Source organism: Macrotis lagotis, chromosome 1, assembly GCF_037893015.1.
Source record: "Macrotis lagotis isolate mMagLag1 chromosome 1, bilby.v1.9.chrom.fasta, whole genome shotgun sequence".
In the NCBI taxonomy this organism is placed as follows: Eukaryota; Metazoa; Chordata; class Mammalia; order Peramelemorphia; family Peramelidae; genus Macrotis; species Macrotis lagotis.
Window position 1 is genome coordinate 839,673,699 of NC_133658.1, and position 72,089 is coordinate 839,745,787.

The window sequence follows — 72,089 nt, forward strand, 5'->3', positions numbered from 1 at the left end:
TTTCAGAACTTTCAATTTGCTGTAAATTTATTATTTTAAATTTGTTCTTTTTCTAGTTTTCTTTAATTGCATATTCAGCACATTGATATGCTATTTATTTTTCAAGGTATGTATACATTTTCCCTTAAGTAGAGATTTGACTGAATTGCACAAATTTTTGTGTGTTGTCTCATGTTGTCATTGTCATTATTTATTGTTTCTATAATTTGTTCTTTGCACTACTCCTTTGTATTAAATATTTGGTTTCCAATTAATTTTATATTTATGTTTCAATGATTACAATTGCTTGTAATTTTAATATATTAGAGTTTGAAAAGGATGCATTGAATATTTTTGCTTTTCTGCGTGTTTTTGAGGGTTTTATGTCATAATATATAATCAATCTTTGTGAAGATGTCATGGAAGTTGGAGAAAAAGTTTTATTTTCTTTTCTATTTCCATTCAAATTTTTCCAAAGATATATCATACCTAATTTTTCTAAAATTATACTCATCATTAATTCTTTTCTTATTTATTTTATGACTAGATTTATCTAGCTCTGAAAGGGAAATGGAAGCTCCCCACTAGTATATATTTTTTGCCTGTTTTCTCTTATAACTCATCAAATGTTTCCTTTAAGAATTTGGATACTTCTCACAGCACCTGGCACTCAAACCCTCCAAGCTTGAAGGTCCTTCTCTAGTCTTAGTTCCTGATTAAAGGACCCACTAACTGGGCATAATGATTCTCTTGTGTTTTCCACCAGGACTTCAACCTCTACCAGCAGTTTGACTCTATGTATACCTGTCCTCAGGAGTACCCACCAGATGCCCTGTGCTGTATGCCAAAGTCCTAGGAGCAGTCAGGGCTACCCTCTCATGAGGGTCTACTTCAAATGGCAGAGGAGTCAGGGCCCCATGGGGACAAGGAACTGTTGCCCCTACTTCGCTGAGAGAGTTATCTGCCTCACCTCACCTCACCTCCCTACCCCATCCCCGCCTATACATAGATATAAACATATAAGGGAGAAGGGAGTGAGTGGGGAGGGGTTGTGGAGCTGAGGCCTCCCTTTTTCTCCCCTTTTGTCCCCTGAGTCCCTATCACTGGGACTGTTTGTTTAAAAAAAGAATAAAAGGATTTAAAAAAATAATTTGCCTACCATGTCACTTAGAGTGTTTATTTTAAGTATTGATATTACTTCATTGTATGTTATAGCAAAATATAGTTCCCTTGCTTCTCACTTTTAATTAGACATTTTTTATTTTTGCTTTGAGATCTTGACTGCTATCTTGCTTTTTCCCCAATTGAAAAAAAATAAATTTGAAAAAATAAAACATTTGGATAATGGTTTCTAATACATTCTGATACTTGCTTCTATTATGAGGGTGAATTCATCCCATTCCCATTCATGTTAATGTTTACTATGTATCTAAAGAGGAAATACTGAACAGGGAAAAAAAAGCATGAAAAAGAATACTACTGTACTAGGACTGTCAGAGGAAGATGTCGAACCCAACTCTTTATGACTCCAAGGCTGTACTATATAACTATCATTGCCAAAGAACTGAGACCACATAGATATTTCTTATGAGGAGAAAAATCAGTTAATGGTTTTTTTTTGTCAGTACAATAACTATGCAGGTAAGGGCCCTTTCTTTCAAAAACAAGAGACAAATACTTATATTGAGCTGGGGATAGAGGATGGCTCTAGACTGGATAGACTAGGGTTGTAGAATAAGCTGATTAAGGAGAATTTGAGATTTAGACATAAATATTGGAATCAGGCTGAATTGATATACCATATACCATATACTTTTTTATTTTTTCTCTGAAAAACCTATTTCCATAATTTTTAATAGTCAATATTCTTCTAATATTTATAACTTTTTTCAATCAGTCCTTCCCTAGTTTCCAATTCTTTGCTACAATAAAAATTTGTTACAAATATTTTTGAAAACATTTTCCCCCTTTCTCTTAAATCTTTAAGTTATACTATATTTCTCCATGTATAAGACACACACGTTTTCAAAAAATTTGGCAAAATCTTATGCAGTGGTTGTAAATTTTTTTAATTTGTATTTCCTGGTTTTTTGCCCTTGTTGTCTTTGCACTCATTGTGTCACATTTGTTACCCATATATTAGGCTATGTTTTCCCATGTTCTGACCAGCAATGACTCAGAAAAGATTTTCATATAGAGCTGAATTCAAGTTCAAAGTGATCCAATTTGCAAAAGTGAATTGAATTTGTGTTGCTGAGCATCTTCAGAGTTTCCAGAGTCAAGGTGAAAATGCACCTGGGTAGCCCTGTTACTAAAACTACTTTTAAGTGGTAATTTATAAGCACTACTTGCCTAGATGATATTATAATTATAAAAATTGATTGGATACAACACTGGTGGAAGAAACATTTTTTTTTTTTTTTTTTGGTTTTCTTGCTAGGCCACTGGGTTAAGTGGCTTGCCCAACGCCACACAGCTAGGTAATTATTAAGTGTCTGAGGCTGGATTTGAACTCAGGTACTCCTGACTCCAGGGCCAGTGCTCTATCCACTGAGCCACCTAGCCGCCTCAGGGTGAAACATTTCTTAATGATGTTTAATTTAGGGCAAATAAAAGTTTTCCCTTCCATTCTTTCTTAAGTTTAATATTGATTAAAGTATTATATAATATTTATAATATTAGGAATATCTCATATGTGTATTTCAAATTATTGCATTTCTTTATATTACTAAAGCCATTAACTCTATTCATCCCATTTTCTTTTGATGTAGTGTTTACCTTGTTTTTCTGTACCCTCATTCAGCAATCTTTTTTCAGATTGTTCCATTTGGGTGGAAGTCTATCTCTTCCCTGGAAATTCAACCAATAGATCAAGGTGGCTTTACCAGTTAGGTAGATGTGACTAAAAAAAAGCACATGGAATGTGGAGAATGAAGACCAAAGTGTAAACAGTCATTATCCTGCCATGTTGTTTTAGTATGTGAAATAAAGCATATTTTGCACTGGCTTATTGTACTGCTGTGCAGAAAAGAAATCTCTATCCAGAATCTTTGCTTCAATCAAAATGCACATACAATTTTAATTTGTAAGAAAGAAAAATCATGCTGCTGAGTGTAAGGTTGGACCTCCTCCAGCTGAGAAAACTGAGACTGGCCATGAGAAGAAGAAACCCTACTGCAAACACCCTGACAGAAGAAGACCATGAGAGACAAGTCAGCCAAATGGTCTGAGTTAGAAAGGGAATTGCAGAAATTGATTGAAGAATAAAAGGCCATTGGAATTCCTGTGTCCACAAAGATAGTTCAGTATGAGGCAAGAAGAATGGCTGATGTAAAAGAAATTACTGATGCCAAAGGAAGAGACATTTGGTGCTTCTATGCACCAGACTCTCCAGGGATTGCTTGTGGTCAACCACAGACCAGCACACAGGCAGGAGAGCAGTCAGAACCTCTCCTAAGACAGTAATTCATCATCAAATACGGACAAAGACAAACTAATGGTTGTGAGTTTTGACAGTGATGAGGAGTTGTATGAATTTTATGATGCATAAAACTTGAGTCCAATAACTTTATGTAATACATTTTTTTTTCAAATTTTGGGCTCCAAAGTTAAGGTGTGTCTTATACATGTGGAAATGTGATAGACCTTGCAGTGATATTATTGTGTTGAAGTTCAGTGACTTTTTGTACATAGTTATAATTTGATTTCTGGAATGGCCTGAATAATTCACTTTCCTTAATATTCAATACATGATTGTGCCAGATATATTAAAACCTCTCCAATATTTAAATTTTCTTTTTTATTGGTCAAGTAGAGCAAAATAATTGCTTTTATTTACATTTTTCTAATTTGAAATGTTTTTCAAATGACTATTGATTGAATGCCATAATTCTCATTGTTAACATTTAATATTAACTTCTTTTTCATTTTAATTGCAATTATTTTATCACAGGCAATGTTTTTATTTAAATGAATGAAATAAAAATTAATTATTGATTAAATCTCTCTCTATATCTACTTAATGATTTGCTCTCAAAAAATTGTGCTATTTATCTTCAGTGTTTTCTTAATGTTCTTTATTTGTATTTCTTCCATTTTTGGAGCAGAATATGTCTATTTTTTAAAGTATTCTATGTGTAAATGGGTATTTGGATATAAATATGTATATGTCTGCATGAACTATGATGGATAAAAACTAGGTATAGTGATGGTGATGATCATGATAGGAGTCACCTAGCATTTTAAGATTTGAAAGACACTTTACAAATATTATTTCATTTGATCCTTACAACTACCTTGAATGTATTGACATAGATCAATATTTATCTCTGTTTCTATCTTTCCATCCTTCTATCTATGTATCTATCTATCCAATACACATACATTCCCAAAGAGGCTAAAATACCTTTCAAAAAAAATAAAAGTATTAAGAAGGTTCCTGGGTGGAGGGAGGTGAGGTGGGTAGGGAGAGGAGGAGTGGTACATCCCACCAAAGGTTTTTGTTTTTTGGTTTGTTTGGGTTTTTTTTTGTTTTTTTGCAAGGCAGTGAGGTTAGGTGACTTGTCCAAGGTCACACATTTAGGTAATTATTGAGTGTCTGAGGCTGGATTTGAATTCAGGTCACCACCTATCTATCCCTCACAATAAAATCTTAAAAAAACACATTTTTATTCTTCTTGCCCCAATGATCCAAAGCTGAGTCTTAGATCAATATACAATATGTTACCTCATACTTCCCTCATAACAATTCCAGGTTTTCTCTCACAACAGTTTCAACTGGCATTGTGAGGATGTAGAGGTTTAATTCCCACTTCTCCAATTCCACCAATAACCTAGTCTCACAAAAGTAGACATAATACATATCCTTCCATTCTTTATGAGATACAAGTTAATACAAATTATATTTTTCAGGTTGGAATAATGGGTTCTGGTTTGCCCTTTTACCCCAAACTCAGTTGTTTTAGGCACAAAATATAATTAAAGATGCCAATATATTGATTTGGTAGCAAGGGTGAGAAGTTGTGTCTTTGTTTGTGTGTGTGTGTGTGTGTGTGTGAGAGAGAGAGACAGAGAGAGACAGAGACAGAAACAGAGAGAGAGAGAGACAGAGACAGAGAGAGAGAGAGACAGAGAGACAGAGAAACAGAGAGAGAACAGACAGAGAGCAGAGACAGAGACAGGAAGAGAAAGACAGGGACAGAGACAGAGAAAGATAAACAGAGACAGAGAGAGATACACAGGTAGATAGATACATACAGGCACAGAGAAAGAAACAGCGATGGAGATGGAGACAGAGAGATAGACGCAGAAACAGAAAAACTAACCAAGGAAATATCCATTAAGTGGTAGATCCATAACTAAAATTTCAATGATTTACTTCCTCTTTCTAATGTGGTAAAATATCTTGTATATGGACACATCTGTTTGAGCATATTTTGTTTACAATGAGATGTCTTTCCCCATTGCACATAAATGATTTAACATTTCTTTGTCATGAGGCTATAGCTCCCAGACCAACAGATTGCAAGGCATTCTGCCCCTGGCAGCAGGAGACTAAAAATACTTTCACTTAACTGTTTGGGTTTATCCCTGGGGGCTTTTCTTCATGATTCACTGGGTCCTCAAGGAGCCTTTAAAGTAGGCAGAGTCAGAAGGGTAGGATGAAGTCTTTCTTAAAAGTCAGAGAATAATTATTACATCGGACACCTCTCATCCCATGTTTCTGCAGAGAAAAAGAGACATTCAACCTAACAAGGAAAATTAAAGGGAATGTTTTCTTTGAAAAAGGGAACAACTTCAAGTTAATGTGGTTATTTCTATCTACTAAAGTAGTAAATGTAAAGATCCAAAATACAAGTATCACCAAGGAAAATCTGTTGAAGATGTCAAAAGTCTGTGTCTGATAAATACCACACTAAAGAATTCTATTCCTAGAATGAAAGTTGGGTTATGTGTCTTCTGCTTGGTCTTTATTAACTCTGTAATTTATGAAAATTACCACAGAATCATAGAGCTCCAGGTTTTATTTCTCCAATTCTCAGATGAAGAGGCATTATTACTTGGAATAGTTAGCACAGGTAGTAAGTCAAAGGTAAGTTTTGTGCAGAAGAAGACTTCAGAGGCAAGGCAGTTTCTATCTTAAAACTTCTTTTTATAACTGTCTGTGATCTAATTTTCTCAACTGTAAAACAAAGAGGTTGACTTGGATGATCTCGATATCCTTTCTAATTTTGGGTTCCATTTGTTCAATTGCAGAGCTCCCCCACTACAAACCTGTCTAAAAGGCAATGACAGATTTTTTTGGTATGCAGAAGAATATGGTGCATTTAGAATATGAACTGGGAAGAGGATATGAATGAAACCTTGATCAAAGCATGGGAGAGTCCATTGAGATATCCATCTATTGTTAATCTAATTTGATTCTGGGAAACCCAGATAAGCCACAATTAAGAAGTTATCTTGTGAGGTAATTTTATGAAAGAGTCACCATTTCTATCTGAAGAAAGTAGCAATAAACCAAGTATTGAAGAGAGGAGTTGATAACTATAATCTTGTTCCCTTAGGATTTTGTTCAAAATTAATCTAGCAGTGCAGAAAAGAAAAACTTTGTTTACATGGGGGAAAGTATAGCTGCAACTATATATACTTCCCTCCTGGGAATGTTCTCCCTCTGTTTTTGGAATCTCTCCAATTTCAGTAATGGGAAGGGTTTTTTTTAGTTTTTTAGTTTTTTAGTTTTTTTTTTTTTTTGTTTCCTGTCTTAACACTTTTAACCCATGAACTATGTATCTCCCATATATTGGTTGCATTGGTAGTCAACAATCCAGTCAATGGGCTAAGAAAGTCATTTCCATAGTAGGGTTATATATAATAAAATAACATTTCCAGTTTAGGATAATGTTCTTGTCTGAAAAGATTGACTGACATTTGCTAAGGAGTGTGCTTGAGATCCCAAACATAACTCAAAGCAGTGGAGATGGAAAGGTTCACTCTATTCTAGATGATCTTTCTCTGGATCTCATTTTGGTTTCCATCAGGAAGCAGTTATCCTCTGGTGTCACTGGCATTGACATTGATTACTGTTTCTGTTTGTCTTCCTTCTAATGACTTAAACTTTCTTTAAAATTGAGACCATTAGGGGCAGCTAGGTGGAACACTGGCCCTGGAGTCAGGAGGACCTGAGTTCAAAGCTGACCTCAGACACTTAATAATTTCCCAGCTGTGTGACCTTGGGCAAGTCTCTTAACCTCATTGCCTTAAATAAAATAAATAAAAAATAAAAAAAAATTAGATGAGACCATTAGCATTGAGGTGAATTTCTTGCTCATCTTTCACTTTCAAATTTCAGTATCCTCTTTTTCTTCTCCCTAACATCCCTCTTTCTCTTTGTTTCTCTCCATCTTGGTCTCTTTCCTTTGTCTTTCTCTCCATCTCTGTCTTTCCTTTCTCTGTCTCTATATCTTTTTCTCTCTCCTTCTCTGTCTCTCTTCTAATCTTCACCACAATCCAAAAATAGGAAAAAATCCTGAAAAACCACAGTCTTTATTTCTCTGCTTTATATTCCATTACCTCACCTCCTTCAGAACATTTCTTCAGAAGTCCCTTAGTATCTTCAGTCTCTTCTTTGGTGCTGACTTATTCCATCAGCTTGACATGCAGAGTTTCCCTTATTTCTCATAAAATCACTCAAAAATACTGAGACACAAATATAAAAGAATTTTCGCCTCTTTCCTAGTCAACTACCACACCATTGTCCTGAACTTCTTGAACGTTTTTCTTGAATTTCTGAATATTGTGTTGAATTTTGGGGGGAAAAAAGTTTACTACATATAGTGTTTCTGTTTTTTTTCAAATCTAGAATTTCCTTAATCTCTTTTTTTAACTTTTGACTCTATTTAAACAATCCTAAAATCAACAATAATTCCCTAATTACTAAATCCAATGACTTTTCCTCTTTCTTATTCAGCAACCTCACCTTCTCTCTAGTTTTCCTATTACTTCTCTCCTCATTCATTCTCTGCCTTATTTTTACTTGTACTTTTTGGGGACACATTTATGTGGTTATTTCTCTGGTATCTGTTTTTGGTTCTCTTCTTACTTCTCTCTCTACTAGCTTTCTTGGTATCGTGTTCATTCCCAGAATTTCAACTATGAAATACAGTAAAAGTAAATGATTTTCAAATCTCCTGCTCTTGTTCTAACATCCTTTGAATTTGAGATGTAACTAATGCATATTCACTTGTATAACTTATCCTTAATTGAATATGCCCCCACATTAACCTTTCCCTTAAAATTCTTTCTTCTGACTTCATTTGTTTAGTAAACTACATTTAAAAATTTTTTTAATTTATATTTTTATTTATTTACAGATTGCTAAATCATCTTATTGAAAGAGTAAACATATTCCCCCTTACCCCCCACCAAAATAAAAATCCTCACTAGAAATAAAGTGAAAGAGAGAGAAAAAATGTGCTTCAGCCTGTGTTCTGATAACACCAGCTCTGTCTCTGGAATGGATCTTATCATTTACCTTAAATCCATCAGAGAAGTTACTTCCATATTCTTCCACAGTTGCTGTTGCTGATTGTAATGCCCTCTATCCATTCTTCCTCACTACCATTTATTATATTTTCTCTCTCCTTTCACTCTGTCCCTCTTCAAATGTGTGCCATGGGGTATCTGAGTGATGCAGCAGACAGAGCAGTGGCCCTGGGGTCAGGAAGTCCCAAGGCTACATCCCAACCCAGAGCCAGCAACCTCCTAGCCCCATGGTCCAGTACAACTCAATCCCAGCACCTTGTAAAAAATAAAAAAAAGAAAATGTTTTATATCTGACTATCCTCTCCCATGATCCCTCCTCCCTTCCCCTTGTCCCCTTTCTCCCATCTCCTTTCTCTACTTTTTCTTCTAGATTTCTATTACCTATTATGTATATATATTGTTTCCTCTCTGAGCCATTTCTGATGAGAATGAAAGTTCCCCCATTCCCCCTCACCTTACCCCTTTCCATACCTCTGAAAATTTTATTTCTTGATTCTTTGATATCAGATATCTTAGCCTATTCTCCCTTTCCTTTCCCTTTCTCTCAGTACATTTCCTTTTCACCTGTTGATTCCCTTTTTATAATACATTATACCTTCAAATCCAGCTCCTTCCTGTGTCTTGTCTACATATGCTCCTTCTGTTTTAATAAATGAGGTTTATCTGAGTATTATCAGCATCATCTTCCCATGCAGGTATACATGCAGTTAAACATCATTAAATTCCTCATAATTTACCCTTCTCAGCCATCCTTTCTATGCTTCAGCTGAGTCCTGTACTTGAAGATCAAACTCTATGTTCAGCTTTGGTTGTTTTAACAGGAACATCTGAAAATCTGTTTCATTGAAAGTCCATCTTTTCCCCTGGAAGAGGATGCTCAGTTTTGCTCGGTAGTTGATTCTCAGTTGCATTCCAAGCTTTTTTTTGCCTTCTGGAATATCATATTCCAAGCCCTATGAGCTCTTAATGTGGATGCTACTAAATCTTGTGTGATCCTGACTGTTGCAAAATGATATCTGAATTGTTTCCTCCTGGATGCTTGTAATATTTTCTTTTTGACTTGGGAATTCTGGAATTTGGTTATAATATTCCTGGGGGTTGTTTTTTTTTTTTCAAATCTCTTTTAGGAGGAGATCTCAAATTCTATTTTGCCCTGTGCTCCTAGAATATCAGGGCAATTTTCCTGTAGAAATTCTTTAAAAATAAATTCAAGGCTATTTTCCTGATCATAACTTTCAGAAACCCCAATAATTTTTAAATTGTCTCTTCACATTTTCTTCTAGTCTTTCATTCTTTTGATATTGTTTTATGTCTTTATTCCTCACAAAGTTATCAACTTCCTTTAGCTCCAGTCTACATTTTGAAGAATTTGTTTTCTTCAGAGAGCTTTTTTTATCTCCTTTTCCATCTAGACAATTCTGCTTTTTAAGGTATTCTCCTCATTAACTTTTTGAACTGCTCTTTCCATTTGACACAAACTGGTTTATAATTCCTTGACTAAGCTGCTGACTTGGTTTTCATGGTTTTTTCCTGAATCTTTCTCATTTCTCTTCCAAATTTTTCCTCTACCACTCTTACTTGATTTTCAAAATCTTTTTTTGAGCTCTGCCATAGTTTTAGCCCAATTCCTTTTTTCTTTGATACTTGAGATACAGAAGCTTGGACTTTCTCATCTTCTAAGTGTGTGTTTTGATCCTCCATGGGACCAAAATAATTGTCTATTGTCAGGTTCACTTTTTTCTGTTTACTCATTTCCCCATCCTGTGCCCTGGTTTTGGGGTGCTTCCTGAGCTTTTGAGTATTATTGAGACACCCCCCCAAGTGTGGGAACACAGGCTATTCTAATGAACCTCCACCTGGACAGTCTCAGAAGCTGGAATGCTGCCCTGAGAGATAAGGTGCACCGGAGTCCTTGGGAGCTGGACATTCCGCTACACAGCCCAAGGGCACAAGACACAGCTGTGTTTTACCACCTCCCCTCAATGTACCCCCTTATCCTGTAATGTAAGATGTTGTGCTTACACACTGCTTGTGCACCCCTATTCCCTCAATTATTCTTTGTTCTACCCAAGAAAACCTAACAGTATATATGTAGAAGCTAAGCAGTAATAAAATTGAGTTACATGTATAAGACAGTGGTTGCTTGACTCCTTATTCTCAGCTCCCCTCTGGGAGGGAGATCATCACTGTGGGCCCCAAGGTGAATCAAGGCACAACACCCAAGGACCTCAGTTCCTTCAAGGTCTTATGAGAGACTCTGACTGCTCTCCTGCCTGTGCTCTGATCTGTGGATGACCAAAAGCTCTCCTCTCTGCCCTGGAGCTGTGAGGAGGATCCCTGCTTGATAGCATGGGGGTGGGGGGGCATACTTCAACTGTGTCTTAATATGGGAGAAAGCACCAGAGTCCTGTCCCATGGACAGAGGAGAGACCTCAACAGTCTTCCTCTACCCCCTTACCTTCCTTGGAATGAGCAATCTAGGGTGGGTCCAGGACCTGCTTCCATTTCCTGGGATCTGGGCTGCCCATGTTGAGGAGGGCCACACTGGCCTGGGCTTCCCACTCACTCTGACAGAGGTTACCCCCTCCATCATCCAATATTCCAAGTTGTGCTTGGTGTTCTGAGCTGGTTCTCCCAGGGACCCAGACACCCCATGAGCTGTTCTTGGAGGTCTGGAACTTCTCTGTTTGGGTAAGGTGATCCTAGTTGCACTGCAGCCCCCTCCAAGCCTGTAGAACAGAGTTTTCCTACAGTCTTCCAGGTTACCTTGGGCTAGAAAATTGCCTCACTGGATCTTTCTGTGGGTTATGTCTCTCACAAATTTAGAGTCATAATTTTAAGGTTTTTGAAATATTTTGGAGAAAGTTCTTAGGAAAGGCGGTTCTCATGCCATCATCTTGGTTCTTCCCCCCAGTATACTACATTGATATAAACTCACACAGTAACCTTGAGATTGCATTTGCACCTTTCTTTTCTAATTATTTATCAGGTTCTCTGGATTCCATCTCTACTTCTCTTCTCTTGTTACCTTCTTTTATTTTTGTCACTGGCATCAGACTAGTGCAGACCTTCTTTAATATTCAATAAATTATGCCTGTCTTATTATTCATATATTTTTCTCTCTTATATATGTTTTAGTACACAGTCAGAATAATACAGTATAGTATAATAGAAGTAAAACTGAATTGGAATTAAAGGAAATGAGTTTCTCTAAGATCCCCTCATGGCAAACTCTAATATTCCTATAACCTTTCATTCACATGATTTCATATTACTTTTCTGTTCAATTATATTTTTTCAGTGGCTTCCTACAAATTTTGAAATAATAATGGGAGCAGCAGTAGCAAGAGCAGTAGAAACAATGGTAGAAGTTAGTCCATTTTTAATTGTAAGATTTTTAAAATGCCTTACAAATATTGTCTTATATGGTACTCATAACAACCCTGAGTGGTTCCATTGTTATCTTCATCTTGCATTTCAGGAAAGTGAGGCAGGCAAACCTTAAGTGGCTTTTAGAGTCATCCAGTTAGTAAGTCTCTAAGGCTAGCTTTGACCTCATCTTTCTAAACTTAGGTTCAACTATTGATCCATTGCCTAACATTTAAGGACTTCTACAAAGTGATGCCATCTATCTTTTCATATTATTCCCTTTTATATTCAAGCTAAATTATCCTCAGTTCTCCAAACACATACCATCTCTGTATACTTCTATGTTTAATTGTAGCTCTTTCATATGCTTGAAATGTCTTTCCTTAATCTTTTCATGTTAAACTATTTATCCCTGAAAGCAGTGGTATCAAACTCAAAAACAAATTGAGTGACTAAATCATGCATAAGGGTTCCTACAAACCACAAATTAACATGGTCTATGTCTTATTGCATTTTATTTAATTATTCCCAGTTACATTTTAATCTCTCAGACCATTCTTGGAAGTGAGACCAATCATTTGCTATGTCTACTTTGGAATGCATCTCAAGTGTCATCTCCTTCAGGAAGTCTTCTTTGATTTCCATAACTGGTGACAATTTTCTTCCTTAAATATCAAAGAATATTTAAGTATAATTCTCTAACCTACATATCTTGTAATATCATACTTTCTAGGTATTTTTGTTTAGGTTTTTGCAAGGCAATGGGGTTAAGTGGCTTGCCCAAGGCCACACAGGTAATTATTAAGTGTCTGAGGCTGAATTTGAACTCAGGTGCTCCTGACTCCAGGGCCAGTGCTCTGTCCACTGTACCACCTAGCTGCACCGTTTCTAGGTATTTTTTTAATCAGGGCATTATTCCATTGCAAGTCCTCATTTCCATGAGCAAAGGGATAATGTTTTTATTTCATTTATTTTGCCTCCCTTAGTGCCTAGCATATTAAGTTCCACACATTCTATGCTTTTATGAATGATTTTGCATTTTGAATTTGTTGTATCTCTTGTGCTTTTTCTCCAGAAGCTATCTTCAGTCATCCATGTCAGTTCTTAACCATACAAGATTCAATCACCAAATTTTCACTCTGACTGGTATCCCAGGAATGCCTGAAAAGGATTACTGGCTGGCCCTGCCACTCTTCCTCCTCTATAGTGTTACTTTGTTAGGCAATATTACTATCCTGGTGGTCATCAAACTTGAACAGAGACTTCATGAGCCCATGTATTATTTTCTAGCCATGCTAGCTACAACTGATCTTTGCCTTTCCTTATCCTCACTACCAACAATGCTCAAAGTTCACTGGTTTGGCCAATATTCAGTGACCTTTGATGCTTGCATCACTCAGATGTTTTTTATCCACACCTTTGGAGGAGTGGAGTCAGGAGTTCTTGTGGCCATGGCCTTTGACCGCTTTATAGCCATCCGCTTCCCTCTTCATTATGCAATCATCCTAACAGATGGTGTCATAAGCAAGACTGGGGCAGCTATTCTTTTAAGAGGAGTGTGTTTGCTGTACTCCCTGTTCCCTTTCTTATCAAAAGATTGCCATTTTGCCACTCTAATGTTCTCTCCCATGCATACTGTCTCCACCAGGATGCCATGAGGCTGGCCTGTGCTGACACTCACATCAATAGCCTCTATGGTCTGCTGGCAGTTATCTTCATCATTGTATTGGATGCTCTGGTTCTTCTGCTCTCTTACATCCTCATTCTCCAGGCAGTTCTGGGCATTGCATCATGAGAGGAGCGATTCAAAGTCCTCAATACCTGCTTCTCCCACATTTGTGCCGTACTGTTGTTCTATGTACCTCTTATTGGCATGACACTGCTTCATCGCTTTGGAAAACACCTGTCACCCATTATACACACATTCATGGCAAATGTATATCTATTGCTCCCTCCTGTTCTCAATCCTATAGTCTATAGCATCAGGACAAAAGAGATCCAAAGGCAGATTGTGCGAGTTCTGTGGGGATCCAGTTCCTAAAGGTATTTTATGTAACGGGACTATGATCAATTCAGTGAATTTAGAGAATTAATTCTACTATAGATCTGCATACTCATAGAATTCTATAATAAGAGATGTAGAAAAAGAAGAATGTCCTTCTCACATGTAACAATAAACTATATCCTCTTTGTCTTTCAGATCTGAATATTATAAATTTCATGAGGAAATTATTCCAGATTAACTCTTCTGATTATTTGGATAAATACCTATATGTATACATAAGGAATTCTTTTTCTTCTTAGTAATATACTTCTATATATGTATTTAATATATGTATATGAGTTTATATGGATGTATTTTTTCTCATGAGTATGCATTTGAAGGCGTGATCATTTGATAAGAAGTTGAAATGGCTTAGGGCATGACTCTCTCAAACATGGATATTTTGTGATAGTCTCATCATTCAGATTATGTCCTCAGAGTGGATCAGGACTGAAGTTCCAGCATCAAAGAAATATTCATAATTTTCAGATTGGAGAATAGTGATTTTGGAAATGTAAATGAAGTACTATATTCATAGTTGACAGATACTTGTAGTATGATGTTTAATAAGCAAAGCTGTCTCCCTGAAACAATTAGAGGATGATTAGCAGCATAGAGTAAGGGCACATATTTGTAACTAAACAAAAACTTGTTATATTTCACTTATATGTTACCAAGAGACTTTGTGAAGAAGTATGGATGAAGGGAGACTTGAATATGCTGAGGAAATGATTGAGCAATTGTTGAGGAATTGAGGGAAGATTCTTGAAAATTCATATAAGACTAGTAATGACATCATGAGTAAGAGACAGTTCGGGGAAAATTGGATTTTGAAATCAAAGGGCACATTGGAGGGAGAAAGGGCATAAAAGTCAGGATTATGAAGCATGATTGAGGACTCTTCCATCTCTAGAGGAAGGTGCCTGAAGCATCTTAAATCTCCAATCTAATTATGGGGGAAGATGAAGCACTGTCATAAGCCAGCCCAGACATGTAAAAGCAGTATCTATCACAGTCATCCTCCAGGGCTTCAAGAAATAGCATAAGGAACCTGATATATGGGGCTTATCAGGGTTTGCATGCTACATGAATAATTCTTAGGGTTGCTGAGGAGGGGATTGTGCAAATTGACTCCATCACTCTTTCCCAGTTTGGCCTCAGCTTTTCTGTTGCCTTGGTAACTCTCCCTAAATTCATATAAATTTTACAGCCAAGAAGTTTCCCTATCCCTTCTTTGACCTGGAGTTCTGTGGAGAAAGATCTGTTCTCTCTCTCTCTAGTGAGTTTGATAAATAATATGCAAATAATGTGAAGGGGGAATAATGGAGCAGACATCATCTAGAAGAGAACAAAAGAATGCTAGACAGAAAAAAGGGACAAGGAGAATGATAATAGAAGGAGGGAATGAGTAGATAAACAGAGAATTAGGTAGGAAAGACTTAGAACTTTAAGAAACCTTCCAGCAGCTACTCCAAACAACATTCTAAATTATTATCTGAGATGTTAAATTGGCTATTATAACATAAAGAAGCTAAAATTAAAAACATATAGAACCAAAAGGGATTATAGAGATTATCTCAACTCTCTTTTACATTTTAAAGATAAAAAACTGAATATCAGTGGGACAAATGATTTGTACAAGGTGAAATAGTATGTGACAGATCCAAGACATAAATACTTTAAATGCTTGGAATTCAAAACCAGAATTCTTACCTCTGAACCAAATTTACTTGTCCATGGTTATACAGGTGATAAATGTACCTGTTTATGGTAAAGACAGAATTTGAATCCAGATCCTTTGACTCTAAATCTAAGAAAAGAAGGTTTACAAGAAGACAGAAAAGAAACAAAGAAGGGAAGAGAAAATGAAGAATGAAGAGAGAAGAATAAGAGTGGAGAGTTTAGTGGTTTGGTAATTGAGGTTTAATTTGGTTGCTGGAGGGAGTTGTGAGTTTGGTGTAATTACCACATTTCTCTTTGCTACAGTGTCTGCTGAGGGAATATGGTCCAAGACCGGAGAGTGAGGTAGGAATTCTGTGCCCATATAATTGGGTAAGAATGCTTTTTTGCTTCTCACTTGTCTCAGTTCAAATGCCACTTACGCAGGAGACCTTCTTGGGTCCTTTAACCACTTAAGCCTTCTTTCTATTCTGCATGTTCTTGTATGTAGCTATTACTTTATGTATTATCTCTCCCATAGTGCATTAAGCTCCATGAGGACAAGTATAGTGTGTGTTTGTCTGAGTGTGCTCTTTTGTGTGTGTGTGTGTGTGTGTGTGTGTGTGTGTGTGTGTGTGTTTGTGTGTAAAGGAGAGAAAGGGACAGAGACAGAGAGACCGACAGAGACATAGAGAGACAGAGAGTCAGAGAAACAGACAGATGATAGACATAAAGACAGAGAGCATTTTCCTTTCTTTATATTTCCATCACTTAGTGAAGGTCCTGGAATACAGTAAACATTTGAGAAACTTTGTCGAGCAGTTGATTGAGTGATGCTGATTGGTTATCTTGTCAGGTTACCTCTTATACCTCCAGTTCCTCTTCACAGGCATTATTGCTGAATGAGGGATATGGGGGGGGGGGGGGGGCTGGAGAAGAGATCAATACTGCTCTTTTTTTCCTTGTCTTTTCTTTTTTAACTTCTGTTTTCATATGATTTTATCTGGCTGGGACAGACTAGTGGTTCAGAAAAGGGAAGTCCCTTTGCTTGGCCAACTCAGTCAAATGTTCTATCTCCATTAGACTTTTGTTTGTGAAACTATTTTAAAACTGTCATATGTGCACCAAAATATAGTTCTTTGAGTTATATTGAAGTTGAAATGCAATTCTTTCAATTATTGAACAGCAGCTAATGAAGTTTTTTGAAAAAAGGTCATATTAACTCAAGAAATATAGAGCACAAGAGAGTGTTTATGTTAATATTAATTAAAATATATTGATATTTTAACATATTTAAATAATTTACCCTTCAAATGTTTGCTTTATTTGTTATACTTACACTTCTGAACTTATTAAAGTTTATACATAAATCTTTGAGAAGCTGTATTTTCTGTCCTGTTAGATTTAAGATCCATGGAAAATCATAACCTAATCATTTTTCTATTTCTACATATGTGACTTACATATATGATTAGTGTTAGTTAATTGGAATTGTATGTATTTGTTGGTAGTGGGAGTGTTTCTAATGTTTCATCACACATTATGGTTCTCCTGGGAAACCTCCTCTACTGAACCATTAGTCTGTGAAATTATCCTGCCTCACATTGGCAAAATTGTAAATAAATTTCTACCATTCAAAAATCGAAAAGAATGAGTTGAAAGGAAATATAAGTAATCAAATTATCAAATTATACTCATCTGTAAGTTTATACCATTTATACTTCTAAAGTTAGTAAAGCTTAGAACTGGACTAAAACTCAGAAAAAAACCTAAATAACCATCTTTCTATGAACAAGGATGTATTAATCATTTGTTCTATACCAAATCCTGTGCTTGATTCTAAAGCTACAAAGACTAAGAATATAGACTTTGCTCTCATAGAGCTTATATTCTGCAGAGGAGAAAAATATGAATATAGTTAAATATCTACAAAGGAAATGCAAAGGGAAAAATGAAGTAGCAACTTGAAGCAAATTCAAAGAATAACAGTTATTGTGCTTCTACTCTTAATCCTAATCCTAGTTTCCTCCTCACCTTCAAAGAGAATAAAGTTTTAGATGTTCTTGGCTGACTTTCAACTTTTGATCTCCTCAGTGCTCAAAGCTATTGCTTCAAACCAGTCAGAACAAGAAATGAAGTCTTCCACATGATCATTCTAGGTTGCTCAGTCCTCAGTCACAAGAAGGGAAAATACAGAGGTGCCCTTGTCTGTGTCATTCACTGTGTCTGTTTCTACTTCTGAAATAAGAGAAATACTAGTAATGGGGCAGTCAAAAAAGATTTTTAAAAAAGACATTCATTGAAGTGATTTTTTTAATGCACAGAAAGGATTAGAAGAAAATTCTGATGGAAACACAAGCAGGACAGTTTTGAAAGTAGCTTTTTGAATTTATTATTCCCTTTAATAAAAAGTAAGTTTTAAATGATATTCACTTTTCATATACATTCATCTACATATATTTATTATTTGTGCTCTAAATTCTCTCCATTCCTTCTACCTCATATGCAATGGGAGAGCTCATGTACTCTTTAAAGTATGTATCAAATATTTGTATAAACACTCAATGTAGATTGAAACACTTTTCCATTTTCTTTCTTCTTCTTTTTTATGAGTTTTCTTTTGCAACTTAACTAATATGGAAATATGCTTTGTATGATTTTTTTAAATCTTCAAGGAGTGATGGAAAGGACAGTAAAGACTGAGAATTTTTTAACACATGTGTATGAAAGTCATATATATATATATGCTTATAGAAATATTATCCATTAAGTTAATAATATTAATTAGATATATAAATTAATAATAATAATAATAATGATAATAAAATACAAGTTTTGTAACATTGATATAAGGTCATTAAAGATTCCTTTTGAAAATTATAAGCAGTATTTTATGAGAAACATGCAAAAATGATTACAAAATATTAAAAAGTGTATTGAGAAGAAATCAGTACAATATATATGAGGAAAAAATGACTCAAGTTTATTATTGCCTTTATCAAAGAAAAGTAAAAATGAAAGAGATAATCCTGAAATTTTTTAATGCTTAATAGACTTTAATCATTGATATGGTAGTAGTTGAGTAATTTGATAATTAAATTCCAGAAAAGTCAAGAATAGATTACTTGGATTCTGAGAGGTAGCAGTGACTTTGTTAATGGTATTGGACATATGTTTATAATTATATGCACATAAAATATATACATATATGTCTATTTTTATTATTGCATTCATTTAAATTTTAGTAATTTTAATATATCTTTGAATATATGTAGATATAGATAAAGATAGTTGCTACTAGAAAAAATTATTTCTCTACTTTTTGGATAGAAAGAGAAGAGATTACAATGTATTAATAACAAAGAGATTATCCAACATATACCTATATCATCTTGGAATTAACATAGTAAATATATAGCAAAGAGTCAAGTAATAGGCTGAGATTTAAGTAGTTACAGAGGTTACCATAGACCTATTTTAACTTCCTATGATTTCAAAGCAGGAAATCCTGAAAGAGATTTGAAACTTGAAACATTTCAAAATAAGATTTTTGACAGAACTGCAAACTACTTAGTGACTTTTATTATTTGTTTATAAAGTGATGTTTTATTCCACTTTAATAAATACTTTTTACATAGATTGTTACTTTGCTTTAACTGAGAAGTAATGTTATAAATAAAAAAATTAATTATAAGAAATAGATGAAACGATGGAATATTTTCAGCCTTGAGCATAAAAGATTTAAAGAAGGCATTATTATTGCCTTGAAATACTTGAAGGAGTGTCATGCGGAATAAATGATACTTCTTTTTGTCTAAAAAAAGCAGATATAAGGGGCGGCTAGGTGGAGTAGTAGATAGAGCACTGGCCCTGGAGTCAGTAGTACCTGAGTTCAAATACGACCTCAAACATTTAATAATTACCTAGCTGTGTGGCCTTGGACAAACCACTTAACCCCATTTGCCTTGCAAAAACCTAAAAAAATAAAATAAAATAAAAAAGCAGATATAGTATAAATCAATGTAAGTTAAAAAATTGTTGTGTTTGTTTGACCTTTAAGGACTAGTTATACATGAAAATGGAATAGATTGCCTTAGGAGACAATTATTTCTTCTGGACACTGGAAGTATTCAAGCAGAAGCTGATAGAATGACTGCCATGTTAGCGAATCATAAAATAACTGAATAGAATTCTAAGTTCTTTTTAAAAGCTAATATTCTTATAAATTTCTTCCTTATTCTTGGTTTGTTTTGTTTTCTTTTGCAACTTGACTCATACAGAAATATGTTTTGCATGACTTGGCATGCATAGTTGTTATGATATCGCTTGCTTTCCAAAAGAATGATGGAAGGATAGAAGGGATGGAGAGTCTTTCAATCACAAAATTTAAATAAAAGACATATAATTTTAAATATATAATTAGGAATGTGTGAAATAAATAATATAAAATATTTTAAAATCTAATATATTTTACTTATTTAAACATGATAGTTATAGTCAATAAGTGTAATTGGAATGGAAAAAAAGGAAGGGATGAGTGAAATTGATTGAAAAGGAAGATTTTTATGGAGGAAAGAACATTTGATTCATTGATAAATGATAAATGGGATATTATGAGGACTCAACATTTTTTTTTCTTTTTCAGGATGCAACTTCAGCCATGTTGTTTCTCAATAACACTACATCGTTGTCTCCAACCTTCCTCCTCACTGCCTTCCCCGGGCTAGAAGATGATCATGTGTGGCTTTCTATACCTTTTTCTTGTTTCTATGCCATTGCCCTCTTGGGAAATGGCATAATCCTCTTCGTGGTAATCACTGAGCGAAGCCTCCACAAACCCATGTACTACTTTGTATCTATGTTGTCTGCTGTTGACCTAGGCTTGACAATCACAACCCTCCCCACCATGTTGGGTATACTCTGGTTCAATTTGCAAGAAATCACCTTGAATGCCTGCATCATCCAGATGTTCTTTCTCCATTTGTTCTCTTTTCTGGAGTCTTCTGTGCTTTTAGCCATGGCCTTTGATCGTTTCATGGCCATTTGTGACCCATTAAAGTATGCATCAATTCTCACTAATTCCACCATCATGCTCATTGGTCTGATGATCTTTGTGAAACAAATGGTATGCATGATCCCAATAGCCCTGGCTTTGAAGGGATTGTCTTTCCAGAGAAGACAGGAGCTCTCCCACCCCTACTGCTACCATCCAGATGTAATTAAACATTCCTGTTCTGACCCCTGGCTCAGTAATCTGCTTGGCTTATTTTATCTACTCTCTAATTCTGGTGTTGACTTGCTCTTCATCCTCCTCTCCTATATCCTGATCCTCCGCACGATCCTGAGCATCATTCCCCCCAAGGAACGACAGAAAGCATTCAGTACCTGTGTCTCCCATATTGCTGCTGTTGTCATATTCTTTGTGCCCATGATCAGTGTATCACTCACACACCGTCTATTTGTCACGGCCCCACGCATTGTTCCTATTATTATGGCCAATATCTACCTGTTACTCCCACCTCTCCTGAATCCCATTATATATAGCTTGAAAACTAAACTGATTCGTCAAGCTGTGCTTAAGTTGTTTCAAAGCAAAGAAGTCCTGAGGTAATGTAGCTTTGTTGGGACAGCATGTGTGAGTGAGGTGAGATGGGGAGAGTGAGATCAAAATTATGTGTTTTCCTATCTTTAACTAAAAGATACCTCATTGTAATGTAAGTAAACAGCTCATATATAGCTAGTAACATCTTTTAAGTTTAAGTAGAATTGATTTAATACATATTCTACATAGTACTTCAAATACTTGAAGAAAAAGATCATATAGACTCTAAATGTTGTTGTAACATAGCTAATCATGCAAAGTTCTTTGAGTTGATTTTTTTTTTACAGAATTGCTGATATTTTTCTACTATTCCCTCCCATGAGTTCCAGTTTATGCTAGTGACAAGAGTCAGGAAGACCTGATTTAAGTTCCACTATCTCCATTTCCCTGATGGTATATATAGATTGGGTAAAAACAAGATTCTTAATCTCTAAGATTTTCTGAACATATATGCATTGTCTCCCAAAAGGCAGCTAAATGTCACAGTGTGTAGATTGATGAGTCTAAAGTCAAAAAGATCTCAGTTCAAAATATGGTCTAAGATTCTATCAAATTGTGTGACCCTGAGAAATTACTTAACTACATTATTAATAATAATGATGCCTACCTCATATGGTTGGTTTGATAATCAAATGAGTTATTTTAAAAATACTTAGTAGAATATCTCAAGTATAGTGAATGCTTAGTAAATACATATTTCCTTCTGTCTAGTTTCTTCCTCTGAAATGGGGATAATAATACCGATGATTCTTATCTTACAGTGATGTTATGAAATGTATATAATAATCCATAAAATTTGAATTGCCATATAAATGTGTATATCCCCCTCACATCATTGTTAATCATCTAACAGCTATATGGCCCTCAGAACTGAATGAAATGCTTCATATATGATCTGCCCAGTAAAGCATTCAATGAGATGATCATATCATTGATTTTGGATATTAGAATCTAATTGGAATTGAAAATACATTTATTTTCTTTCTTTCTTTCTTTTGGGTTGTCTTCTACCCTGTGTTAAGTTTCTCGATTAGATTACTTACACATGAAAAGCTAACTATGTATTTCTACCATACTTTCCACTTTCAGTTTTTAACTCAATAATAGGACTTATCTCAATAATTAAAATTTCAGTAATATTTAGGAATACACACACACACACACACACACACACACACACACATACACACACACATATATATAAAGAGAGAGAGAGAGATATCTAAAATTGGCTTACCAGGAAAAAATTGCACAATTTGAAATTTAATCATCATTATTCAAACTTTTTCCATCATTTTCTTCAATCTAAGAAAGTCTAGACTTTCTAAAGTTAAACAATCAAAAACAAAAAAATTGTTATGATTTTAATGTCTACTGTTTTATAAGTAAAAATATCTCATTAAAAACTTAGCAAATCATCCTCTGAACTGATATGAACTGGATCTATCTCATTTCTAGCATATGATTTCATTATTGTGGATTGTCTTTCCAATGAGATAAATTAGAAACCCCATGTGATTCATTACTCAGTGTTAAATATTTGCCACAGTTTAAAAACATAAGCACTCTGGTTGTGTGTGTGTGTGTGTGTGTTAGAGGAGAAGATGTGCCTCTTATTTCTTAGAGTAGAATTCAGATGAAAAATAAGTAATAGATTACTAAATTTATATTCAGTGATTTTTCTGCTTTTTCAGGTTTATTTGTTACTATCAAAGCCATTATTTATCCTTCAAGTATCTATTCTTCCTCTCCTCTGCTCCCTTTACATATTGTACTACTTCCCATTCATATGTAAGGGTTTACTTATTACAGCCATGTAGACTACCCTCAAATTCATAAATCTAGCTGTCATTTCACTCTCGTAAATTTCAGTCCTAATTGTGATGAGTATTCAGAACTACAAACAGCTCAATACAAATTCAGGTTGTGACAGTAGTAGCAGATAGAGCAGTAACCCTGGAATCAGGAGGACCTGAGTTCAAACCTAGATAATTGTGTTTTGGCTTAAATTCTACCCTTCATTTTTTTTTTTTGGTGACACCATCCCATCTTCCTATGTCTTAGAATAGGAACTTCATCCTTGATTTTTCCCTCCACTCATTCTACTTTTACCCTAATCAGTTGTTAAGTGTTAAATGTTAAATCTCTCTATTTATATTTCTCATATCTATTGAATTCTTTCCAATTTATCACTCTGTTTCAAAATCTCAGTCTGTCTTCTGTATTGTATTAATTACTCACTAAATTGTTCTTTCTGCCTTCAACCTTTCACTGCTCGAATTCATAGTTTTCAGAACTAATAAAAAAAATACCTAAAACATGGGTCTGATCATGTGACATATACTGCCCCTGTTTCCTTTAGGATAACACAAATTTCTTAGACCAGTATTTCAAATTCTCCACAATCAGATTGCAAGATAACTGTCCTTCTTATTTTCTCATATCTGTATGCCTTTGTTAAATACATTCTCTATCTCTTTGCCTCTTTCTTTGGTGGTGAAGCATTTCCCAGAATCTCCTTTTCAAAAAGAGAGTGCTCAGTCTAGTTATGTTTCTTTTCATTCCAGATTACCTTTAGGACTTTTTCTACAATGTTCTAGTACCTTTGTTTTCACATCTTTTTCTTTGCCATTCTCTTTTAGGCATTTCCTTCCCATATTTATTAGAATATAAACTTCCTAAGGACAGGAACTACTTTTTACATGTATTTGTATTACCAGTTCTTGGCATAATGACTAGTACATAATATATGCTTAATAAATTTTTGTTGATTCACTGACAGACATCATATACTACAACAAAACTGAAATACTGGGTATTCTCCAAATTTGATATTCCACTCTGTACTTCCACATCTGTACTATCCATTCCCCAAATCCATACCCTATATCTAGAATCACTCCGTAATCATCTTTACCTTTCATAATCCTTATCTCAGTCTACTTTAATAGCTCAATTAAGGCCCCACTCTACTCTGTAATCTACCTGATTCTTCCACCTAATGCTTTTTACACCACTTCAAAAATGCCTAGGACATTGTATCTAAATTTCTTCTTAGGCCCCATTACTATCTTTTTTGTAACATCCTGATTTGCATAAATGTTTTATTCCTCTCATTAGAATGGAACTCCTGGAAAGCAGATATTCTGCCCTTTTCATCAGTGTATCCCTCGTACCTAGTCACAATGTTTTATACACTAATAAATTCCTAATAAAGATTAGTTGATTTACTGGAATTTATGAATGCTATGCTTATGATATTTCTCAAATCTGTCTAGTCATTCTGAGGATAGAAACAAAGTAATCAGATAAGTTTGTTATAACTCTCTGCTAATGATCACAAGTTCACTTATGATCAACACTTATCTTTCTAAATGCCCATAAGAATTCTTTTTATAATTCTTTACATTTTCAATACTAAACCCACTGGCCTGAGTTTCCAGACTAGGATACAGGATTAATCTTACTACCTGTTTGGAAATTCAATTAAGCTCTTTTTAGGGGCTTGTACATATATCCCCACACAACCATGTCCATGTATATTAAAAATGTATAAATATGCATAGATAAAATCATGTGTGCATCTAAAAATCTGATTCTCAAATTAATAAATTTTTTTACTAAGCTAGATTATAATTAAGAGAAATATCCTTTCCAATCTTTCTACAAATTTTTGAGGAATATTTAATTAGTTTCATCACTGGGAGTAAAATAAGAAATATTTTTCTGCCTGTTGGTTCAACAATGAACCAAAAATATTGTTATTTTCCTTTAACACTCTTTGATACTCTGACTTCATTATATTTGTTTATGTGCTTCCTCTTCTCTTAAGAAATTTTTTTTAAAACTATCCATCTAAAGGATTATGAATGATTATAGATAACCTGGAGTGAGGCTGAACAAAGGAAATGGAGAAGAAAACATAAGTTGTAAGAGAGGAAGAGCAAATAGAATAGAAAAAAAAATATATTGGTCACACTCCTTTCCCCATGCCCCATTTTTACCTCAGTGAAACAACATTGAAGAAATGCATGACTCAAGAGAAAACAGAAAATCTAAGAAAATTATAACATTGACTATTTAGCCTTTTAATTCCACAGAAAATTGAGAAGTAGAAAAAGTTTCATTTATGGTACTCTTTTATTCACCAATTCCTTTTAAGCAACAGGGGAAATGCCAAGAAATATCTTGGATTCCAGGTATTCTGTAAGTTCCAGGAAAGACTCTTCAAATTCATGACTCAGATACGGGCCAAAATGGTAAGAAACTGCATTGGCTATTGAATTCACCTAATGTATAGAAGGGAGATGTTGAAGTTTGATTATTCAGACTTTATTCCACTGGAGAGGGAGCCTTTCATAGTAAGTCATTCTGCTTTTGGATAATTCTAATTTTGAAGAATTGCCTTAAAACTAATTTTGCCTCTTTGACATCTCCTCAATGCTCTTAATTCTCTCAGCTGGTATCTAACAGAACAAATCTAATTCTTCCAGGGGATTAGTGCTTCAAATGTTAGAAGAAAGCCATCATCTCACCTCCCAGAGCCTTCTATATTATCTACATTTTTTTCTGTATCAATAATTCATTTCTTCCAGGAGTGTGCAAACTCTCCTTTGACAGAAAGTAGTATTCCTTTGTACTCACTGCCTTCCCAAAGTCCTTAGTATAGTCTCTGTACAGAGTAAAACCCTGAGGACATAGGGTAACATTAAATGACTAGAAAGGAAGTTATTTCCACCAGAAAAGAAGGGAATAATGAGCTTTGGAAAGCCCTGATTAATCCCCCTCATCTCTGAATTCATCATGCTGAATTGAGTCTCAGTTATAATAATATTTAGGTTTGATGCATCCTTAAATACAACTAGGATCCAGAAAAGATGACTAGAGATTACAAAATCCCGTCTGTATCCCTGACTCTTTTCTGAGCTTCCAGATCCCAAAGAGTTAAAGCTAAGGTTTTAGATTCTCCTCAACTTGAAAATTTACCAGAAGGTATTTTCCCATGAGAGATATTTCATTATTTATAGAAAGTGATAAACTTGGAGGAATAATAATTCCCTGGAGACTGAGGAGCAGTAGAGAAACTCAGTGGAATTAAACTCTCAAAAAGCAGAGAAAAAAGATACAGGGAGAGGGGATGTAAAGCAAAATCTCCAGCCTGAGTCAAGTGCCTCTTTTTGGTATAGCAGGTGAGTTTCTAGGAAGTTCTGTAAATCTCGGAAAAGATTAGCTCCTCAGATTATGGTTTTGAATCCTAAAGAATTGTGAGTTGTAACAGGGTATAAGCTTGAGACTTGAAAAGAATAGCAAAATTGATTGAATGAGTCTGAGGAGGGTTGGGGGACAGAGAGAAAGAGAGAGAGAGAGAGAGAGAGAGAGAGAGAGAGAGAGAGAGAGAGAGAGTAGAGAGAGTATGTCAGGGATGAGGGATTAGTAAATTGGGGACAGATTAAGAATCTGTATGGAACACTGAAGTGAGGAAAGTATCACAATTTTAAAAATATTTTTAAAAATCAAAATAAATAATAAATCATCTATTCAGTAACCAAAAAGTTTATCTGGAGATTTCCCTTAAAATGTCCTCAGAAGTCAGGGCTTAGAAAATAGCAGAGTCCACTGTCTTCGAGGTCTTCTGTATCTTCTCTGATTCCTGAAAAAAAGGAAACATGAATTCAAGACCTATATTTTCTTCTGAGCTTTGCCAGCTTGTTTCCCTCATTGCTATAAGACTTTAGGTCCCTTTGTGTATTGAGTCTGTTTCCTTTATTTGCTAATGTATCTTCTTACTCCTAAGTATACTATATGTTAAGATCTATTGCCTAATTAGACCATTTTACCATATTTTGAGAGAAATTTTCCTCCAGGTCTTGCAAGATGTCTTTAATATCCCTTCTAGTTCACCAAATATTTACCAAGTGCCTACTATGTTTAACTTTATATGCTATGAACTTGAGATGCAAAGATATGTATAAGTGACTCTACTTTCAAGTAGTTTGCATATTAATACAATTATTTATAAGTGGATGGACCTTCACACAAAGACACACACATACATATATCATAACTAAATTTCTATTTTTATTATTACTATTAGTAATAACTTTTAATGCTAAATTAAAGAAGGTTTGAAGTTCTTATTCCTTATATTATTCCTTTCCCTTCCATGTAATTTTCTGGAATTGAGGTCAGTGACACAGGAAATTTTGACATAGCATACTTTAAGGGAATTTTCAACTTGTAAAGGCAGATAAAGGAAAGAAGGAATCCTCTACTTACTTGTCATGAATTTGGATATAGGAAATATTCATATCATTGAAACCGAAGTCCCAATCAATTTATAGTCTTGAATTTTGTTTTCATTTAAATGACTACTTTGCTAGATTATGTCTGAAGGTCTTTGTTTCTATTATCAGCCACCCCTTTTCACATATACAAATTACTTTCCCCTTGAATTTGAAATGGAAAGGGTTTTCTTGAAACTAAGTCCAATCAGAGGATTAACATGCTAGTTGACTAGATGATACTAAAGTATGGAAAGCAATTTCCTATGAAGAACTAAGACTATTTTATAGAGGACAATGGAAAGCTCAAATTCACTATCAAAGATCAGTGAGTGAATAAGAAGAAAAATGAAATGAATTTAAATTATTTTATGTTAAGAAGAAAAGATGGGCTACTCATGTGGGAAAAAAAGAGAGCTCACTACCAGAGAGTTTGAGTGTTAAAATGGCATCCCCCTCAATGGTAGCCTAATGAGGAAAGATTTCAATATTTTGAGTCAATTTTATGTGCTAAACTTTTGAGAAAATGTGAACAAGTATCATGTAAAATGGTCAGGTATGAATGGATTGAAAAGATGTCTAAAATCAGTGAGATCACAGACTCATTTTTATATCTGAATAGTGTCAGTAAACCAGGCAACACAGTGAACCTCAATGAAGAACATCTAATTTCAGTTGCTTTCTCTTACACAAGTCTTGGCAAGTAAACCTCTTAAGTCATTTTACCTTTTCTTTCTCCTTTTGGGCTTTCCTGCTTGAAATCAAGTCTATTTTTTCACATGACTGCAATAGTCATGTCATTAAAGTAAACATCATCCCCCAAACACACACACACACACACACACACACACACACACACACACACACAAACACACACAAAGAAAGAGAAATCTCAAGAAAAGTAAAGGGAGAAAAAAAGTATGCTTCAAGTCTATATTGAGATTCATCAGTTCTTTCTTTGGGATGAATAGTATTCTTGTCCAACAGAGTAATTCTGTCAATATTTTTTCCCCTCAGTTGTTATTGCCAGTTATATATTCCTCCATCCTATTCCATATCACCCCCACTTAATCTATTATCTCTCTCTTTTCACCTTCTCCCTCTTCAAAAATGTGGTATATCTGACTACCTTCTCCCATGATCTTCCTTCTCTTCTGTTCCCTACATCCTCACTTCCCTTCCCTGTCCCCTTTCTCCAGGCCTTTTCCTCTCCTATTTTCCTCCAGGACAAGATAGATTTCTATATTCATTTAATTATGCATGCTATTTTCTTGTAATATTTTTTGTCTTGACTTGGGAGTTCTGAAACTTAACTATAATAGCCCTGGCAGTTTTCATTTTGGGATCTCTTTCAGGAGGTAATTGGTGCTTTCTTTCAATGTCTATTTTACCCTCTGCTTTTAGGATATCATGACAATTTTCCTGGGGAATTTCTAAGTCTAGGTTCTTTTTTTTAAGTCATGAACAGGTAGTTCAATGATTTTTAAATTATTTCTTCTGGATCTGTTTTCCAGGTTAATTGCTCCTCTAATGAGATACTTCACATTTTCTTCAATTTTTTCATCCTTTTGGTTTTGTTTTATTGTTTCTTTATTTCTCTCAAAATCAGTAACTCCCCTTTGCTCCCTTCTACATTTGAAGGAATTATTTTCTTTAGAGAGCTTTGTTTAAATCTCCTTTTCCATCTGACCATTTCTGATTTTTTAGACATTCTCCTCCTCATTCACTGTTTACCCTTTTACCCAAACTGATGTTTAAGATTTTTTTTTCAGTATTTTTAAAAATTTCTTCAACAAACTACTGACTTGGTTTATGATTTTACTTCATTGCTCTCCTTTCTCTTCCCAAATTTCCTCTACCTCTCTTATTTGATTTTCAAAATTTTTTTGAGTTCTTCCATGGCCTGAGACCAATTCATATTTTTCTTAGAGACTTTGAATACAAAAGCTTTGAGTTGGCTATCTTCTGAGTGGGCTATTTTGATCCTCCATAGAACAAAGTAATATGGTCAGATTTTTTTTCTTCTTCTATATGCTCATTTTCTCAGTCTATGACTTGATTTTCATTCTTTTTTAAGATGGGCTCTGCTTTGGGGTGGAAGAGACACTGTCACAAGCTTTTGAAGGTTTTTGCATCTATTTTAAGGGACAATCCCCAGGACCTCAATTCCTCCAAGTTCTTATGAGAGACTCTGTGTTCTCTCCTGGCCTGTGTTCTGATCTTTGGATGACCACAAGCATTCCCTCTGTCCTGTAACCTTGAGGAGAGTCTCTGCTCCACTATGGCAGTAAAGCTCCTTTTCCTGGGACTACAGTCCCAGAATAAGACTTTGATTTGAGTATACATAAAGCCACACAGTCCTGTCTCAGGGATAGCAAAGAGACTTCTGAAATCTCCCTGAGCTCCCTTATTATTCATCAACTGAGCACTCTGGAAGCCAGATGGCTCCCTGTCAGGCTCCCCAGCCCTGTTCCTGGCTGGGTCATGTCTGCCCTGGGGTCTGTCCTGGACTGGGCTCCACTTTCACTCTTGTGTAACAGAGTTTTCCTGCTGACCTCTCAATTGTTCTTGACAATTCTTGGACTAAGAAGTCTGGAAACTGCCATCACTTCCATGGACCTGGGCATCCCTATGGACCCACATACCTTGTGGGCTTTTCATGGATGACTGGAGTCCATTTGCTCCATGCAACCAGACTGCATTGCAGGACCATTCTAACCCAGTTGTAACAGATCTTTCTTGTGGATCTTCCAAGTTTTCTTAGGCTGGAAAACTGTTTCATCCAGTCTTTTTGTAGGTTCTGCCACTCTAGAATTTGGTTAGACTCATTATTTAAGGGTATTTGGAGTGTTCTGGGGGAAGAGCTTGAGAGAATTCCTGACTTTACTCCACTATTTTGTCTTTGCTCCCCTGAAATTCCTATTTTTTTAAAAGAAAAAAAGAAAAAAGCAAAAATTTCATTCACAGTTAGTTCATTTTAAGCCAGTTGCTTCTTGTTTTGCTTATAATGAGACTAGAACTTCCTTCAATTACTCCTCCTCCATTCTGGATCCTATGTATCCTGGATGACCAATTGTCCCCTTTTTCTTCCTTATTCCTATTTAATGTTCATTTCCATTCTCCTGATTATTTTCAAACTAATTGTCCATTTAGAATTTTTGAATCAAGACATTTATAAAAATGAATAGATTCAAAAACTTTAAAATTCATCTGTAATTCTTTATTCAGAATTTCCTCCAGATAATGAAGAACCAGTGAAGAAAAAGAGCATTTCTGAAATATATTGCCTTAAAAGGCTTGTCAGGAGTGAATGACTGTAATTGTATGTGTCACAAAAATTTTATGTGTCATAAGTGGGAACCCGTTCTCTAGGTCTATGTCAATTCCTGTTTACATGTGCTAAAATTAATGTTGTTGTTTGGAAAATAAAGATTCTTCAAGCACTTTTTTCTCTTTGTGGATGGAAATTCAAATTCTTTGAAGTATTTCTGTATCTCATTTAGAGGGGGTCAATATTGATTTAGGGGTTGTTTTAATGAATACTTCTTAGAATTGTTCATCTTTATCTTAAGCAATAGGCATACTCATTCAAGTTCCAATTATTTTCATTATCTGCTTTTTCATATGAACACAATAATATTTAATCATTAAATGTCCCATAAAGTAACATTTATTTTTAACAACTGAATACATGAAAATACATGTGCTTTTCCAAGAACATTTTGATGTAACCTTACATGTAGATACAACTTTCAGTTATCTTCTGCATGTATTTATAGTGAGAATTTTGTAATTAAGATACTAGATCTTCTACTGTTTTGACTGCTTGCTTGAAAAACATCTTACGCTTATAGTACTAATATTTTTGTTGCTTGTCCTTTGTTCCTGAAGAGGACCATGACATCAGGGAGGTGATGCCATAACAAGCATATGAATTGGAGTGAGGGTATGCTTTGTTAAATCACACAGGACTCATTATCCACTTATAGTACCAACTGATAAATTAATATTTATATATGATATTGAAATTGTATAAACACATTTTAAATCTTTTTTATCACTGTGTCATTGTTTTTGTAGAAGTAAAAGGGAACTTTCATCTAATTCTCTAATTATTGTATGTATATCAATAAGATAAATGGGTTTTCCTTTAGTTATTTCCCATACTTGATACATGACTATTCCAATTCTTTTCTGGTTTGACGATTTTTTTATAAGAATGCAATTTTGTATATAATTAAATTGCTATAGTAATTATATATAATATAAAAGATAAAAGAATGTGTAATGAAATATTTCTTGTTTTCTAATTAAAACACACATATTAGTCAATGGGAAGACTTATTATATTAGAAGTTTTTTATTTTTTATTTTATTTTTCTTAGATTTTTCAAGCCAATGGGGTTAAGTGGCTTTTAGAAAGAATAAATGACACCCAGACTTTTATTTTCAGTTACCTTTACTCTTTTTCTAAAAATCCTTCACCATGCAGAGAAAAGAATGACTCTTGTGGAATTGTGCATCATTTAGTATTTTTTTATTATTTCATCCATATCATGAATTAAATGGTCACTATATCAGGGTTGATAAGCCTTTCTATTCATGTAAGATGGTCCTTAAAAAATATTAAATCTTTCTTTGGGATGACACCATAGCCCATTTCAGCATGGAAGAATCAATAAGAGCTTGTGCTCCTGTCTGGGATCTCAGTGCATCTCTATGTCACAGTTAGACATCAGCATGGGATTTTGTGATGTCATTTAGAAAGCTGTCATAACAAATGACAAAATTTCAAAATATCAGATAGATATTATATATGTTATATCTAACTGAAAAAACATTTCATAAATTTTAGTTTAGATGAAAACAGGGAGATTAAAGATGAAACTTTTTTTCCCAAAATTTACAGTGTAGATGGATATAAAGTATTTGTACATAAGCAAATATAATTTAAAGTAGAGTTTTGTAAGGACAAAGAAAATATAGGGGATCTAGGAAATCTTCAGAAATACAGCTCATTTTACTCAAAGGTAAAAAAAAATTATAAACCAATTCTAGGAAGGTAATAAAATTTATGTAGTAATTTCTATATATCAGTCATTGCATTGTACTATGAGTCTTGTAAATATCCCATTTAATCCTCATTCTTAACTGATTTTTAATATCTTTTTTTAACAGTAAGGGACTTTAGAAGCATCATTTTCCTTGTGAAACTTCTCATCTTTCCTTGCTATCAAGTCAAAGAAACAGGAGTAAAAAAAACAATTCTATGGTATCATCTCAGGTCTGTGATAATATCCTATGATGAGCATGTCAGCTGTCAATATTTCTGATACTGAGCTATCTACCTTCTTCTTGATTGGAATCCCAGGTCTTGAGCACTTCCACATCTGGATCTCAATTCCAATATGTGTCATGTACCTAGTTGCCATCTTAGGCAACTGCACCATCCTTTTCATCATCAAGACAGAGCCTTCTCTTCATGAACCTATGTATTATTTCCTCTCAATGTTGGCTGTATCTGACTTGGGTCTGTCTCTCTCCTCCCTGCCCACTATGCTAAGGATCTTTTTATTCAATGCCACAGGAATCTCACCTAATGCCTGCTTTGCCCAAGAGTTCTTCATCCATGGTTTCACTGATATGGAATCCTCAGTCCTTTTAATCATGTCTTTTGATCGTTTTTTAGCCATCTGGAACCCTTTGAGATACAGCTCCATCCTGACTGGAACGAGAGTCTCTAAAATGGGTCTGTTTTTTATCATTAAGAGCATGCTTTTGGTACTCCCATTTCCTTTTACTTTGAAGAGACTGAAATATTGTAAGAAAAGTCTCTTGTCGCATTCTTACTGCCTCCACCAGGATGTCATGAAGTTATCCTGTTCTGATAATACTGTCAACTTTTTTTATGGATTCTTTGTTGCACTCTGTATGATGTCTGACAGTGTATTTATAGCTATATCATATGTACTTATATTAAAGACTGTTATGGGTATTGGTTCACACAGAGAACGACTTAAGGCCCTCAACACATGTGTATCACATATCTGTGCTGTTCTTATCTTCTATGTGCCCATCATTACTTTAGCATCCATGCACCGATTTGGGAAGAAGTCACCACTGGCATTGATCCTAATTGCAGATGTCTTTCTGCTGGTGCCTCCGCTAATGAACCCTATTGTATACTGTGTGAAAACCAGGCAGATCAGGGAGAAAGTCCTGGGAAGGCTAGGTTTGAGGCAAAAATGATGGAGCCAGTTTATAGCAGCAGAGGAGAGTTTCTCTAAAAATCAATGCCATAGAAAAACCTCTCTCCAGTACATTACTGCCATTATCATCAATAATCTCAAAACCACTAATGCTGTTATCATCAGCATCATTACCATCAAATACAACAACCCCATTTTCTTTTTGATAAATATATTGCAGATACTTTTTGGAATAAGGAATCACACACTCCTTTTTTCATCTATCAGAAGACAGCAGCTTTTAAAGGGGACATTAACAAAAAAAACTTGTAAAACGTGAACATGAAATACAATTATTGTTTCTGATCTAAGGTTAAGGGTAACCATGAAGTGAAGATGGAGTGAAAAGTTTAGAAATTCTCTGAACAGAATGTTTGGGGTTGAGGGAAAGTAGAATATAAAAGTCATTTTTCTCTTTTGATATCCTTCCTGTTAAAATATGTTGGTCCTCCATTCAAAGAGAGAGTTTTAGGGGCAGCTAGATGGCACAGTGGATAGACCACTGGCCCTGGAGTCAGGAGTACCTGAGTTTAAATCCAGCCTCAGACACTTAAGAATTACTTAGCTGTGTGGCCTTGGGCAAGCCATTTAACTCCATTTGCCTTGCAAAAACCTTTAAAAAAAAAAGAAAGAGGGAGAGACAGTTTTGGGGGGGGGTAGATAGAAAAAATCTCTGACTCCTTGAAGGCAGGGTGGCAATGTTAAACCCCAGTCCCCTATTTCCCCAAAATTAATTGTATACTTTAAACTCTCAGAAATATTGTTAAAAGAGGGAATTCAGGAAAGCTGTCAGAGTCAGTCAGAAAATTCCAAGTTTTCCAGATTTCATCCACTAACAAGTCAATAAACAGCTCCAGGGAAAGGAGAGTGTCAAAAAACAAACAAGCAAAAAAATTGCAGCAGAACTGTGTTCCATATGGGATGACCTGAGAATATCCAAACAAAGCTCCCAACACCATGGTTCCATTGGATGAGTGAATGCAAACACTTCCAAGCTAAGCTCCCTGAAACAAGAAAAGGTAAGCCCTAGGGACAACTGGGTCAGAAGATAGCTTTCACTTCAGCCACAGATATTTTCAAGTCCCAGAGAGTGTGGGAGATGGGTGTCTGAATGGAAGGCAGCCAGGCAAGTAACCAGGAAGAAAGTATGAAAAGAAGGAAGGAAGGAAGGAAGGAAGGAAGGAAGGAAGGAAGGAAGGAAGGAAGGAAGGAAGGAAGGAAGGATGAAAGAAAGAGAAAGTGAGAGAGAGAGAGAGAGAGAAAGAGAGAAAGAAAAATAAATCATTGAAAAGAAAGGAAAGAAAGAAAAGGAAGGAAGGAATGAAAGAGACAAAGAAGGAAGAAAGAAGGAGAGGAAGGGAGATGGAAAGAAAGAAAAATGGAAAGAAAAAAGAAAAAGAAGGGGAAAAGGAAAGAGAAAAGAAAAGAAGGAAGGGAGGACAGAAATGAAGCAAGGTATGAAAAAAAGAACAGAAGGAAAGAGCACAGAAGGAAAGAAGAGAAGGAAGGGATGTATGGAATTATGATTGTAGCAGAAACAAAATCTATTAAATTGGTGGAGGTTCCACTTTCTTGAAATCCTGCCTCCCTGAAACTGTTATCTGTGTGTCATCCCCATTTTCCCTTTTACTTAACTTTGGCCATGAACACTGGAGTGGCAGGAATGATATGTTGAACTTAGGATGTTGGGCACTATAGGATAGAAAGGACCAGTGCATAGCTTGGCTTTGGAAGATACCTGGTCCAAGCTATCATAGAAGGGTATTTAACAGTAAGCACCGCCCCTTCCAGTTCTCTTGTTTCTTCCAGGCTCCCATTCAGAAGGATGGGGTTTCTCTGGCTCTTTTTTAATCCTCTTGGAACACCACGGGCCTCACCATGTGGCGTGGTTGAACCAAACCCCGTGGGTACCTGCCCTTTTCTCTCTTTCAAATTTCACCTGGTCTGTCCTCAGGGTATTTACTGCTTTTTTTACTAATTTTGGCCTGGGTACATTGTATCGATATTTTACCATAACAAAATCCTTAGCAGTTTTAACATCCCAGAGAGCTGTGAATTCGTTTGTCTTTTCAGTGGCCTTAAATGTTCTATCTTCAGGCTCTAAATCTTTAATAATCAGCAACAGAAGGAAGCAGGAAGGAAGGAAGGAAGGAAGGAAGGAAGGAAGGAAGGAAGGAAGGAAGGAAGAGAGGCAGAGAAGGAAGGAAGAGACTTGAATATGAAGTACAAAAAGAAATGAATGGAAGCATCAAAATCCAGCTGTAATTATTTACCCTCAGAATTTCTTTGTATCAAGAATGTTGGTAGACTCCCTGTCCCTTGATGGAAGGGCCTTATTTAGGTCAACCAATCAATGGATACCAAACAGGAGAAAATGGATACTCAGAACAAAGGAGGCTGTTTGCAAAAAGACTGAGATAAAACTTGACAATGAGATGGCAATATATATGAGAAAGGAAAGCTATAAATTATATGGGATCTGGAGAAATAATGAAATAATAGCAATATTAATCAAGAAAATTTAAAAATTTTAGTGAGAAATTCTTCAACTGAAAAAATAACAGAAATTAGTTTCAAAATCAGATTTTTTTTTAGGTTTTTGCAAGGCAAATGGGGATAAGTGGCTTGCCCAAGGCCACACAGCTAGGTAATTATTAAGTGTCTGAGACCAGATTTGAACTCAGGTACTCCTGACTCCAGGGCTGGTGCTTTATCCACTGTGTCACCTAGCCGTCGCCAAAATCAGATTTCTCAAAGAATTTAAAATTATTCAAAGATTGATAAAAATAATTAAGATACACAATAGAGAATCTCTCAAAATTATTGACAATAAAAATGCTAATGAGAAATAATATTCCACACTAAAGATCAAATAATTGCAAATTCAAACAATAAAAATTTGTTTTCATGTTTGCATTTATTACTTACTAGACACTATATTAGGCACTGGAAGACAAAACAAAATTAAAATATTTCTTGAATTTATATAATATCAATTTAAATAATATCAATAATAACTTGGTTGGGTCAGGAGCAGAATATATGCTAAAAAATCTTCGTATGAAAAGTAGCACTTAAACTGTGTCTTGAATGAAGCTCCAGATTCTAAGAGACAGAGGGGAGGAAGGGAAGCATTCAAAGCATAAAAAAAAAGACTAAAGTTGTCAGGACAGGAGGTAGAGTGGAATGTAGTGCAATTATGCTCTAAGTGTATGAAATGAAGAAAGTATGATCACGTTGGAAATGTAAATTAAGGCCAAATGGTAAAGAATTTTGAGTACCAAAGGAGGCTTATGAATTCAGTAGAAATAAGAAGAAACTGGAAATTACTCATTAATAGATAGGACTTGAATAAGTATTAGATCACTTAAAAATAACATTGTAATAGCACATGTATTTTCTTGGACTCAATGTGACCAGTTTTATAGGTATGCTATTCAGAGAAAATTTATGAACATTGGTCTCTGAAGGAACTAATATTAAGATCCATTTAATTACAAAATTTACAAAATTAAAACATGGGGGGGGAGGAAAAGAACAGAGGGAAAAAAATTCACTCTACTGAACAAGAAATACATTATGCAAAATTAAAACAATAAATGTTGGAAGCAGCAATGAAAATTTATATTTGTCTCAAAACTGCATATTCTCTATGGTAAATTATATATAAAACTATATTATGGCATTCTGGAAAAAAAAGAAAAATATTTAACTACCAATACAACTCTCAAGAATTCAACTTTTGGAAGAATAAAAAGAAAGTTGGGGAAAAAACTGAAAAAAGATAAGTAGAGTATTGAATATGCAAAAATTTTAAATAAGAGAAAATAAAGATAACTGAATGAAGTAGGTCCCATATTTATTAGAAAAGGTAAAGCTATTGTTTAAAAGGCACACACACACACACAAACACACACAAAGAGCAAACAAACTATTACATTAAATAATAATGAGAGAAGAGTGACTATAGAAACATAATGGGGAAAAAAAATACCTGAACAGATTGTTGGTAGAAATAAAGAGAAATGACATTAATTCTGAATAGAAATGTGAGGGAATATGTATGATTTCAGTATCAATGATACCACTTCAGAAACTTATCATGACATGTGATAGGACATAAATAACTGAATATTAAGTACAATGAATATTTATGCACCATAATGCAATTAAAATAATAATACAAGTATGGAAGTCTTATTTTAAAAACTTATTCTATTGATGGGGAAATAAAGTATAGTGCTTCCATATCCCTCTACTGTAGCCTTTATTTGTATTCCTCCTTGATTCAGGAAACTGTTGTCCATCTGCTGAATCCTGTTGAAACTGAATCCATCCTTAAATAATTCTTACATCAACGTATGCCCATAATTTGGTTTGCATTTTATAACAGTTCAGAGTGTTTATGAGAATCCGTACAAAACACATATAAACCATATAATATATATATATATATATATATATATATATATATATACATATATATAAACATACATATTTCTTTTCATATGAACAGAAAATATATAAAATCTAACTTTTCTAGTGAGGAAAATATAACTGAAAAGCAAAACTGAAAATAATTGAAAAAGAAAAATTATCAGAAAATGTACAAACAAATTATCTGCCAACTAACTAATATTTTAAAGGAATTAGATATTTATTCAAAAATAAATATATAGAAATGATCAATAAAAAATTATTTCTTACAAAATCTAATGTTAGCATGAGAAATCAAGATATACATGTAAATGACAAAGAGAAAAAAAAGGCCCAGATAAGTTTATATTCAAATTCTAGCAAAAATATAAATAGCATAAAAAATACCTATTCTACAAAAATACTTCTCAAAAATTTACAGGAAAAAATTCCCTATAAGGGAAAATCAAGAAAAAATCCTGATAACTAAAGAAAGAATAAAGCCAATAAAAGAACTAACAAATTTTTTCTAATGAAAGTGATGCAATTTTTTAAAACACAATCTTAGTAGAATAGACATAAATATATATATATACATATATTCATTCATACATTATAAATTTGTGTATATACATTCTTTTTTTTTAGGTTTTTTTTTTTTTTTGCAAGGCAAATGGGGTTAAGTGGCTTGCCCAAGACCACACAGCTAGGTAATTATTAAGTGTCTGAGGCTGAATTTGAACTCAGGTACTCCTGACTCCAGGGTTGGTGCTCTATCCACTGCACCACCTAGCCACCCCCTGTATAGACACTTTCTGCATATCCAGCTATAGTGATGAAATGAATGGAGCTCTGGACCTAGACTCAGGAAACCTAAAATCAAATCCAGACTCAGACAGTAATAGCACTAATCACTTACTAGGAGTAACATAGGTGGATAAAATAATAGATCTTAGAACATATTCATTTGGATTTTTATATTCACTCTAGAATTTACTTTTTTTCCCAATTAATTTTCAAAACTTCTCAGGTATTTTTTGGATCGTATAATTGACAAAATTTATCTTATTTAGTTTTGTGTGAACTGCAATCTTGAAAGTAAGAAAATGTGCTAATTATAATTTCTTGAATATCATAACTGACTATATAAAATTGTTGGAGTTAACAATTAATATATCCACTAGAGATTTCCTTTAAATTTGACCTTGATCTCTTGTCATTTAGTCCATATCTTTTTATTTTGTCAATAGTTTAATCATGTCTGTATTATATATTCTTTGATGAAATTCAGATCCATTAATTATATCTATGGAATTTCAATTGACCAGTCTCTAATGAGAAAATGCATCCAGTCTTGTCACTGTCAAATCTACTAATATTCATTTAGCATTTTGTAAGTACTGAAACACAAATTCAAGCAGAAAGATAACCCCTTCCCTCAAGGAGTTTATAATCTAATGATCCAATCTTATTCAGTAAACATTTCTTACCTACTGAATAAAATGATTATGCTAGCACTGGGGATCCAAATAACAACAGAAAAAAACCTCTTTCCCTCAACAAGTTTATAATCTAACAAGGTGTTTGGAGGACAACACTATAATTCTGTGGAGTTGAAACCAGTCAGAATAGCAAATGTTTTTTCCTTTTTTCTCCTCATCAATTCTGCCACCAACGTGATCACCTTTGGAACTCCATAACATTCTGCACAGTTATTTAATAAACTTATTTTGATAAATAGTTAAAGAAATAAATGAATGAATCAAATAGGGAATTGCAGGTACCCTTCAGGTCCAGTTGCATGCTATCAAAAACACAAAGCAGTAATCTCTAAGGAGTTGTTGTTGACCCTTGTCTGCCATTCCCATTGGTAAAGTACATTAAATATGTGCCCCTAAGGCTTTCCTGTGACCAGGGATTTATCTCTAACAAAAGGACCAGTTTTATAGGTATGCTATTCAGAGAAAATTTATGAACATTGGTCTCTGAAGGAACTAATATTAAGATCCATTTAATTACAAAATTTACAAAATTAAAACATGGGGGGGGAGGAAAAGAACAGAGGAAAAAAAAATTCACTCTACTGAACAAGAAATACATTATGCAAAATTAAAACAATAAATGTTGGAAGCAGCAATGAAAATTTATATTTGTCTCAAAACTGCATATTCTCTATGGTAAATTATATATAAAACTATATTATGGCATTCTGGAAAAAAAAGAAAAATATTTAACTACCAATACAACTCTCAAGAATTCAACTTTTGGAAGAATAAAAAGAAAGTTGGGGAAAAAACTGAAAAAAGATAAGTAGAGTATTGAATATGCAAAAAATTTAAATAAGAGAAAATAAAGATAACTGAATGAAGTAGGTCCCATATTTATTAGAAAAGGTAAAGCTATTGTTTAAAAGGCACACACACATACAAACACACACAAAGAGCAAACAAACTATTACATTAAATAATAATGAGAGAAGAGTGACTATAGAAACATAATGGGGAAAAAAAATACCTGAACAGATTGTTGGTAGAAATAAAGAGAAATGACATTAATTCTGAATAGAAATGTGAGGGAATATGTATGATTTCAGTATCAATGATACCACTTCAGAAACTTATCATGACATGTGATAGGACATAAATAACTGAATATTAAGTACAATGAATATTTATGCACCATAATGCAATTAAAATAATAATACAAGTATGGAAGTCTTATTTTAAAACTTATTCTATTGATGGGGAAATAAAGTATAGTCCTTCCATGTCCCTCTACTGTAGCCTTTATTTGTATTCTCCTTGATTCAGGAAACTGTTGTCCATCTGCTGAGTCCTGTTGAAACTGAATCCATTCTTAAATAATCCTTACATCAACGTATGCCCATAATTTGGTTTGCATTTTATAACAGTTCAGAGTGTTTATGAGAATCCGTACAAAACACATATAAACCATATAATATATATATATATATACATATATACATATATATAAACATACATATTTCTTTTCATATGAACAGAAAATATATAAAATCTAACTTTTCTAGTGAGGAAAATATAACTGAAAAGCAAAACTGAAAATAATTGAAAAAGAAAAATTATCAGAAAATGTACAAACAAATTATCTGCCAACTAACTAATATTTTAAAGGAATTAGATATTTATTCAAAAATAAATATATAGAAATGATCAATAAAAAATTATTTCTTACAAAATCTAATGTTAGCATGAGAAATCAAGATATACATGTAAATGACAAAGAGATAAAAAGGCCCAGATAAGTTTATATTCAAATTCTAGCAAAATATAAATAGCATAAAAAATACCTATTCTACAAAAATACTTCTCAAAAATTTACAGGAAAAAATTCCCTATAAGGGAAAATCAAGAAAAAATCCTGATAACTAAAGAAAGAATAAAGCCAATAAAAGAACTAACAAATTTTTTCTAATGAAAGTGATGCAATTTTTTTAAAACACAATTTTAGTAGAATAGACATAAATATATATATATATATATATATATATATATATATATTCATTCATACATTATAAATTTGTGTATATACATTCTTTTTTTTTAGGTTTTTTTTTTTTTTTTTTTTTTTTTTTTGCAAGGCAAATGGGGTTAAGTGGCTTGCCCAAGACCACACAGCTAGGTAATTATTAAGTGTCTGAGGCTGAATTTGAACTCAGGTACTCCTGACTCCAGGGTTGGTGCTCTATCCACTGCACCACCTAGCCACCCCTGTATAGACACTTTCTGCATATCCAGCTATAGTGATGAAATGAATGGAGCTCTGGACCTAGACTCAGGAAACCTAAAATCAAATCCAGACTCAGACAGTAATAGCACTAATCACTTACTAGGAGTAACATAGGTGGATAAAATAATAGATCTTAGAACATATTCATTTGGATTTTTATATTCACTCTAGAATTTACTTTTTTTCCCAATTAATTTTCAAAACTTCTCAGGTATTTTTTGGATCGTATAATTGACAAAATTTATCTTATTTAGTTTTGTGTGAACTGCAATCTTGAAAGTAAGAAAATGTGCTAATTATAATTTCTTGAATATCATAACTGACTATATAAAATTGTTGGAGTTAACAATTAATATATCCACTAGAGATTTCCTTTAAATTTGACCTTGATCTCTTGCCATTTAGTCCATATCTTTTTATTTTGTCAATAGTTTAATCATGTCTGTATTATATATTCTTTGATGAAATTCAGATCCATTAATTATATCTATGGAATTTCAATTGACCAGTCTCTAATGAGAAAATGCATCCAGTCTTGTCACTGTCAAATCTACTAATATTCATTTAGCATTTTGTAAGTACTGAAACACAAATTCAAGCAGAAAGATAACCCCTTCCCTCAAGGAGTTTATAATCTAATGATCCTATCCTATTCAGTAAACATTTCTTACCTACTGAATAAAATGATTATGCTAGCACTGGGGATCCAAATAACAACAGAAAAAAACCTCTTTCCCTCAACAAGTTTATAATCTAACAAGGTGTTTTGGAGGGACAACACTATAATTCTGTGGAGTTGAAACCAGGCAGAATAGCAAATGTTTTTTCCTTTTTTCTCCTCATCAATTCTGCCACCAACATGATCACCTTTGGAACTCCATAACATTCTGCACAGTTATTTAATAAACTTATTTTGATAAATAGTTAAAGAAATAAAAGAATGAATCAAATAGGGAATTGCAGGTACCCTTCAGGTCCAGTTGCATGCTATCAAAAACACAAAGCAGTAATCTCTAAGGAGTTGTTGTTGACCCTTGTCTGCCATTCCCATTGGTAAAGTACATTAAATATGTGCCCCTAAGGCTTTCCTCTGTCCAGGGATTTATCTCTAACAAAACTCCTTATTTACATATCAGACTAGAAGAGGACTTATTCCCTAGATAATTTCTGGGAGTGGTCTGGAGTGGAAGGGATGAGATCTTTGTGGATAAAGATAAAGTGTGGTCCACCATTTGTTGGTCATTGAGGCTGAGGAGCCTCTATCTTGAGCCCATGTATGTTTCACTTTTACATAGAGGCCTAGCTCCAGGTAAGTTCCAAATACTACAGTTGAGTTTCCCCAGAAATTCTCAAACATTGGAAAATGGGAAGAAAAACTGGGGTAGGGTGGGAGTGTCTGAGATGTAAGACAAAATCCTAAGCACCTGAATGCATAGGAAAGGACCCAGGTATACATTTGTGTATGTATTTATCTGGACTTTCTATCTATCATCTATCTACTTATTTATTATCCCTATTCCAACTATCTAGCAAAGTGCTTATATGTCTAATATATGTACTCATCCTTGCATAATGAATATTTATGAGTCTGTCTTTATACAAATCCATTTATGTATTTATATATATATAGTATATAAATGTGTACTAACATGAGGGTGAATATTAATATTCACATAAATACTAGACAAGAGGACTTTGACTTCTGGGATTCTGAGATCATTTATTTGTATGTGTGTATGCATGTTTTTCCTATACATTCTTATACATTTCCATATACATATATATATATATGTGTGTGTGTGTGTGTGTGTGTGTGTGTGTGTGTGTGTGTGTGTGTGGACTGAGTATATGTGTACTCATACATATGAATTAATACTGGAATGAATGAGGAAGGAAGAAAGAGTTGGAGGAAGTGATTGAAAGTGAATAGAGCACTGACTTAGGGTTAAAGATAAGAAGGAAACATATTCCATTCAGTGAAGCTTTTCATGAAGCTTTTTCCCCTAACACTGTAAGGAATCCAGATTTAGAGTATGAGAAGTGGCATATTTCATTCTGGTAAGATAGAGCAGGAAAGAGGGCATCAGTGGGGCTATTTCAGCCCAGAATTCATACAGTCATCCAGAAACCATCCTGGATTGTCTCTGCCCACATTTCTGAGAATACATTTCAAATTTTCTCCATTTTGTATAATGTATGAGGGCTTTAATAAGCACCATTGTTGAGTGGCAGAGAGGCCACTTGGGTAAAGAACCTGGGATTTAGAATTCTGGAACAAGTAGACAATGCTCATTCTGTATTATGCCTTAATCAGGTCAAATCTAGATTATTGTGTTCATTTTGGGGGGTGGAGGGTAAAGGGGACCATTTTTAAAAATGATATTGAATAGCTAAAGAACATCCAAAAGAACTGAATCAGTATGGTGAAGGTTGGTGAATTCATTTTGCATAAAAATTCATTGAGGGAAGTAGAATGTTTGACCTATATAAGACTCAGTAGAGAATACAATAAGGGATTACAAGTATTATAGAACTACCATGTGGAAGAAGAAATAGACTTGAAGCAATTAGAAATAGAAATGATAACAAGGCAAATAATTAGATTTAGGCTTGATGCAGGGAAAAGGAAGAGTCAGGAAGATCTCAGTTCAAATATTGATACATGCTCACCTTAAGAACCTTGACAAGTCACTTACCCTCTGTCTATCTCAGTTTCCTCATCTGTAAAGTAAGATTAATAAAAGCATCTATGTACCAACATTATTGTGAGAATCAGATGAGAGAATATTTAAAAAAATATATTTTTGTAAATCTTAAAGTACTTTATACATCTTATCAATTATAATATTAACAAAATTGAAACTATACAAAAGTAGAAAGCCTTAAAGTACTACATACATCTTAACAATTACTAATATTAACAAAGTTTAAATTATACAAAAGTAGAGTGTGATGCATTTAGAAAATAGTTCATTTCTCAAAAGTTAAATCTTCAATGGAATTTTTGGCATAGAAAACCATATTTTGTAATAAATGAAATTTAGAAATGATTCAGTCCAACTACTAAGAAATTTATTAATCATTTTTATAATATAAATGATGGATAATTTTTAAGATTCTATTTGAACAACTCCATTAATGATGGGGAATTTACTATCATTCTCACATTCTCTCTGTCTCTGTTTTTCTATCTCTGACTGGCTTTCCCTTCTTTCTCTCTTTCCCCACCTCTCTTCCTTTCTCCCTTCTTTCCTCACTCTCTCCCTCCATTGCTACCTCTATCTGTCCCTTTCCATCTCTTTCCCTCCCTTTTTACTTTGTATATGTGTCTGTGTACCATTGACACTTTTGAAATAAGGGTGAAATTTATCAACCCTTTCTTATTATAATGTTTTAAATATATAGCTATTTAGAGAGTTTAAAAAATTCATTTGATGTGAATACTTGTCCTCTATATATATAGAAAAAAGATGCACAAAACAAATCTCCATTCATATCATTTTAGATCTGGGAACAGAATTTGTCTTCCTTCTCATCATGTCAGACTTCAATACCTCTGAGGTTAAACTCTTTTTCTTGATTGGGATTCCAGGGTTTGAACATGCTCACAAATGGATTTCTATCCCTATCTGCCTCATGTATTTGATTGCTATCCTAGGCAATTGCACCATCCTGTTTGTGATCAAGACAGAAACTTCTCTCCATGAGCCCATGTACTATCTTCTCTCCATGTTGGTCATCTCTGACCTGGGTCTCTCCCTCTCCTCCTCACCCACTATGCTGAGAATCTTCTTGCTCAATGCAACAGGAATCTCCCCTGATGCATGTTTTGCTCAAGAGTTCTTCATCCATGTCTTCACTGTAATGGAATCATCAGTCCTTTTGATCATGTCCTTTGATCGTTTTATAGCCATTCACAATCCCCTGAGATACAGTTCTATCTTAACCACTGCCAGAATTTCCAAAATTGGGATGGTCATGGCCACCAGGAGCTTCCTTTTAGTGTTACCATTTCCTCTGACTCTAAGAAGATTGAGATATTGTCACAAAAACCTCCTCTCCCACTCCTACTGCCTCCATCAGGATGTCATGAAGTTGGCATGTTCTGACAACAAGCTCAATGTTGTTTATGGTTTCTTTGTTGCACTCTGTACCATGATGGACCTGGCATGCATTGCTTTGTCTTATTTGCTAATCCTAAAGACAGTCCTTGGCATTGCCTCCCTCTCAGAGAGACTCAAAGCCTTCAACACCTGTGTATCTCACATCTGGGCTGTGCTCATCTTCTATGTGCCCATCATCACCCTAGCTGCTATGCACCGTTTTGCCAAGCACAAATCTCCACTTATAGTGATCCTTATTGCCAACATATTCCTTCTGGTGCCACCCTTGATGAACCCCATTGTATACTGTGTAAAAACTCAGCAAATTCGGGACAAGATCCTTGGGAAATTATTTTCCATATATGGGAGAGGAAGGTTTGGTTGAAATTTACTTTATTTTGATAAACATTTACAAAATATTAACTCTATGTAGTCCAAGACAAATATTAGAATCACATTAAACTCAGTCACAGCTATTAATTAACCCCTAGTTCAATAGGGTGATGTTCATCATGTAAAAACAAATATGATGAATAATGCGATATAGTAAGGGTCTAAAATATACACTTATTAATTGACATATGAAGTCCAAGATGAAAAACACACTTCTTTACTGGTGAATTTGTGCTTTGTCAATAAATTGTGCTTGGAGTTGTTTGCCTTAGTTTGCTTTAATTTCCATTATGACACTGGTTTGTTCAAAGTTTTCATGAAAGAAAAGGAATTATAAGGTATAAAAACTAGAGTGATGAGTGCAATGGAGAATAACATCTGTATCCAGAGAAACAACTGTGGAGTTTGAACAAAGACCAAGGACTATTACCTTTAATTTAGAAAACAAAACCTGATATCTTATTGTCTGATCTTGCTATCTCTTATACTTTATGTTTCTTCCTTAAGGATATGATTTCTCTCTCATCACACTCAATTTGGATCAATGTATGCCATGGAAACAATGTAAAGACTGACAAATTGCCTTCTTTGGGGTGTGGGGGGAGGGTAGTAAGTTTGGGGGAATATTGTAAAACTCAAAATAAATAAAATCTTTAATTAAGAAAATTAATAAATAAATCACTTACTCCGAGTTAAGTTTAGAAATTCAATTTTCCTGCTAATCACTGTTTTATTTTCCAGTCCTTGAAATCTGGCATGCAGATTCATGTCAAGAAGTTTCATCTATTATATCTGTAATACTGGGTACTGTTCACAAAAGTCTGTTCTGTTGCTACTGTGACACTAGCTAGCAATGCAACTAGACACCACCATCAATTGTTGAGAGCACCCATGTTGAAGTGGTTAGTGGTTTTCAGTCCTGCATTCCAAGTTTCCAATCAATTATAATGTCCCTCAAATATATGATGTATTTGAATTTCAACAAATCATATTATTTTCTCACCTTTAAAGCTGCCTTAATTTTTGAAAACTCCTCTTTTTAGCCATAATAACTTATCAGCCCTCATTCAGTATCTTAGGTAAGCTGAGGAAACTGAGTCTCTATTGGACAAATTCGTACTTTGTCCATAAATTGTGTGGGGAGTTGTTTCCCTTAGTTTGCTTTAATTTCAATTATGATACTGGTTTGATCAGTTTTCATTAAAGAGGTAGCATTATAAGAAATAAAAAAACAGGGTAAAAGTGAAGAGATAAAGAAGCTAAAGGAAGAATATACCAAGTATAAGGAATTAAGTGAGCAAAGATATGGAAGTAGAGACTGACTGCTTAGGAGAAAATGAAGCATATGGTTAGAAATGAGAGGCATCTTTGATGCTATTTTAATCCCAAATCCTAATGAGGTCACTTAATCGATCAACCTAAATTTCTTCAACAGTAAAATGACGATAATGATATTAACATGTATTTTATAGGGTAGGATCAATTTTTCTCAAATAAATTAGACAATATTTGCAAATTTCAAATATAAACATTTGCTATTATTATATGTGTTTAAATGTGTATATACACATGTATGTACATATACATACATGCACCCACAAAATACATATTTTGGCCTAACTGTTCTGTCTTGCGTAACAAAAGATTCTTCTTGAATATATTTGAACATCTCTAATCATAGAAATATTATGAAACTGTCAGTTAGCTGTTGAATAAAATATTAATAATGTTGCCAGGGATATAACCTTAAATCCCCTATTCTTTCCTTATTTTCTACAATATTTAACTAACTAGTTAAGGTGGTTGTCTGATTATTTCACATATTACAAATTTCTTTCCCCTTGAATTTGAAATGGAGAGTTTTCTTGAATCCAATACCAATCAGAGGTTGATTTTCAATCTTCTACAAACACAAAACCCATATTTTCAAGACTAGCACCCTACTGAGGTTACTAGATGATATTGAAGTATAGAAAGCAATTGTCTATGCAAAACTAAGGGTATATTCCAGAGGACAATGGAGAACTCACAGTAATTATCAAAGAATAATGAGGGACTAAGAAGAAAAATAAAATTAATTCAAGAGACTTTATGATAGGAAGAAAAGATAGTTTGAATGCTTAAATGATATCCTCTCGATGTCAAACTAATGAGGAAGGATTTCCATATGTTGGGTCTATCTTACTTGCTAAACTTTTGGAAAAATATGGACAAGTCCCACATAATAGTTATGAATGAATTGGAAAAATGTCTCTTACAAGTGTTGCTAAGTAAACCTCTTAAGTCCCTTTACCTTTTTGTTACCCTGTAGGATATTCCAAATGAAATGTGTATTCAAAAAAAAAATCACTCAAAGTGTGCATTTAAGCTAGTTTCTTCATTTTGCTTATGAGAGAACGAACCACTTCAATTCTTGCCTCCCCCATTCTGTCCTGAATGATTTGTCTATTGCCCCCTTTTTGTTGCTAATTCTTATTTAATGTTCATTTCCATTTTCCTACTCATTTTCAATTCTGAACCAAATTAATTGTTCATTTAGAATTTTGGTCCAAGACATATATGGTAATGAATAGAATCAAAAGGTTTTTGAATCAACATGTATTTTAGGTGAACTACAGCTGTGATTCCTTATTCAGAATTTCCCCCCGATAATGAAGAACCAAAGCATTTCTGAAAAATATTGCCTTAAAAGGCTTGTCAGCGGTAAATGACTGGTTAGTTTATACAAAAATAGAATGTGTCAGAAGTGGGATTCCTGACTCTAGATTAATGTCCATTCCTCTTTACATTGTGCTAAAATTAATAATGCAGTGTGGAAAGTAAACTTTTTTCAAGCATTTTTTTCTTTTGTGGATAGAAATAGATCAAATTCTATTTCTATGTCTTATTTAGAAGGGTCAATATTGATTTAGGGTTTTTTTTATGAATTCTTCTTAGAATTGCTATTCTTCATTACCTTAAGCAATAGATGCAATCATTCATGTTTCAATTATTTTAATGATCTCTTTTTAAAATATTAATAATGAACACAATAATATATAATTAATAAGTTCCCCCTGGAGTAATATTTAATTTTAACAATTGGATATATGAAAATACTAACTTTTCATGTGCTTTTCCAAGGAAATTTCTATGTAATGTGTTCATTTGGATATAACTTTCTACTAGTGCCTCCCCTAATGAACACTATTGTCTACTGTGTGAAGACCAGGCAAATCAGAGAAAAAGTACTGGGAAGGCAATTTTGAAACAGAAATGATGGAGCCAGTTTGGGAATCCCATTTCTAATAACAGCAGAGGACATTTTCTCTAAAATCAATGCTGTAGAAAATCCTTTCCCCAGTACAATAACTGACATTATCATCATCAATACCAAAACCATTAGTGCTGTTATCATCACCCTCATTGTCATCAATTACAACAACCCTATTTTCTTTTTGGTAAATCTGTTGCATATATATACTTCTTGGAATAATGAATCATATAATCATTTTTTTCATCTATCAAAAGACAGCAGTTTTTAACAGGCACATTGACAAACAAAACCACTTGTAAAACATGAACATGAAATGCAATTATCCACATTGTCTATGATTTATGATTGAGGTTAACCATGAAGTGAAGATGGAGTGGGGAGTTTAGAAATTTTCTGAACAGAATGTGTGGAGTTGAAGTAGAATATAAAATAGTCATTTCTCTCTTTTGATATACTTCCTATTATAATAGGTTATTCCTGCATTCAAAGAAAGATTTTTTGAGCGGAATAGAAAAGTGCCTGACTCCTTGAAGGAAGGGTGGCAATGTTAAACCTCAGTCCTCTAATTTCTCAAAAGTATTCATATCATTTAAACTCTCAAAAATATTGTTAAAAGAGGAAATTAAGGAAAGATGGTAGAGTCAGTCAGAGAATTTCCAAGTTCTCCACATTTCATCCACTGGTGGCTCATAAAACATCGTCAGAGAAAGGAAAGTGTCAAAAATCAAACAAAAGTTGTAAGCAGAACTGTGTTCCTTCTAGGATGATCTGAGAAGAAAGAACTGAAGAGAGGGAAGGAAGGAAGGGAAGAGAAAAGAAAGAAAGAAAGAAAGAAAGAAAGAAAGAAAGAAAGAAAGAAAGAAAGAAAGAAAGAAAGAAAGAAGGAAGGAAGGAAGGAAGGAAGGAAGGAAGGAAGGAAGGAAGGAAGGAAGGAAGGAAGGAAGGAAGAAAGGAAGAAGGGAAGAAAGAAAGACAGAAAGGAAGAAAGGAAGGAAGGAAGGAAGAAAGAAAGAAAGAAAGAAAGAAAGAAAGAAAGAAAGAAGGAAGAAAGAAAGAAAGAAAGAAAGAAAGAAAGAAAGAAAGAAAGAAAGAAAGAAAGAAAGAAAGAAAGAAAGAAAGAAAGAAAGAAAGAAAGATGGAAGGAAGGAAGGAAGGAAGGAAGGAAGGAAGGAAGGAAGGAAGGAAGGAAGGGAGGGAGGGAGGGAGGAAGGAAAAAGGAAGGAAGGAAAGGAAGGATGGCAGTAAAAAAGGGAGGAAGGAAAGAAAGTAGAGAGAGAGAAGGAAGGAAAGGGCTTGTATTTGAAGGACAAAAAGAAATGAATTGAAACATCAAAATCTAATCATTTTATATGTTAAGAATGTTGGTAGACTCCTTGTCCTTTGATGGAAGGAGCTTATTGAGATCAACTAATAAATGGATACCAGATAGGAGAAAATGGGAATTCAGAGTAGAGGACATTGCAAAAAGAACAAGTTAAAACTTGATAAGGAGCTCACAATCTATCTGTGAGACAGATGAATATCTTTAAGACTTAAAAGGGATATAATCCAGCCTTGAATATTTTGCAATAGAGGAGAGTAACTTTAAATATGTATGTATATATATATATATATATATATATATATATATACATATATATATAATTATATATATGTATATATATATATATATATATATATGAAATGAAAGAAAAAGGAAGATTACAAAATATATAGGACCTGCATAAATAATGGGATAATAAGAATATCAATCAATACAATTTAAAAAAATAGTAAGGAATTCTTCAACAGGAAAAAATGAAGAAAATTAATTTGAAAATCAGATTTCTCAAAGAATTTAAAATCCCAAAGAATGATAAAAATACTTAAGACACATGTCAGAGGATCTCACAAAATTAGTTGACAATAAACAAAATACTGAGAAATAATATTCCACACTAGAGAATCAAATAATTTTAATTCAAACAATTAATAAATATATGCTTTCATTTATTACTTGCTAGACACTATTTTAGGCACTGTGAACACAAAAGTGAAATATTTTGAAATAGCAGAGGGTACAGCATGTATATATATATACAAGAAAGGAGGGAGGGAGGGAGGGAGGGAGAGAGGTTTTTAATTTAGAGAGGTATCAATAATGGCTTGGGTCAGGAGCAGAATATTGGTTAAAGAAATCTTCATATGAAAAGTAGCATTTAAACTGTGTCTTGAATGAAACTACAGATTAAGAGACAGAGGGGAGGAAGTGAAGCATTAAAAGCATAAGGAACAGACTATTTAAAGTTCTGGAGAAAGAAGGTGGAGTGGAATGTAGTTCAATTATGGTGTAAGTGTGTGAAGTGAGGAAAGTATAATCAGGTTGCAAATGTAAATTGAGGCCAAATAGTGAAGACTTTTGAGTACCAAATGATGATTATGCTTCAGCAGAAATAAGAAACTGGAAATTTCTCAGTAGTAGACTGAACTGGAGTAAGTAATGGATCACTTAAAAATAACATTGTAATAATACTTGTATTTTCTTGGACTCAGTGTGAACACTTTTGTAGATATTCTATTCAGAGAAGTTCATGAACACTGGTGTTTAAAGGAATTAATGTAAAAAAAACATTTATTAAAAAATAATCCAAATATTTAAAACAATGGGTGAAAAGAAACTAAATAAATTCTATAGGAAAAGAACAAAGGGAAAAAATTCACTCTACTCAACAAGAAACATATTATGTAAAATTAAAACAACAAATGCTGCACATAGCAAAGAGAATCATTATCTTTCAGTATCTATGAAAAATTATATTTGTCTCAGAGTCACATATTCAGTATGGTAAATAATACATAAAAATTATAATATGGCATTTTGGACAAAAGAAAAAATGGCAATTTGGACAAAATTACTTCCGAGAAATCAACTTTTGGGAGACTAAAAAGGAAGTTGGGTAATTTATTCAAAGGTAAGCAGAATTTTGAATATGCAAACACTTTTAATAGGAGAAAATCAAGAAAGATAAAATACTTAAGGTAAAGCTATTGTTTTAAAGACACATACATTCAGACTTCCACAAACAAATACAAACACATACACACACACACACACACACACACACACAAACACACATACACACACACAAAGAACTACCAACCTGTCACATTGTGTTACTGAAAGAAGAGTGTGTATTTAGGAGTGATAGAAATATAATGGGTAAAAGTATCTGAACAGATGGTTGGTAAAAGTAGATATGAATGACATGATTAATTCTGAATAGGAATTTAAAGGAATATGTATAATTTCTGTATCAATGATACTGGTACAGAAACTTATCATGTGATAGAGCATAAATAACTAAATATTAAATAAAGATGTAATGAATATTTATGCACCATCATTCAAGTAAAATCTTAATACATGTATGGAAGTTCTATTTCAAAACTAATCTGTTGATAAGGAAATAAATTTCAATCATTCCATGTCCCTCTTCTATAGCCTCCATTAGTATTCTCCTCTATTAAGAAACCTTTTGCCCAACTGCTGAAACCTGTTGAAATTGAATTCATCTTTAAATATTCCTTACATCAATGCATGTCCTTAACTTAGTTTGTATTTTATCATTTAATTCAGAGATTTATGAAAATTAAAAACATAAATAATACATATACATATACATGTATTTTCAGATGAACAAATATATATATACATATACATAAAACATAAATAATACATATAAATATACATGTATTTTCACATGAACAAATATATATATATATAATCTATTTCACTTTTTAGTGAAGAAAAAATAACTGAAAAAGATTATCAGAAAATGTACAATCAAACTGTCTGTCAGCTAAGAAATAATTTATGTTCTAAAATTTTATTTCTTTAAGGCAATAGCATTAAATGACTTAACCAAGGTCACAGAGCTAGGCTAACTAATATTTTAAGGAATTAAACAGTTATACAGAAACACTATCCAAAAATTAGTAGGAAAAATTTCCTTATGAAATGCTTTTAAGGGGGTGGCTAGGTGGCATAGTGGATAGAGTACAGGCCCTGGCATCAGGAATACCTGAGTTTAAATCCTGCCTCAAATAATCAATAATTACCTAGCTGTGTGACCTTGGGCAAGCCACTTAACCCCATTGCATTGCAAAAACTAAAACTAAATAAATAAATAAAATGCCTTGAAGAAAAAAAGAGCCTGATAACTAAAGAAAAAATAAAATATAAAAAAGACCTACCAATCATTTTTTCTAATGAAAAGTGATGCAATTTTTAAATAGAATATTGGTAAAGTACACATAAATATATACATATTCATACATTATAGTTCTGTGTCTATACACATTTCCACATAGCCAGCCAAGTTATGTAATGAATGGAGTTCTGGACAAAAAGTCAGAAAGACCTGAAATCAAATCCAGCCCGACAATAATAGTTCAATCTGAACTTTTAGAATAACTTCTTATTAGAAGTATTCCAGGTGGATGAAATAACAGACCTCAGAGCTAGACTTATTCATTTGCATTTTAAAATTCAAACTAGAATTTATTTTTATTCCAATTAAATTTCACTACACTGACTTTAGTACATTTATCTAAATTTCTCAGGTCATTTTTCGATCCTATAATCCATGATGTCTATTTTTTTCAGCTTTGTGTGAATGTAAGAAAATGTGCTAATTATAATTTCTTCCTGGTCATGACTGAATATATAAAATGTCTGGCACATACATTTATTACATTCCACCAGAGATTTCCTTCTAGTTTAACTTTAATCTCTTCCTATCTAGTCCACATCTTTCTATTTTGTCAGTAGGTAAATCATGTCTGTAGTTATTATATATTCTTAGATGAAGTCCAGATCTATTATATCTATGGAATTTCATGGATTGACCAATCTATAATGAGAAAATGAATTCAACCTTGTCATTGTCAAGTCAATAAATATTTATTTAGCACTTTGAAAATATGGAAATACAAATATGAAGAGAAAGATAACCCCTTCCCTCAAGGAGTTTACAGTCTAATGAACCAGTCCAATTCAATAAACATTTAAGCACCCACTGAATATAAGGCATTATGTTAGCACTGGGGGATACAAATAACAAGAAAAACTCTTTACCTCAAATAGTTTATAATCTAACAGGATGGACTTACAAAAGGAGGCTGAAAAAGGATATGTAGAAGGAGAACACCAGAATTTCCAGTGTATAGAATCATGTTCTGTGGAGTTGAAACCAGGAAAAATAGGTGATGCATAGTGAAGTGGGTGCAAAAATTAGTTTCTTCCCACCTAAGGAAGGCACTGAGAGGAATTTGAAGCTCCATCCTCCAGTATTTCCATTAGAGGGAATGAAGAGTAGACTATCAGTATCAGTCAAGGTTTTAGTTGCCAGGATGAATATTAGAGGTGAACTTAGTTTGGGAAGGGTATCTCATTCCAAAAGCAGATAAGCAGGCAGCAGATACAAAGTGGAATTCTGGAAGACCATTTTTAACTGGAAGCTGAAAACTGGGGTTTGTTTGTGTGTGTGTGTGTGTGTGTGTGTGTGTGTGTGTGTGTGTGTGTGTGTGTGTATGGAAGAGTACTGTGGGGATGAATGTGCAGTGCTACTAGGAACCATTTGCCACTTGCCTCCTTAAAATGGAGTTTCTGGGAAATTCAGGATATTCTGGGAAAATTAGAAGGAGAAGCTCTAGGGGCAAAAGAGAATTTCTCATATAAGAAGTAGTACAGCAGTGGAGTAAGAAAATTTCTAGTGACTAGAAAAATGTATGGTTGGGTAGATATGTAGCCTGGAGAAGAATGAAGATGGGATTCCTTTCTGATAAACTAAATTGGATCTTAGTAATCACAACTATACTATACTTAGTAATCACAACTATACTATACTTAGTAATCACAACTATAATATCTAAGAAGTTAAATATTTTAGAATATTTCCAGAAATTGTATTTAAGTTCACTGCTTTAATGTTTCCTGATTACTCCCTCTTGCACTTTTCAAAACTTGAACAAATAGTGGATGTTCCCAAATTGAAGATCATAAATATTGACTCACCAATTACATTTGAATTTTCAATATATATTTGGACCCCAGGTAGAAATAGTAAGATGAAAAATTGGGCTCAATGACCTTTATGGTCATTAGAATTGTTTATACTAATGTGATCTGGGCAAGTCAATAATTCTCATTTGTCAAGTGGGAATGCAAGCTTTTGAAGTCTCTATTTCACAAGATTCCTCCTTTCCTTTGTTTCCAATTTTTTTAAAAAAAACTTTATTCTATTTTTAATTTATGGAATAACACAAGCATTTCTATGACAGTATTAAAAATGATCACACATGAAACTGTACATTTATTATATACAACTTACTATTCCTTTTTAATATATATCACATTTATCATGTATGTTTTTTCCAAAGGAATACATTCTTTTATTCATTCACAAGGTTATTTCAAGACTCAAATGTAACAATGTATGGATTACCATCATTTTCCTTTTTTCTCTACATCAATTCTACCACCAACATTGTCATCTTTGGCACTCTTTAAAATATTGCATAGTCACTTAATAAACTGAATTTTGATAAATAGTTAAACAAATGAATGAATCAAAAAGAGAATTGCAGGTGCCCCTCATGTCCAGTTGCATGCAATCAAAAAACATGAAGCAATAATCCCTAAAGGCTTGGACATCCCTAGCTTTCCCTTGTCTGCCAAGCCCATCTGTAAGTATGTTAAAAATGTGTCCCTAAGGTCTCAGTCAGTCCAGGGACTTACCTCTAACAAAGCTCCTCGTTTACATGCAGTTTAGAAGATTAGTCCTACTCTCCAGAGAATTTCTAGGAGTAGTCTGCAGTGGAAGGGGTGAGATCTTTGTGGATGGAGATAAAGTGTAGTCAAACATCTGTTGGACACTGAGGCTGAGGAGCCTCCATCTCAAACCTATGTATGTGTCTCTTTTACATAGAGGCCTAGATCCTGGTAAGTTCCAAATAGTCTGGTGAATCAACCCAGAAATTCCCAAGTGTTGTAGAATGGGAAGAAAAACTTGGAGTGGGGAGCAGGGGTGGTAGTGGGGAACAAGGGGTGGGGGTGGGGGTGGTATTTGAGATGTCAGGCGAAAACCTTAGCACCTGAATGCATAGGAAAAGTCCCAAGTATATGTATGTGGATAGATTTATCTAAATGAGTGCATCTTTATCTATCTTATCTATTATTTAGTTATCTAGATATCTAGCAAAATGTTTACATGCCTAAATATAGCAATATATTTGTTCATCTTTATGTGAATGGATATATATATATATATATATATATATGAGTGTATCTGTAAATATGTCCATATATGTAATTGCATATAAAATATATAATTGTATACTAATATATGAGGGTGAATATTAATATTCAGGTAATTGCTGGAGAGGAGGACTTTGACTTGTGGATTCTGCGATCATTTGTGCGTTTTACATATATATATATATGCACACGTATGTGTGCATAGAAGTGGATATATGTGTGCTCAGATATATGCATAAATACTGGAGTGAATGAAGAAGGAAGAAAGTGTTGGAGGAAGTGATTGAAGGTGAATAGTGCTCTGACTCAGGGTTAAGAATAAGGAGAAAAAAAAGAAAAAAAGAATAAGGAGGAAACATATTCCATTCAGTGGTCATGTAGTTCCTAATACTCTCAGGGTTCCAGATTTAGAGTATTAGAAGTAGCATATATCATTCTGATAAGATAGAGCAGGAAAGATTTTATTAAATGAGGACTTTTCAGCCCAAAATTCATGCATCATCCAGGAACCACCTTGGATTGTCTCTGCCCACCTCTTTGAGGAACAAATTTCAAATTTTCTCCATGTTGTGGAATGAATGAGACCTTTAATAAGTTCCATTCCTAAGCAGCAGAGAGAGGCAGTAGGGAAAGATCAGGTGAAGAACCTGGGATTTAGAGTCCTGGAACAAGCTGGCAATGATTATTTTGTATTATGCCACAATCTAGATTATTGTGTTCAGTTTGGGGGGTGGAGAGGAAAAGAGCACCACCTTTTAAAAGAATTTTGAATAGTTGAAGTAAAGATTGGGGAGATCATTTTGCAAAAGAAATTATTGAAGGAAGTGAAATGTTTGACCTATAGAAGACTCAGTAGGGAATACAATGAGGGATTCTAAGTGTTTACAAGACTACTATAGGGAAGAAGAAATAGACTTGAAGAATTTATAAATAGAAATAATAGGTAAACAGATAGATTTAGCCTTGATGAAAGGGACAGGAAGGATGAGAAAAATCTGAGTTCAAATCTTGAATACTTGTTAACTGTATGAAACTTGCTACGTCACATAACCTCTATATCAGTTCCCTCATCTATAAGGTAAGGATAATAAATGCACCTATGTACCAGTGTTATTATGAGAATCTGAAGAAATAATATTTATAAAATATTTTTGCAAACATTAAAATGCTATATACATCTTATCAATTACTAATCTTAACAGAATTTAAACTATATAAAAGTAGAATGTGATGCTTTGACAGATAACTCATTTTTTAAGAGTTCACTCATCTCAGGGGCCAGCTAGGTGGCACACTGGATAGAGCACCAATCCTATAGAGTCAAGAAGACATTTAATAATTGCCTAGCTGTGTGACCTTGGACAAGTCACTTAATCCCATTGCTTTGCAAAAACCAAAAAAAAAAAAAAGAGTTCACTCATTTCTAATCATGTTTCAATCTTCTATAACATTCCATGGCATAGAAAACCAAAGTCTGGATTGAATGAAATTTAGAAGTGATTCAATCCAACCACTATGAAATTCAGTAATCGTTTCCATAATATAACTTATGGGTAAACTTCTATTTGACAACTCCATTGATGATAGGGAATTCACTCCCATTCTCACATTCTCTTTGTCTCTGTATTTCTGTCAGGCAGTGGATTGAGTACTGGCCTTGGAGTCAGGAGGAACAGAACTCGAATCTGAATTAAGACAACTGACATTAACTAGCTGTGTGACTCTGGGCAAGATATTTAACACTGATGCCTCGAATTCAGAGTCATCTTGAGTCATCCTAATTCATATCTAGTCACTGGACCCAGATGCCTCTGGAAGAGGAAGTGAGACTGGTGACTTAGCATAGTATCCTCTCACTCAAATCCAATTGATGTGCTTGTCATGACATCACCTCCCTGATGTCATGGTCTTCTTCAAGAATGAAGGACAAATATTATTATTATTATTATTATTATTATTATTATTATTATTATTATTACTACTACTACTACTACTATTGTTATTTATTAATTTTATTGTCTCTGTCTGACTGCCTTCCCCCTCTTTCCTTTTCTCTCTCTTTTCTAACCTCCTTCCCTTCCTCTTTTCCTCCCTTCCCTCTCCCTCTATCCCTTCCTTCCCACCTCTCTCCCTCCCTTCCTACCTCTCTCCCTCCCTTACTACTTGTGTGTGTGTGTATGTACCATAGACACTATTTAACTAATGTATGTACCATAGACACTAAAATTATAGTATTTATTGACCCTTTCTTATCATAATGTTCTAAATATGTAAAGTAAAATGTATGATTATAAATAAAATCAATTATATTGAAATAGTTATCAAGTTTTTTTTAAAAAAGCTCATTTGAGGTAAACACTTTTCCTCTCTATAGACAAAAGATTCACGCAACAAATCTCCATTCATATCATTTTAGATCTGGGAACAGAATTTGTCTTCCTTCTCGTCATGTCAGACCTCAATAGCTCTGAGGTTAAGCTCTTTTTCTTGATTGGGATTCCAGGGTTTGAACATGCTCACAAATGGATTTCTATCCCTATCTGCCTCATGTATTTGATTGCCATCCTAGGCAATTGCACCATCCTGTTTGTGATCAAGACAGAAACTTCTCTCCATGGGCCCATGTACTATCTTCTCTCCATGTTGGCCATCTCTGACCTGGGTCTCTCCCTCTCCTCCTCACCCACTATGCTGAGAATCTTCTTGTTCAATGCAACAGGAATCTCCCCTGATGCCTGTTTTGCTCAAGAGTTCTTCATCCATGTCTTCACTGCTATGGAATCAACAGTACTTTTGATCATGTCCTTTGATCGTTTTATAGCCATTCACAATCCCCTGAGATACAGTTCTATCTTAACCACAGCCAGAATTTCCAAAATTGGGATGGTCATGGCCATCAGGAGCTTTCTTTTAGTGTTCCCATTTCCTTTGACTCTAAAGAGGTTGAAGTATTGTAACAAAAACCTCCTCTCCCATTCTTACTGCCTCCATCAGGATGTCATGAAGCTGGCATGTTCTGACAACAAGCTCAATGTTATTTATGGCTTCTTTGCTGCACTCTGTACCATGATGGACCTGGCATGCATTGCTTTGTCTTATTTGCTAATCCTAAAGACAATTCTTGGCATTGCCTCCCTCTCAGAGAGACTCAAAGCTTTCAACACCTGTGTGTCTCACATCTGTGCTGTGCTCATCTTCTATGTGCCCATCATCACCCTAGCTGCTATGCACCGTTTTGCCAAGCACAAATCTCCACTTATAGCGATCCTTATTGCCAACACATTCCTGCTGGTGCCACCCTTGATGAACCCCATTGTATACTGTGTGAAGACCCGGCAGATCCGGGACAAAATCCTAGGGAAATTTTTTACCATATGTGGCAGATGATGGTTTGGTTGAGGCTTACCTTACTTTGAGAAACACTTAAAAATATTATCTGTATAAAATTATATTATCAAGCATCTCCCTGTCCAGTAGGGTGATGTTCATCATATACAAATAAAGATAATACCAAAAGGAACATAGTAAAGACTTAAACAAATCCTAATTAGTTGCTACATTACGTCTAAGGGAGAAAAGACAATGTCTAACCAATAAAAATTGAGGAAATCAAATTGATTCTATTCTATCATTGATTTTATTTTGTTATCAATACCAATATTTTGTGCAAATACGTGGCATGGTTCATTTGCCTCTGAGTTCAGTTTGGATGTTCATTCGCCTTTCCTGTAAATCACTCATTCTCTGATTTAAGTTTTTAAGTTCAGTTTTCTTGCTGATCTATTCTCTTATCCTTGAAATCTGAGATGTGGACAAATGATAAGAAATCTGATCTGTTAAATTTGTAACACTGAGTATTGTTCAAGAAAATCTGTTATATTATCGCTGTGACACTAACTAGCTGTACAGCTTAACACTAACATGAACTGTCCAGAATACCAAGGTAATAGAATTGGTTAGTGGTTGCTAGGCCTGCATTCCAACTTTCCAACCAATCATATTGTCCCTCAGATTTATAATGTTTTGACTTTGAACCAATCATATGATTGTTCCACCTGTGAAGCTACCTTCTAATTTTTGGATTCTCCTTTTTATCCATAATAATTTGCCATTCTTCTTTCAAGGTCTTAGGTAGCTGAGGAAACTGATGCTCTATTGACAAATTTGTGCTTTGCCAATAAATTGTGCTTGGAGCTATGTGACTCAATTTACTTTGATTTCAATCATGACACTGGTTTGATCAAACTTTATGCTAAGTTTGCCTCAGATAAGAAATGGCATTATAACAGCATTCAAAACTACAGGATAAAAACAAAGAGGTAAAGGCCATAGAAAGAATATCCCAAGTATAAGAAAATAAGTTAGCAAAGATATAGAAGTAGTAAAACACTTACATTTTCTGTTTAGGAGACAATGAAACATCTGTTTAGAGGTAGAAGGCATCTTTGATGTTATTTTAATCCTAATCCCTAATGAAGTCACTAAACTGATTAACCTCAGTTTTCTCATCCGTAAAATGAGGATAATAATAGCATCTATTTTATAGAGTAGGGTTAATTTTTGTCAATTAAATGAGACAATATTTGCAAATTGCTTTGTAAATTTTAAAACTATATATATATATAAATTCTAGTTATTATTATATATGTTTTACATAACTATACTCAATGTATACACATGTAAGCACATGCAAAAATACACTTATTTGGGCAGTTTTGTTCACTCTTGGATAGCAGGAGATTCCTCAGGAATATTTTTGAATATCTCTAATCATAGAAATTTTGTGATTCTATAACAGGTAAATAGTTGTAAAATACTTTATAGTGCTGCTAGAGATATACCTATATATATATTCTACTCTCCCTGTTTTCTGTAATCTATAGAAAACATGGCAGATATTTAGCTAATTTACTAAGGTTGTTGTATACATATATTTTTCCACCAGAGGGTGGTCATGCATAATTTCCTACTTCTAAATTTCTGAGTTTTACTTAGGAAGCTAACAACACTCATTTAGGGTATTGTGTAGATCTAGTGTTATGAAATGAAAAATTATTCAATATTATTAAAAATAAGAAGATCTCTCATTGCTGATTTTGACATTACATCTTCATTTTGAGTTTTCCATTTCTTATTCAGAAGTAACAAATCTTTGGACACAAACCATTCATTTATTCACTCAGTTCTTCATTGCTTTTTTACTTATTTGTTTACACTTCTCTCTGTCTATCTATCTATCTATCTACCTATTTTTCTATGTAAATGTCTGTCTGTCTGTCTGTTGGTCGGTCTTGTCTGTCTATATCTATACACTTTGGTTTGTCTTTACTGACTGTGACTGACTGAAATATAGTCAATTAAAAAGAAAATTATAATGTAAAAACCAAATTGTAAAAAATGTTTTAAAAGAACAAACTGTGAAACTGCCTCACCCTTATGTACTCCCCTCTCCCTAAAAGTACTCAAGATGTGGGAACGAATAACAGGAGAGATTATAAGTTTGTTTTGGGTTTGAAGTTCATAGTACCTCTTAAACTAACAAAAGAAATGAGGAAATTAGAATTCATCTGCCCTTCCGATAAGGTTTCATGTTTTCATTTGACTAGATATTCACAGCAGCTGCCACTGTAATTCCATCTGCTATAGGTTCCAAGGAAATTGTCACAGTTTTCCCATAATTATCAGTACTTCTGCACTCCTTTTTATCTTCTATTCATTCTTTTGTTTTCTTGCATCCATAGAAGAATTCCTTAAACTATGTCAAATAAAGAGAGGGAACATTTTATTTTGTTTTTCTCCTGTATTTATGTGTAATATTTTAGTTTCATGGTATCATGCTCATCCATGGTCTGGATAAATGATGTTAGTCTTATGTTTTTCTAATCACCAATGGAGTGATAGATGGATGTGTGCTTGTTCCCAAACTTTTTTAGTGTCGTGTTTTTAGTAATGTTTCAGACACCTTCAATGGAGATGAAAATAGCATCGAAGTCAAATTACCACAGCAAGGATAAATTGAAAAGGTTGCAAGCCAAGACTAAAATGAAAGAAGAGTCAGTAAATTACTTTTTGCTTATATATTATTGTGTATTCAGTGCAGCCTTTTAGACTGTTATGCAGAATGGATAGATTCTCTGCTACTTCTGCAAATTTTGACCTAACAATTAACACCAAGAAAATGAAGTTTTCCACTAGTCACCACTATCTTATCTATGCATAGAATCCTTGGTTAGAGCAAGAGAGAAATTTTGAATGGTGTGATAAGTTCTCTTAACTTAGTAGTATTACTTGGATGTAAAAAATAGATGATGTTGATACACCATTGCCAGAGCTAGCTTAGTGTCTGAGAGGCTGAAAAAAGAAAGCTTGGAAGGAAAAAAAGAGGTATAATACTAAAGAGCCATTGTGCTGATCTTATTTATATGCCAGTGAAACCTGGAAAGTCTATAAGCACCTTGTGAGGAAACTGAATCACTTACATTATCTTAGGAAGATTCTAAAGATCACCTGGTAAGATAAGGTACTGAATTTTGAGTTCCTTTCTTAAGCTAAACTTCCAAGCATTCAAATTCTATTTCTTGTACAAATGCAAAACCTACATTCGCCTAAAATAGCATTTTATAGAGAAATCACACAGTTAAGCACTCACTTGGAAATCAGAAGAAGAGATACAAAGGCTTAAGGTCTCTCTGAACAACTTTGAAATTGATTGTGAAACATGATAGTCACTGGTCCAGAACCAACAAGCAAGGCATACCCACAACACTGTGCTCCATGAATAGAAGAATTGAAGATAAAGAAACTTCAGATGCCTGAATTTAGAGACCTCTCTATTCCAAATGTCCAAATGGATTATTTGTGTCCTACCTATGGTAGAGTCTTCCTATGTTATGATCAGTCATATTTGGATCCATAGTTGTACCTTAAGTCTAACAATGTGATTTGATTTTGATCCACTTCTTTATTTTATTTTTTAATCAGTTACATGCAAAAACAAGTTTCAACATTCTCTTCCAAAACTCTCAGTTTCAAATTCTCTTTTCCTCCCACCCTATTTCCCCTTATTGAGAAAGCAAGTTACTTTAGCTAGATTAAAAATTTATAATCTAGAAAAACATTATTTGAATAGTCATTTGATCCTTTTCTAGAACAGAATGCAGCAAACACATTTAGAATCTTCTAGCATACCTCTCTTCATATAGACCTAGCTTGTGGTTTTTGCATATGCATTTTTTAATAATTTTTTAATGTTCTTTTTAGTTTAGCCTTTTTGTTTAAATATAAATTGATGTTATATATTTCAAAGTATGTTTTTTAAATTAAGTATCATACCTACAAAACTGGAAAGAACTTTGGAGAAAATTTAATCTAAACCTTTCATTAAACAGATAATGAACAGAGGATTATCAATGTTAAATGACTTACAATAACAATAAAGTGAGGACTCAAATCCTAGTCCTCTGATATCCAATCTAATACTTGTCCCTCTGTACCACATTGCCTGCATATTGCTTTTTTTTTACATAAGTAAGCTTATTAATTTCCTAATATTGAATAATCTTTGAATGCCATTTATAAATCCAATTTTATCAAAGTGAATATTTCTTTTTGCTATATTATAATTGTTTAATTTTTTAAATCAATAGTCATAAATGTCATATATTTTTAGTTTTTATTTGCTTTGTTCTTCCCTCATTTAGTCATTGGGAATATATTTGTCTGATTAAAAGTGTTTTGTAATCTGTTCTTTCTCCTTTATTTTAAAAATAATTAGGTATCATCATTTCTTCAAGGTTTGATAGAATTAATATAACTATAAATCCATCCGCAACACTTGGTAGTTTTTTAAAAGTCATTTAATTTCTTTCTCTCAAATTTTCTTGTTTAAAATCTTGATTTCATATTCTGTTATTTTTATGTATCTTTCATGTTTCTAGTGGTTTAGGTTTTAAAAACTCTTGGTTTTGCTGAAATATGAGTATGCATGGTACATTCTGAATTATATATATATATGTATATATATATATATATATATATGAAATTTAATATCTCTATTGGTCAAGGTTTCTTTTGTCTATGTATGAGGATTAAAGGAAGATCTCATTTTACTCAATGTTCTCCATGAGGGTAGCAAGGTGTTTTTCATTTTAATTAGTCTTTACACAAAATGTTATATTTTCAGTTTTATAATTAATTGTTTTCTAATGAATAAATTACAAAGAGATAGATAGACATTTGGATAAGTATCATTATTCATATATACAAACACATTTGTGCACATTTATATATATATGTATATGTATATACATATATATTACATAAGCACATGTTTATTGGAATACATGGTATCTCCAAAATCTGGATAAAGTTCAAAGTTTGGGGGGGTCATCACATGTATGCAAATGTATGTGTGCATATAAGTCTATATGTGATGACATGTTTTATATAAAATATATAGAATTCCATTGACATTTCAAACTCAGTGATTGAAAATAAAATTGTTTCTTTTTCCTCAAATCAATTGTCCTTCCTAACTTCCCTTTTCATGGCAAGAATACACATTCAAAGAATTTCCACAACAGAAAATGGGGAAAAGACAAATGAGAGAGAATAAAATGATAGGGACTGTTGTGTGTGGGAATACTGTAAATTATCATCACCTGGTGCCTTTGAGCATCAGAACCTTGATTTAGTGCCACGGGAGTGGTCATAGATTAGGGTCTGGGAAGGATATTTAAGCACTTGTATTCTGGTGAATAAACGGAGTACTTGGAGATCTTGATGGAGTACTTGTCTCCTTCGTCATCCTTGTCTCCTGCCCCTCCAATGCTCACCTGGGGAAGATTGAGGGAGTCTAGAACTGGGACTCAACAATAAAGCATCCTTGGATCTTGATGATATCAAATACCACAGATGGATTTACCCAGCTCTTGGGAGGTATCTTCTGTTTCTGACTTGAGGGAAAGTTATCCCAAAGACATAAAAAATATATAATGTTTTGAACATATAAATAGTCTCACATATTTTGTACATAGATTCATATATGCACCATACAGGACTTTCAAACAATTTTAGTACAGTTTTAAAATATACCTAGTGACCTAGAAATAAAATTTGGGGTTATATTACATGTATTTTATATATTGAGAATTATGTTTTCAGTGATTCAACATATAGCATATTTAGGGAGTTTTTGATATTTTATAATAAATATCATTTACTAAGCACATTTCACACAATATTTCTTTTAGTCCTCAACACAATTTTAGGAAGAGGAACTATAGGAAGTATTATTTCATCTTACAGTTAAGGAAACTGAGGTTGGGATAAGTTAAGGGACTTGTCTCTTTCCATGGAGATAGCAAGAAGGATTTGAAAAAGGATTTGCCTCAATCTATGTTTGGGACACTTTCTACTATATCATGCTACTACTACATGTTTAATCTTCAGAGTTGAAAACACTTGCTTCAGTGATATTACAATGACTAGACTGCTGAACTTGAAGACAGGAAGAAGTAAATTAAAATCTTCCTTTCCGGAATAGATTCTGAAAGCAAATGATTTTACTTTTCTGAGTCTCATTTTCCTCTCATGTAAAATGTAGATGATTATTTTTTTGAAGTTCACATTGCCAAATGTATGTAAAGTGTTTGCCATACTTGAAAATGCTACATAAAGATATTGTGTTTACTTGTTTCCCACAATTGTAGGTACTCCCTCCAAAGGTACAGGTGATATCCCAACCATGCCTTCCTCTCCTGTACAATTCTTCTCCATGTGCTCCCATAAATAGATCTTGATATTGCTATTATTATCATTGCTGCAATCACTATCATTACATAAAATTAGTCATTTTAATGTATACTTACATATAGGACACAATAGTTTTAATTCATGTCAAAAGAAATGCATTATTTGATTATTCTTTGAGAGAGCTCATTATATATCATCATACTAGCCTGGCTGCCTTTGACATTGGGTCAATATTTACACTCATCCCTAGCCCCCATTTCCCCTATCCCCAAAATCTCACTTATTAAAAATATAGAAGTAACAATTAATCTAGAGAAAAACTGGTTCCAGTTTTAGCCACTGCTAGCAATGAAGGGCTTGGATAATACGATCCCTAATCTGTTTGGTCTTCACACTGTAGACAATGGGGTTCATCAAGGGTGGGACCAGAAGGTAAACAAAGCCCATGACCACCTGAATCAAGTGAGGAGCCTGTTTCCCAAATCGGTGAATGACTGATAGACCTATCATAGGTGTATAGAAGAGTAGTACCGCACAGATGTGGGAGACACATGTGTTGAGAGCCTTTAGGCGCTCTGTGTGGGAGGCAATGGCCAACACAGTGTGAAGAATCAGCACATATGAAAGAAGGATGAGCATGGAGTCCACCCCCACAGTGGAGATGATAACAAACATGCCATAGATGCTGTTGGTGGTAATGTCGGCGCATGCCAGCTTCATGACTTCTTGATGCAGACAGTAGGAGTGGGTGAGAACTTGGGAACCACAATAGGGGAAGCGTTTGAGCATGAAAGGAAGTGGGAAGATGAGTGCCACACTCCGACCCAAGGAGCCCAGCCCAATTCTGCTGACGACCCTGTTGGTAAGAATGGAAGCATATCTCAAAGGGCGGCAGATGGCAATAAGGCGATCAAATGCCATGGAAAGTAACACAGAGGACTCTAGAAAAGACAAGCAGTGAATGAAAAAGAGCTGAGCAAAGCAGGCATCATGGTCAATCTCTCGGGCACCAAATAAGAAAATACCTAGTACTGTGGGAAGGGTGCATATGGACAGTCCCAGGTCTGTCAGTGCCAGCATAGACAGGAAGAAATACATGGGCTGGTGCAGTGAAGATTCTGTCTTGATAATGAAGAGGATCATGCAGTTTCCCAGAATGGACGCAAGGTACATAGAAAATAAAGGGATGGAGATCCAGATGTGGATATGCTCCATGCTAGGGATGCCACTTAAGAGAAAGGTGGAAGGCCTGACAGTACTGTTTCCAAAGTATTCCTGAGTCATATTGGATGATGGCAGGAGGAAAGTTCAGATTTCCACTTTCTGTGCTGAACTGAATAGTAACTATGAACGGGGAAACCTGGAAATAAATCAGTAAATTATAAGCCTTTAGCGTTGCAAGGAACCAAAAATCACCCAGTCACATTTTATCATTTTCCAAATAAGGAAACAGAGTTCTAGAAGAAATAAGTAATAAGTAATTTCCCCAATATTACCCAGATAGTAAGTAGAAGATTCAAAATTGAAACAGTCATCTGTCTGAAAAAAAAAAAGAAACAGTCATCTGTTGCCAAATACTGAATTCCTTCTGTAAGACAAATTGTCTTCCAATACTGGAAGTATTCATCAAAAGTCAGCCAAAACATTCCGATAACTCTAATCAAGACTTCATTTGATCTAAACCAAAATTAGGGCTATAATTTTTCCAATTCTTAAATATTTCCAGAAACTTACATTTCTCAATCTATCTTCATTTCTCATTTCTCTTTATTATGCCCTTAATCAAGGGCATAGCCTGAACTCTATCTCAACATGGATTGCACTCTAGTCCTAGTCAAAGACTGAGTTAGTAAAGACTGAGTCCTAAATCCCAAGTTTAAATACTGATCCTTTATCATGCACTAAAATAATAATTACTATATCTACATTTATACAGCACTTCTCACATGCCAGATGAAGTGCTAAGTATTTTATAATTATTATCTCATTTAAATTTAATCACAACAACCCTGGGAGTTAAGTACTTTCATCTCATTTACATCTGAGGAAACTGAGACATATTTAACAAAATTTTATTGGTGGGTAGATCATATAACAAAGAATAACAAAGATATAAAGTTTTTACCTATGGTTTTTCTTAAGTTTTTGACTGGTTGTCTCATTTTTTTTTCTGTCAGTGGTATATCAATACTTAACAAGAATGACCACCTATGATATATTCAAGGTGTATTATGCACAACACAATCAGATAAAAAGCTGAAGAAGTCCAGACATAATATAGAGAATGACCCACAACATTTATCTGGGAGAGAAAAATAATCTCAAGTTCAGAATGATCTTAAATAAATCCCTGAATTAGCAATGATATGCAGTTGCTGTTGGGGAAAAAATTCTGCTAAAAAAGGTATATAAATCAATCCAAAAATTTTGGATTTTTTTCCCTCCCATACCATTGTTTTATGATCTGGATTTCATGTCTAAGATGATATTGAAGAAGTTAGAAGTCACAGAGAAATGAGATAGGCTAGGAAAGGACATCTAGAAGGAAATAGTAGGAAAGATGAGTTTATGAAATTTATATGAGGTAGTTCAGAGATTTAGCAAAACTGAAAGATGTTATGGATAATGACATCCACATCTAGAGGAAAACAAAACAATAACAACAATTAAAACACCAATCCATAGAATCTGAAGATACCATGTTTACTTTTTTAAAACTTCTGAGAGAGCCAGTCTAATGTCACTCCCAAATGTTTTTCCTTCCTTTTTCATGATTTTTCTCTAACCATATTCTTGATTCCCCATATACAAAATGACTAATATGTTAACATGTTAAACACAAATGAACATGTACAGAGTTTTCTAGATTTTTTTGTGACTGAGTGGAGGGAGCTAGGAAGGAAGGGTGGCAGAAAATTGTGTAACATAAATATCAAGTGGATGAATGTTGAAAAGTTTTCATAACATGCAGTTGAAAAAATAAAAAGAATATCAATCCAAAAAAATGAAAAGTGGAGGGAGCCTCAAAAAAAGATAAAGTAGTTGGGAGGTTGGTCCAATAATCTGAATCTGTGTCTGGAAGAGTACTAGTATAAAGATTGGTGGTCCCTCTTTGAGGTACATGCTTGGGCATCTTGATATTTTAATATTTGTCCTGGTTTCATGAATCTTACTTTTTCAAGATGCAATAAAACTTGATAATTATTTTAACAAGCCTTATTTCTACTATATAAATTTAGACTCATCACCATAAATGAAGTCAAAGAATAAACAGGCTTTTACCAAGCCACTTTTCAATTACATATGACTATGACCCTATTTAGGATTTTCTTGGCAATGATATTGTAGGTTTGCCATTTCCCTCTCTAGCTCATTTTATAAATGAGGAAACTGAGGCAAACTGGGTTAAGTGATGTGCCCAGGGTCAAATCATTCATAAATTTCTGAGATTTGATTTGAACTCATAATGACATCTTATAAATTCCCTGCCTTGTGGTCTATTCACTACATAACCTAGCTGCATCTAAATAGAATTAGGATCTTATACATACAAGGAAATTAAGAAGGATCTTAAAGCAGAGATTTTTTGTCTATATCATGAAAATTAAGTAGTCATCTGCATAGAATTTTTCATGAATGGAAACTCACTATTACATAGCTTTAATGGTGAAAAATGTCATTTAATTCCACTGAAATAAACCTCCTTGCAAACTCCAGTCTTTAGCCTCAGTTCTTTCTTGAACTTCAGAGAGTAAGTCTAATTCCACTTCCAAAATGCTTTTGTTAGCTTTCATTCTATCAAGGTAATTTTGGATTATTATTATGTTGACTAACACGTTTTCACTCAATTTTTTATCATTTGCAAATTTGGTAAATTAGTATATAAGCTATACCTTCATGTAAGTCATTGATTATATGCATTTTTATATACATATGTATAATTATATATGTGTATATATATATGCATCCAAATTGAGAGAGATAGATAAATATGCATGGGTGCATACATAGTTAATGATATAGAGAAAAAGAGAGGCAGAGAGGAGAGAGAAATAGAAACAGTGAATCTAACAATGAAAAGAGAAAAAAGAGAGTAGAAACAGAGAAATAAAGTCATAGAAGAAAGATAGAAATAGAGACCAAGAGAACAATACAAGTTTCAACAGTTAACTCATAACTCACTCTGTCCACATAGAGTACCTTGATGTGGGTGTTGACTTCTGCCAAGGAAAAATTTACTGCCTACTTTTTATCACTCTTTTTGTGCTCTCACAAGAAGTATCTTAACATGGTTAGATGACAGTATTGCTCTGTGACTTGAAAATCTTTCTTCCCCAACCCAACTGACCAAATGGGAGGGGAGTGTCTCAAAAGTAATTCTTGAAGACAAGGTCAAAAAGTGAAATAGTAACCACAATGGGAATCATAGGAAAACATAGAGGAAAATTTATCCTGATAGGTCTGTTAGGTGTAAAATTATAAAATAGCTCAATGTAGCCTCTACCTCTATTTCCAAAGATCCCCTAGACTTGGCGTCTGAAGCAAAGAGCTAATAGATCTCAAGTTGTATGACCAAATCTACCTGTCATTTTTTACTCATTCATCTACTTCCAAGTCAGAAGCTCTGAGCTCATAGAGAAAGAATGGGAAGATTCTAGACCTTCAAAACAGGACAACCTGTTTGAAGAAGCAATTGCCAATGAAGACTTCTAGAATAGCACAAAATAGAAAAGGATTTGTGAGCCTAATAAGAACAGAATTTTATGGAAAAGAAGTTGCTGGAATTGTAAAGTGACTAGTTTGTGGTATATTATCTCATAGTATTTGTCATTTTACCTAAGTCTCAGTCCTCACCTTCTGAATTCAAGCCTCCAACATAGTTTTTAAATTTCTCCATACAAAGTTGCCCTTAGCTTTCAGACTTTAATAAATCTTTTGCCCTGAAGACAGAGGGAAGGGGGAACAAACCATAATGTCCATTAAGGTAAGTGACAAGGAGAGACTATGTACTTTGCTCTGTGGGAGTCCCATGTGGCTGCAGGGAGTGGGAGGGTTTAATGACATCCCTGGTTATGTGTATACATAATCTGATGAAGCATAGACCTGGGGGATTGGGTAGCAACAAGCCCAAACGATAGTGATTAATTGTTCTATGTAAACCTAGAGGGAAATCTGAAATAGATAAATCCCAAGAGTTTTATCCCTGATCCCATGTTAGTCAATATTTTTGAAAATTACTTGATTAAAAGTGTAGAAATATTTATCAGATTTGTAGGTGACAGTAAAACTATTTAATAGTTACTGCATTGGTCAGTCAGGCTGGGAACCACAAGAATTGAAGGATGAAAGACTGTACTTTGAAAAGATGAAATCTAACCAG

The 72,089-nt window shown here is 34.0% G+C and overlaps 6 protein-coding genes across 6 annotated transcripts; 5 read left to right on the forward strand and 1 right to left on the reverse strand.

The window, feature by feature from the left end:
- The first annotated feature begins 12,983 nt into the window (after positions 1 to 12,983).
- LOC141507612 (olfactory receptor 51H1-like) lies at positions 12,984 to 13,930 on the forward strand. Its single transcript, XM_074215450.1, is given in 2 exon segments — positions 12,984 to 13,439; positions 13,442 to 13,930. Coding segments are annotated over 2 exon segments (945 nt in total).
- A 6,322-nt stretch (positions 13,931 to 20,252) lies between these two features.
- Positions 20,253 to 21,203, forward strand: OR51T1 (olfactory receptor family 51 subfamily T member 1). Its single transcript, XM_074189999.1, has one exon. It carries the CDS (start codon positions 20,253 to 20,255, stop codon positions 21,201 to 21,203), a length of 951 nt encoding a protein of 316 aa, XP_074046100.1.
- An 11,576-nt stretch (positions 21,204 to 32,779) lies between these two features.
- On the forward strand, positions 32,780 to 33,724 carry LOC141489251 (olfactory receptor 51A7-like). The gene has a single exon (XM_074190003.1). The coding sequence runs from the start codon at positions 32,780 to 32,782 to the stop codon at positions 33,722 to 33,724; it is 945 nt and encodes a 314-aa protein (XP_074046104.1).
- An 11,720-nt stretch (positions 33,725 to 45,444) lies between these two features.
- On the forward strand, positions 45,445 to 46,395 carry LOC141507614 (olfactory receptor 51A7-like). The gene has a single exon (XM_074215464.1). The coding sequence runs from the start codon at positions 45,445 to 45,447 to the stop codon at positions 46,393 to 46,395; it is 951 nt and encodes a 316-aa protein (XP_074071565.1).
- A 13,009-nt stretch (positions 46,396 to 59,404) lies between these two features.
- Positions 59,405 to 60,343, forward strand: LOC141489260 (olfactory receptor 51A7-like). The gene has a single exon (XM_074190005.1). The coding sequence runs from the start codon at positions 59,405 to 59,407 to the stop codon at positions 60,341 to 60,343; it is 939 nt and encodes a 312-aa protein (XP_074046106.1).
- Positions 60,344 to 67,051: 6,708 nt separating this feature from the next.
- Positions 67,052 to 67,993, reverse strand: OR51G2 (olfactory receptor family 51 subfamily G member 2). Its single transcript, XM_074190007.1, has one exon. The coding sequence runs from the start codon at positions 67,991 to 67,993 to the stop codon at positions 67,052 to 67,054; it is 942 nt and encodes a 313-aa protein (XP_074046108.1).
- Positions 67,994 to 72,089: the final 4,096 nt, after the last annotated feature.

What these genes read in the sequence shown, in the direction of transcription:
- OR51T1 (XM_074189999.1), top strand. Translation starts at nt 20,253, where the DNA reads ATGTTGTTTCTCAATAACACTACATCGTTGTCTCCAACCTTCCTCCTC.
- LOC141489251 (XM_074190003.1), top strand. Translation starts at nt 32,780, where the DNA reads ATGAGCATGTCAGCTGTCAATATTTCTGATACTGAGCTATCTACCTTC.
- LOC141507614 (XM_074215464.1), top strand. Translation starts at nt 45,445, where the DNA reads ATGTCAGACTTCAATACCTCTGAGGTTAAACTCTTTTTCTTGATTGGG.
- LOC141489260 (XM_074190005.1), top strand. Translation starts at nt 59,405, where the DNA reads ATGTCAGACCTCAATAGCTCTGAGGTTAAGCTCTTTTTCTTGATTGGG.
- OR51G2 (XM_074190007.1), bottom strand. Translation starts at nt 67,993, where the DNA reads ATGACTCAGGAATACTTTGGAAACAGTACTGTCAGGCCTTCCACCTTT.